General features: G+C 40.3%; 4 protein-coding genes across 4 annotated transcripts; all 4 read left to right on the top strand.

Annotated features, from left to right (window-relative positions):
• The first annotated feature begins 22880 nt into the window (after window positions 1-22880).
• LOC108093537 lies at window positions 22881-23724 on the top strand. The gene is made up of 3 exons (XM_017193630.1): window positions 22881-23282; window positions 23338-23460; window positions 23512-23724. The coding sequence occupies exons 1-3, from the start codon at window positions 22960-22962 to the stop codon at window positions 23645-23647; spliced, it is 582 nt and encodes a 193-aa protein (XP_017049119.1). The 5' UTR covers window positions 22881-22959; the 3' UTR covers window positions 23648-23724.
• Window positions 23725-39509: 15785 nt separating this feature from the next.
• Window positions 39510-42124, top strand: LOC108093525 (glutamate [NMDA] receptor subunit 1). Its single transcript, XM_017193618.1, has 5 exons — window positions 39510-40015; window positions 40177-40357; window positions 40424-40554; window positions 40945-41115; window positions 41179-42124. Exons 1-5 carry the CDS (start codon window positions 39510-39512, stop codon window positions 42122-42124), a joined length of 1935 nt encoding a protein of 644 aa, XP_017049107.1.
• A 7973-nt stretch (window positions 42125-50097) lies between these two features.
• On the top strand, window positions 50098-54019 carry LOC108093526 (modular serine protease). The gene is given in 4 exon segments (XM_043209202.1): window positions 50098-50153; window positions 52630-52857; window positions 53208-53946; window positions 53948-54019. Coding segments are annotated over 4 exon segments (1095 nt in total).
• An 858-nt stretch (window positions 54020-54877) lies between these two features.
• LOC108093529 lies at window positions 54878-57307 on the top strand. The gene is made up of 8 exons (XM_017193622.2): window positions 54878-55261; window positions 55316-55485; window positions 55588-55731; window positions 55788-55997; window positions 56061-56237; window positions 56325-56623; window positions 56690-56835; window positions 56887-57307. The coding sequence occupies exons 1-8, from the start codon at window positions 54982-54984 to the stop codon at window positions 57189-57191; spliced, it is 1731 nt and encodes a 576-aa protein (XP_017049111.1). The 5' UTR covers window positions 54878-54981; the 3' UTR covers window positions 57192-57307.
• Window positions 57308-64083: the final 6776 nt, after the last annotated feature.

Here is a 64083-nt window from a genome sequence, read left to right as displayed (position 1 = left end):
ATGTTCGTTAACGGCTAATATAATCTTATTATATCTTTCAATACTGTTTTTAGAAGCGCCGGAAATAGACGTTAAGTTTTTTCAACTGTTTAAACTAATATAAGTAAATAAAAAACATATTACCTTTCCAACGCTTCGAGAACTTCAGAAATTAATCAGTTAGAAGTCACTGGCCTTGCTTAACAAATGAATTGAGATGTAAGCCGGCGAATCTTTGCTGGTTATACAGTTTAAATAATGCATCAAATGAATTAACCTGCCATTTCAATAAAGACGTCAGCAGTTTTGGCCTCCGAGCACGGTTGAAGAAAAGAATTGTAGGTAAATGGAGCAAATCCTTCAGCAGCTGCAATAAAAATCGAATCACGTTAACAAAGAAGTGAAATGAAGCGCAGACAAAAAGCCAAGCAACCAAGATGGCTACCGATTGTGAGTTTTATGTGACAAAAAGTGAACGGAACCCGGTCGGGCAATAGTTCTCAGAAATATTTCTGTAGAAAAGTGAGCGGACTAAACTGTTTAAGTCGTTTGGGGTGGGGCACATGTGAACGGGGCTCTTGTGTGTGCCACTGATATATCGTTCGATCCGTCGATACAGGAAACACGCAGACACACAGGATGGCAATAAAAGTGGTAATGATGTGGCACGAGGCGAGACAAAAAGTACAGCCATACGAGTTAGCCGGATGTGAGTTTCGACAATAGAGATCCAAAGACGTGGACGTTCAAATCTGCTCAGTAAATAGTAGTTATACTAGTTATACAACTTATAGCTATTTTTACTTTTTCAAGATTACTAGCCTCGTTTTTAATAGGCAAATATTCTTTAATCTAACAATATTTCATCTAACAGCTGGCTTTAGTGGAAGCCTTCATGAATTGCGACGTATATGATTAAACGCACCGCATTTAAATGCGGCAGCTTAATTTTCACCTGCACGGATGTGACTCGAACACAAATCACGTTGCAAAGGGAACAGGTTCTGCAGGTTGGCGGTTGGAAGTTTCGAGTTCTAAATAAAACATAATAGGGGTATGTCATCTAATTAAATATATCCGTGTGTAGTTCTGTAGTTTAATTTCAACAAATGTGGAAAACTAAAATACGAACGATGACAGAGCATGTGGCTCGTAACAGTTTCTGCAAAAAGTAATTATATCTCTCACTTAACCAGAACTAAAGTAAGGTATTACTTTACAGCCTTCATTGAATGATTTTAGGTTGTCTGGCGGGTTTTTTCAAGCCCAAGTGGTGTTTGACTTATCAGAGGCACTGTGTACGCCAACAAACAAGCACAAACGGCAGACGTGCTTCGTTGAGGGTGAACACACACAGAGACTCGGCTTCCGGCGGAATATTTCAGTTGAAAATTTTTAATGAGCTCGAAATTGTCGCAGTAGATTTTGCAACACGCCGTGAAAAATCGGAGGAAATGTATAGAGGGAAATGACATGAATTCTAATAAATGGAGTGAGGTACTTGAACCTGCAGACTTAAACTGCCGTCACTCCCAATAAAAGTCAACCGTCCAAGGTATAATTAAACAAAATACACAGCAGCTTTGTATACAGTTACTTTAAAAAGTACACGAATTGCATTAATCAAATTAACAGAGATAAATGTTACCCTTTCTGCTGCCCTTTAGCCATATGTTTTTGAGTTTTCGGTTTCAATTTTCTGCACGAGCCTCACAGATAAATCCCAGTCGCGTTACACGAGTCTTTTACATCAACAGGATATGTCTCTTATATATGTATATATATACTATATGCGGTTGGGTGTGTGAAATATACAAGTCGAAGTCTGACGGAAACCCTCCACTAGAAAGGAGCGGAGTTTGTGGTGGCTGCGGTAATCCCGAATCAACCACTGAAAAACAAATGCAAACGAGACTCTTTCTGTCCGTCTGACTGTACGCATTTTGGTTGACATTTCGTTTTAATTTCACAGATTTACTTGTTACGTTTTGCTTGATGAACAGGGTGATAATGTGTACAGCCTTGGGGAAGAAAAAGCCTTATTTTTTTGTGGTCAATTTAAAAATGATATACAAAGTATACAATGATTGCGGATGTACTACGCAGACTTCCTTCCTTATCTTCGATTGTTTAAATTTCCATTTTCTCTTTTCTTTAAACACAAAACACATCCAATTCCTTCAGTCATCTAAGCAACATTCGATTTAACGAGATATCTTTAACGAACAATTTCCCGTTTCCTATTTCTTACGACCAATCGCTCTTCGATTCAAGTATTATAATCGAACGCAACCAACCGACAGATAATTAAAAAGAAACGGAAATTAATTTGTCAAAACCTCGTTACTGCAAGGGGCTGTCTGGGAAAATAGAACAGCTAATTAAATTTATTGACAGATTCAAAGCGAAACGAAGAGGGCATAAAAAATGGTTGCTGCTCGGAGACGACTTTGAAAGATTTACGAATCCTTTCTAGGAGCAATTCCACATCAGGAAGTCTGCGCAGGACATGGAAAAACCCTGCAGGGATAGGTGTGGATACAATCTTCTCCTTTTTGTCTGTTGCGGCCACAAGCTGCGTTTTCGCAACGAACACGGCGGATGAAAAATGAAAATAATTTTTCAAAAACTGCCAGCCATTGGCGCAATCCCCCAGCAGTGTGCGTATTATCTCTGCACCCATCGGTTAGCGGAGTTCCAAAGCTCCGATGCAATTGCAATGGCCAAACTGCATGGAGGCGGGCTCAAAGGCGCCATCTCGGTGCGTGCGAGTATTATTTCACTACGGCAAAACCCACAATAGTTCGGTTATGAGCTGTGTTCGCTCTGCCCTTGGCTCCTTCATCAGGATCCAGTTGAGTTTCCCCATCCCCACCCCCCTTCTCCTCCCTCACCCCTTGTATCCGGCAATATCGCGTTGTATTTGAAGCTTTGATGCCGAGCATTGTTCAATGAGCCCGCGGGCAAGAAGTGCGGATCTATTGTCAACGTTGCGTATGCGTTATGCGTTGTACGCTGTGCGTTTTTATTTGCCAATGCTTTCTCGAACGGTGCTTTGTGTTACCCCAGCTTATATACGGGAAATCAAACGGGAGTCGTCATCAAATATTTAAAAGCGTTTATGCCATTCAAACGGTGAAAAAGTAACAACCGCTTTGTTCGCGCTGTAATTAAAAATCGAAGCAATTTTATGCTGCGCTATCGAATTGTTTCAGGCTTTTTTCTCATAACAATGTTAGCTGAATAAATTGGTGGGAGAAATCGGTATCGATAAGACTTAAAAAATATATAGAAAAATACATATGAATATTGATTGCTGTTATTATTTTATTTCATTCTCATTTTATTATTTCGCAATTCATTCACACATTTTTTTATATTTTTATAACCGAATGCTACAAAATGTGCAATGTATCTGCATAGTAACTGCATTAGATGATGTGGAATCTTAGAAAAAAGGTGATTTTCATACTTTTCCCTCTGCCTTATTTTCGTTCTTCCTTTTTTTTACATTTTCCCATTGGTTTTTTCCCCATCTCGGCCAATGGAAGTACATCATTTGCCAATTACGCACAGTGTCTTGCGTCTTTCTGCATCAATAGAGTCGGCAACCGAGAAGGAGCTGCAAAAAATGGCAGCACGACGTCAGCTTAACACCTTGAGGTTAAACCGAAAAGTACAAAACCATCAATGGCAGCAGGAAGAACGCATGGCAACATGTGCAATTTAACCTTAGACACGCACGGCGGACGGATGGCTTTGAACAAAAGATACAAAAAGGAACGGGAACAGAAACGAAAAGGAAAGGCAAGGGTGTGTAGAGAGTGTGGGTATGGGTGTGGGTGGAAAAACAAAAAGCAGTCGGGCCAAAGGTAAGCAACGAAAGAATGAAACAATTTAGCCAGCACTTAACCGTTTAAACCCCAACTGAACCGAGTGCACACGTTTGACCCAGGAGCGACAAAACGAGGACATGTGGGAATTGAACAAGGCTGCAGCTCAAGATTCCATTGGGGGTGTTGTAAGAACAAACAGATACAGAAAACGAGAACGGGAACGAAAAAACCCCGAAAAAAATTAAAACCACGCAGGGCTTAAATTTATAACCAGCGCGATGCTGTGGCAGAAAAAGGCGTCAGGAGGAATTCGGGTTTTTGAGGGCGGCAGGACCAATGTGGCATTGTGGGCGTGTCCAACAAGCACGAAAATGAAAGCCGCAGTAAAATGCATTTTGGAAGTTGCCTCGACGGTAAAAGAAATAAAACAAAAAGTAAAGCACATTCGTATCCAAAGAACAAATTTTCTAGTTATTAGATGCAAAATAAATTAAAAGTTAGATTTTTTTCGGGATTTTTCAAGGAGAGAATTTACATTTTTTTAATTGCAACCAGAAATGCCACTTTTTTAGTACTTTAAAAAAATTTGGTAAATAGAAATATTTTCTGTTTTAATTCTTAAGCATATTGTTTATAGGCTAAAATGTTTTCTGTTTTTATTTAAATGTTGTGTTTTCCGATGTTTCTTGAAGTGTACTCACTTTGTGAAAAAATTTGGTTGGTTTTGTGTGACGGCGACGATTTGAAGCCGTGACCCCGCGCAGTATGCAATGAAATTTTTTTGCTGCGAGTCCGAGCCCCTTCGTCCTTCGTCCTTCGGCGAGCGCTCTGCTGTACCGGTTTGATATACAAACTGCAAAATGGCAGTTCACCTTAACTGGAAACTCAACTGAACTAAAACTCAAACCAGCTGAACTGTTTTTGCCGCTTTCGACGACAACATCACACAGAAAAACTTGTCACATGTGCAACGCAACATTTCCTTTTCCCCGCCCGAACTTTTACCCCATCTCTTCCGCGTCCCTCTTTTTGTATGCTTTTAGTCGAATTTCAAATGTTGCTTACTCTGCTGGACATCTGAAGTTGGACGTGCAGGCGTACAATCCCCCGCTATTCCACCTTCCCTTCGAAAAGGGACTTAAAGGTCCAACTGATGCTTCTGCTCGACTTCTATTAAACTGATAAATTTGCAACTCGCACAACGTGTCGTATTAGTTATATTCAACGCTCCTGCTGAGCAAAGTGCCATCAGTTTACATCGCGGATTTCACACATACAGCACCATCTGTTCGCGTTAAGTATCCGCAGCAGTTGCAGCACTCAGTTATTACTTACGAGTATTGGGATACCAGCGGATTTCCGGCTTATCCGCTGACATGTTCCCCCAAATAACTATCTTTTACACTCCCATAACCGTGGTGTGTTCATACCAATAAGTCAGGAAATTTTGGGTCAAAACTAAACGGGCGTTTCATGTTTGCTTCTTGTAATCCAGCAATTTAAAATGAACCCAAAATTAAATCTATTTCTGAAAAAATGATTTAAGTGATTATTGTTATAGTATAATTGGTACATATTAGCTGCTTGTTATATACTCCTTTTTATATTTTTATTAAAGGAGCCTTTGCTCCTTATGCCATTTATAATTACCAACTGTTTGATAAACCCACTATACGTACTAAGTTTTTGTTTTTCACCGTACCTTCCACAACCTGCAAACACATATTAATTTCAGTTGTAGAGTGTGCGTGTTTTTTTGGCAGTTTGGCTTTAGTTAAGCTGACAAAAAGCACGTGGTTTGCTTATTTGAGGAGCTCAAACTGAAGCAGGCGAGGGGGTCTGAGGGAAACACAGGTGTGTGACAACCTGATTTGTTTCGCTGGTTGGTGAGAGTTGGCTGTGCGGATTGCATAACTCGATGGGATGTTAAAGCAGCTGTTGAAAATTATAGCTCAATTTTGAGGAATGCCACATGATTACATAAGTAGTTTTTAGTTTGAAAACTCGAGACTGTAGACAACGTATTCCCTCTTTAATTTAATGCTGCGTATAGCCATTGAAAGTCTAATCCTTGAATCAACTATTTCACTATCGATGCAAGCTCAATTCCCTGACAACTGTCAATTGAACCAAAACTAAAAGCCAGATAAAATTACAGATCCCGGCTCCAAATACAAAGTACGAACTACAAATGCGAAACTGCAAACTAGAATTCGATATCAAAGGCTTTAATTTCCCCATCCGTCCACTCCCCTCCCTTGTTGCCGGGCCCGTTGGCTACTTATTGGCACAGAGAAATTCTTAACTGTGCAACGCAGCTCCCACTGCCTTTCCCCAGTTGTTGTGGCATGTTTCACGTCGGTCGAACCAAACAGAGAACGCAATGTAAGACAGACCAATAGACGGGACAGCCAGACAAGGACAACAATGTCTGCGGACTAGGACCCACAGGCATTCGCACACGGAGCGGAGTTTATGTGTTAGCCAGGGTTTTTGCCCGCTGACTGGTTTTCCTTATCGGAAACAAGCTTATTCCGTTCAATGAACTGAAAAATATTGTTTACCTCTGTGCTTCCTGCAAGTTGCTCAAATTGCGTATGCGATTCGGACTTTTTTTTCGAGTTGCGTCTTTTGCTGCTACTGCATTTTGATTTATTTTCGTCGAAAGACAGTAGCTGCCATTAGGGAAAAACATCGCTACGCGTGCAGTCTAAAAACGGCTATAATTAAGTACAGGCAGGTACACGGTGGTCAAGATGGTATTTCAATGTATCTTGTGGAGTTGGGAGATTGCTTCCTCGCAAGTTTTAAGTCCTCGGACACTTAAACATTTTTATGCCATTTGGCGCGGACACGGAAAGGGTTAAACCAAAACTAGAAAAAAGTTTGTCCCCTTTTAACATGACATTTGACATATTTCAGCAAAAAAGTTGTGCTGCCGCCGCATTTTCAACCCTTGTCAATTAGGCTGACGCGGCGTATGCGTAATGCGTGTGTGTTTGTCTCTTTGTATTTTGGTCAGTGTACGGCGTAGCTGTGAAATATACGCAAAAAACCGGAATGGTGGCAGAAAGTTTTGCGTTTGAGCTTAAACTTTGTTCCGCAGACGAAAAATTCGTGCTGTGGAAATTTGAGAGCCCTTTGTCAAAATCGGAGACAATTTGCCAAATGCACGAATCCCCAAAGGGACGTTTTTTTGGTGGCCTAATGGAATTTGGGATTTGGGAATTAATGAGATGAATAATACAATTTATCGGAATACCTTTGTTGGTGGTTTTTATGGGGAAGTGTTTTCCGTTTGCATTTGTAAATAAATTAATCGTAGGGTAAGATGGGGTAAAACCGCCAAAAATGTATATTTGACGATGTCAAGCTATCATTTATAAAATGATCAATGAACCAACCCATATTTCTGAAAGTTTAATCCCTTGGCTACATAATTCATTTAGAAAGTTTTTATGTAGCTTTTATTTTAAAACAATTGTGATCGTTCAGAAGAAAAGTTTAAAACGGCGGTTTTACCCCACCTAGTGGGGTAAAAACGCCATTCTGGTTTCAGTGTAGTTAAGTACCCAAATAATGTCAATAACAAGTAGATTATTATCATAAAATATTGAAATTTTAGATATTGATACCTAATAGAAGAAAATTTTCAATTTCAAAATTTCCAACATGTGGATTCAGAAGTTTTTTAATTAAAAACTATATCCCTTGAAATGTTGCAAAAACTTTTTATTTAACAATTTCAACAGTCAATTTCACAATTATTAAGTGCCTAGTGAATTTCCAAAGTGTCCGCTTCAATATTATAGAAAAGTAAAATATTATAGAGTCTAAAAAATTAAAACTTCTGAGCAATACCTTTTCGCGGCGTTTTTACCCCACGCGCCAATTTTTTGTCGAGGTTACTTAGTTTGTATAATTTTGGAAATATTGGCTAACTTGATACATGTACATCAGTATCAAGGTTCGTACTATAAGCGGACACTTACCTCTTTTTTTCAAGCCGTTCATTTACACTTGATTGAGCAATGTTGATAACAAAAATTTTTTGCTGCCGTCGAGTGAAACAAAAATGGCGGAATAGAAATTGTCACGATAAAGCTGCAGTATTCCGACCGACTTCAAAAACCGCGCATTATCAATCAGAATCTACATTATCAACGGTTAATAATTTCGGCGCTTCATTTGAATTTGAAATCCAAATGGCGGTTTTACCCACCGGCGGTTTTACCCCATCTTTTATACTTAAGTAAATTTATCTCAAAATTAGTGTGCTTCTATTAATGTCAACTATTTTAAATAAACCATAAATCATTGTAATTGTTTATTTGTTATGTTTATTTCTTAGGATTGTGGCATGCGAAATTTAGTGGCACGAGTATAGGCAATCAACACTTGTCATTAAATTGCACCATTTCCGCAACCTAAGTATCCTGTGTGTTCATACATATATAAATGTCGGGTGCTTTGTTTTTGCTGAACAGCTTTATCTTCAACGATAATTTTATTGGACATTAAAAACATTTACGTGCCACGACATCAACGCCAGTCACATGATATTAAAAAGGCATGCCAAAAAATATAACATAAGGCATAAAACAAAGCCGTGGAGCAGGACGACAAATTCTCTGGTGCGTGTGTCAGTAATGGCGGGAAAAGAAAAGCGGCGCAAAAACTTGGTCAATGGAGGCCAAGTATCGCATATCAGGCCCATCAGTCATAACCTGCCCAAGGAAACGGAAGACCCACTCGCCGCTCGACTTTGCTTTGTGCCAAACATGACGTAAAACGTAAATGATATAAAAAGCTATAATGTTCTGTTACTTTCATGATAAACAATAACAAGTATTTTTGGCTAAACACAGCCAGGCCCCGCAAACGAAGCCAAGTAATAACTCAGGCAAGGGCGTGCCACATGCGAGGACCCCAAGCGAGCCGTGTGAGGACTTCTTGACTTGGCCAATTGGCGCACGAGGACCCTGCAGATGTAACTTCGCCGTTGCCTCTGTATTCCCACACATCTTGAGTCGCCTACGTGACATTGGAAGCAACGTGTTTCTTCTCACTAGTTATCACTGCGATGAAGTTGGAGCAGAGAATTATAAATAAGGAGTTTATTATTCCTCCTTTTCGAAAGCCATCGGTCTTTATGATGACATTATATTTATTTATTGAATTAAATACCATATGTTAAATATATATAGCTGAAAGTATTAAAATAAGTAAAGTAATCTCCTATTTATACATTAGTAAATCTGTTTAAAATATCCAGAAGGGATAAGAACCTTGCCCGTTCTTATACAAGCATATTGTTTATCTCCTGTAAAGCGATATTTCCCAATATTAAATAAAACACCCTTTAACGATTATTGGTTTTTAAAAATGACATTAATGTTGCTGTTAATTTTTCCCCAAAGCCAGCCAGTTGTTTATGGTCTATTCAATTTGTGTACACTTGCTGGGGGAATTTGAATACTTTTTGCAACCCTTTACCTTTTTTTATAAATGGAGTCTCGATACCAGGACGCCTTTAACTTTATGGGAAAAAGTTTGCGAAGTAAGTCATCCATGACTTTGGGACTCAGACGGCACGTAACAAAACAAAGCAATATATAAACGCACTGTGGCCGGGAACATAACAGAAATGATGAGGATGATAACGATGATTATGGGAATGGTGACGACAGTCGATGGCTGCTCAGGCGTGCGATTTATTTCAGTTGGGCAAACAAGCGAAACAGCTAAAACTGTCGATACAATTCCACACATGCCCATTCGAACTGGCTCGGTAAATTTTTAAAGTTGCTTCACTATGAATAAATAAATCAATTAAAGTTTCCAAAAACGTCGACCTTATCGATGAATGAATTCTATTTTTCCGTGAATTCAAAGCGGGGATTCCGGTCAGTTTATTGGCTTTATATACCCATTATCGCCAGAGCCATATTTGCAGAAAGAAAAAACGCGGTGATACAGTTGGAGATGATGTTGCGTGGTAATGGAATTGAACAAACAGATTTATGTTGCAGCCATGTGTTTGGTCGGCTGCGGTTGTTTATTTATGCGATAGTCGCGGCATTATTGAAATATAATAGATCCCTGTCGCAGGTGTGACAATGGGACCCCTCCCTGCTGTTCCCTCCTGCTCCCAACCACACTTACAAGTTGTTGGGCCCACAGAACAGGCGTCCAATGACTTAACACGCCCATTCCCACCGCAAAACACGGCATCTGCCGAGGGCCAAGCCAAGGGGAAGCTCCATTCCTGCATCATTTAGCCCGTGCGGTTATTGACAAATGTATTTCCAATTGGTTGCCAGTACTCTTTGTGCCCGTTTCACCTGATACGCGGCACTTATTACAACTTTACTGCCGCCTTTGTTCGCAACAGTGTTTTATTGGTCCGCAATAATTTCCGCTCAGTTTTTGGATTTTCCCCTTTTTTTCGGGGAAACCCTAACACTTAATTGAGGTCATGCGACATGTGCGTATTGTTTGTCCTGCATTTTCCCCTCGCAGGTGTAAGTACATAAATGTACAAATGATTTCGATATTGAAATTGGCTAAAAGAGATTTTTACATTTCGCCGACAGTGTTTTCCGAAAAACTTTGCAATTTCAGACGAAAATTGCTTTTATTCCACTTTGTCGCTAACAAGTTTGTTCAATTTTTGATTTCGCCGGCAATAAAAACAATCAAATATTCACAATAAACGCTGAGTTATAGTTCGAAAGTTTAATATATCAAATGCAGGGCTGGCGCACGGAGCATGCAGATGTCTGTGCACACGCGGCGTATACGTAATGCCAATGTTTGTATGACTGGCGGAACGGCAAACAGTGGGAGCTAGTTACGGAATTGTGTTCCTTTTTCATATTTTTATTGCAAATGTTTTGTCTTCCTTTGTTTGCTCGCCGTGTGTCCTATTGGCGCTGCAAAAAATTACAAATAAATAAAACCAGGCCCAATATTGAAAACTACGCGATGGAGAGACAAATGGAAAAAATTGACACAACTAAAATGCAAATAGAATTGTATTAAATTTTAATGAAATATGTGGAGATTTATTTACCTTTTGTTTGGACAGTGTTACTGATAGTATATGCGTATTTAAATTAGTTGATAACGAAAATAAATCAGTTGCGCAGGAGGTTTAGTTTAAAGGCCATGAAAATGGGAAAACTGTTCGGGATTCTGGAATTCTTTTCTGTGGTTTCAACTGACATAGACAAACACGTTGGCCCAATTTTCGCCACCCACAGAGCTGAAACATTTTCCAAATTGACCCACAGGAGGAGGAAAAAAGGAAGGCAATTAAATCGTATCAGCAGTGGAATATTTTTGGGTGTGTCAATCACAAAGTCGTAGCCTTAATTAAACGTCACAGACAGTTGCATCTGATTCACATGCAGAACTTAAGTCAGACAAAAGCAGCACAACAATTCGCCAAAAATTTGCATACCAATTCAATTCAATTTGAATTTCACTTTCATAAGCCATAAACTCCAAATGCACTTTTAGAAAGTAAATGCGTGAGCAACATTTCGGGGTTAAATAACTGGCCAAGGAGCTGGTCCATGATTTAAAGCCCTTCTGCAGCCAATGCAAGTGGTCATAAATCAAGCAAGAGCTTCTTTTTCTGGGGCGGAGCTCTTTGGAGCTGCTTTAATGGGAGGAGTGGAGCCCCAAGGACCCACGTCTGCCGGATAGTTCCTTCTGGCCGACAATAACTTAATTGCAAAGTCATGTTTGCATTTTGGTCAGGTTGAGGCAGCAGGATGCAGGTTGCAGGATCCCACCTGATTCAGTTGTTGTTCTCCGTATTGCGGTTAACACAGACACACGACGAACACGCCCGTAAACAGAACATTGCCGGATACGGGTCAGTGGATAATCCGACCCTCCAGGTGACACCACTGAGTTATGATTAAAGCCGGAGTTCATGTCTCAGTCGGGGTAAATGTGTATAATTGAATCTGGTCAATAGGATGCCGCCTCTCATTATTAATGCAACCTAATGCACCAAATCGAAGTTTGCTAAATTCAATACTATTTGTATGCACTTGTCAAATATTTTGGAGTAATCATGTAAGCTTTTTAAAGTTACTGTTTAGTTCTCAAGTTTCAATTTTAATGTTCTTAATTACAGTATATTTTTTGATATAAAGAAATTTAATTTAGGAAGTGATAATAAAAGTTCACAATGATATATTAAACTCACAAAGCAACTTCTAAAAATTCGAATAAAGAAATAGAATTTAAAGAGCAACCAAAATGTATTCTATTGGATTTAATAAAGTATAGTGACTAACTAGTCGCTGTACAAATAACAAAGAAAATACTTTTTTTTTATTTCGGGTCAGCTCTAGAGCATTAAAAAAGGCTAAAAACAAGAACGAATACAAGCAGCTATTAGCAGCACGTTTAAACAAAATGCATGCGAGATCGAAAAAAGAGTGCAAATAAATATAAAATAAAATAAACATTTGGCCAACATTTCCCCAGCGTTGTTGCTGCACACGCTGCTCGTCGGGCCATAAACTTTAAAATTGAGCCGGCACAAAAACGGAGTAGCAGCGACCCAGGCAAGTTCTAGTTTTATTGTCATTTCAATGTATTTCCGCACTTTTAACCGCAGTCGGATTCGGATTTGGACTTGGATTTGGAGTCGTAGCTGGAGTCGCTCTCACATTGCTCTGACCCGGGCATAAAAAGAGGAAAAGGAAAAAGAATTATTTCAAGCAGTTTCGAAGCCATAAAAAACTGCATTTGGCAGCCGTTGCCAAAAACTATATGTATTCGGGTTTATGTGTGTGTATATAGAGACAGCATAGTCCGCTTCTCGATTTCTGCTCTCCACATTTTCATCTATGCTGCATTTTCATATTTTTTGCCTTGCGGATGGACATTTCTAACATTTGCTGCACAGATTTGCGTGCCAGCGACATATTTAAAATGTTGAAAATTATTTATAATTAAAAGTTGGAGGCCAAAAACTTTTTGCTGTCCCCAGCAGCCACGGGCGAGACTGGCCCGCATTTGGAGAGCTCTGCCATGGCCATAATCATTTGACCGGCTCTGCTGCATTTCGCTCTCGGCGGCGTATAGAATTTTTTAATAAAAATACCTAAGGCGCTGAGGAGCCAACCTCGGGCCGTTCGGTTCAGTCAGCCGGACAGGAATGATGGTTATTTACGCAATGAAAATAATAATTCACATTTTTACTCCACACACGACTTTCTGCCAACAAGAATATCTCTTCGCATCTCGCATTTCAAAATTCCAAGTCCGAATCACAGGCCATTCTCGTTCTGCCCCGAAAATCGTCATCGAGTGATTGCTCAAGTTGTGGCACTTTGAGATGCCCCACGGACAAGTTCATGTATTTAATTTCCATGCAATAGACTGCCCCACCCCGGTGAAATGTGACTTATGCTAAGCATTTCTTTGCTCCACTCCACGCCCCTTTGGCTGTCCAATAAAAGTCAATAAGCATCTCGGAGATATGTGCATTTTTCAATTACGTATTTGTATGCAATGCCGGCATCCACAACAACAACAACAACACTAGCAGCAACAAAAAGCACAAATTCAAATGACATGGGGACAGAACTACGTACAAGGACGAGTAGTCCGCAGGGTGGAGGAAGGAGAAAGTGGGTGGGGAAAGCAGGATCTATCGCTACACGAGAACCATGTCTTTCATTATGTACGACAAACTGGCTGACACGGGCGGCTAATAACGACCACTATGCACAACTGTCGGTCGGGGAACATCTAAGTGACTTACTGACAAAACGACCAACCGGCCAACCAACTGACTAACTGACTGACTGACTGACTGTCTGGGGGAACAACTATCACACAACAATAAAGAACACCAACTTACGGTCTGACCCGGTCCTAATGGCTAAGCCAATGCAAATTGGCAGTCCACGAAACTAAAAAGCAGACTGTATCGAAGCAACAAAAAAGTAAAAGCCAAATTGGTGCGGGTCAATAAGCTTAGTGTTACACATGAACAAAATAAAATACGTAGCCAATATATGGAACAGTAAAATTGATTCTTTATATTTTTATTTGAAAATTAAGATCACATTAGAACAAGATTACAAAAAGAATATTTAAAAATAACATTTTTTACTTTAAATTAAAGTAAACATGGCATTATGCTTATCAATTTACGTTACAACAAAGTAGAACTACAAAATCTTGCGCTCAAATACGATTAACGGGTTATTTTATTTTTATTTTCTCTGCACTTTTGCTGCTGCAACTTTTGCTTACAGCGAAATCGAATTAGTATTAGTAGAAAACAAAATTAAGAAATAAAATGCCCTCGTTGGCCCTGACACAAACTGCAGAGCAGAGTCTACAGCCTCGTCCCCTTCCCTTTCGAAGCTTCTTCCATCTACACTTCCGCATCCTGCAGGACTTCCATTACCATTACCACTAGCACTTGCACTGGCTGGTCCTTCAATTCGCCTCCGTACACATGACTGGCCAACAAAACTTTAAATAAGAACCCAGCTGCCGTGAGGCGAGTCTCGAACTTCACTTCACCCGCTGTCGAGGCTCGAGGCCAAGTCAATGGACTCGGCCAAATCCAACGCCCTCTTCTCGACCCTTTCGGGTCTATTTTTGAGCGCGTTTAGTGAAGCGTGCACCTTTGGTTCGGGCCAAAGTATTTATTAAGTGCGGAATCTGGGTCGCATTATGGAGAGGAAAACGCAGAGATGCTGATCAAAAAGTCGATTGCCGAAGTCCGGATCCGGCTGACAGGCGGCACTGTCAATGCAATAAACTTGTACTGTGGATATCCGTGTCGTTGGGTTTACAATCCGTGTGCAGGAAGCTGCATATTTTATTTATTAATATGAATTACTAGCAAAAATAAAGCATAAATCATGAAGCGCACACGGAAAAGGAAAGGCTTTGTGCCATGAACATGTCAGCGTGTTTTTTTGCTTTACAAAACTGTAATTAAAAACAAGCGATTACTCTTTAACAAAATTAAAATTTTAATTAAAAATAATCCACGTAAAATTAGCATGATTTTAAAAGAAGACATGGCCATTTATTGCATTGCCTTTCAAGTAATTGTTTCAGCTTTTCATTAATAAGCTAAAAGATATGTGTGTGACACCTCTGAATTAACTTAAGAAGAGCACAAAATATGTTTAGTTTTAGGATAAAGCATTCTTAACCAAAACGAACTTAATTTAGCTTTACTAAAATTTTCCCCATCTAAGTATCGATACGAATAATTTGTCTTTTGGAGCTGAATTCCCAACCCACGAAAATTTGGTGAAATTCCATTGCTCCCACTGCCTAATCGTCCTAGTTAGTCCTTGGATTTGGCTGGTATTTGAGACCGGTTCATGGCTATTACTGGCTCATTGTGTTATTGTTGTTTTAAATGCGTTATTGTTGGCCGAGAGAGCAAACAGGCGCATTAATAACCAGCGCCATTGAAAGGCCATGTCATCAAATGAGCCAGGACAAAACCTCATCGTCCTTCCCATCTCCAGCTTCATCCTCGTCCTCGTCCTCGTGCTCCTCGTGGTGCGGATGATGATGATTGTTTATTTGTGCACAATGACGTTGAAACATCATTAAATGGCCAAAAGTCACGCATTTACAGTTACGACTGACAAAAGCCGACCTGCACGAGTCATTTGCTGCTCCCACTCCCATTGAGGCCTCTATATCAGCCAAGTGCTGCCAACTTGGCTATTTTGTAGTCAAAATGACTATTTTTATAGCTATTTAGGTATTCTTTATCTGGATAGAGAAATATTACAAAATATAAGCCACAACGGATCAGAATAAATTAAATTGTAAATATTTAAAGCTAGCTGCAAGGAATAAGAAAATATGAGTATAGTTTAATAAATTAATATAGTCTCATAAATTGAAAATATATAAAATATGTGGTATGGCTTGGGTTGCGGATATAATAAAAAGGTGTGTACTAATACAATACCTTATAATATAAAAGTTTTACTTGAACATACTTCTAACATAATAATTTATATATCTACTTACATATATTTTATAAAATCCTTATTTACGTTTTTTGGAAACACAGTAGACATCACTGATGCACAACATCTCTCCCAAACAGCGATTATAATGACGGCCACCCCGGGCAATTGGAGACTTCATTCCTGGGCCCTCGACCCTCGATGTCCTGGCGAATGTAACTGTCGAGTGTTGAAAGTTTAGCTGTCATTACGTGTCAGTAAACCATGATCAGGCCTCAGCTCATTATCGTCATCATCATCTGCGGATGACAACTGGCCCAGTTGATTGCCCCGAGCCCAGTTACCAGTGTTCCGTAGTTGGTGACCAGTCACCGGTTTTCACACAGCAAGTAACAACATTTCAAAAGACCCAATACTCAAGGAATACAAAAATGAACAACTAGTGTTACTCCGTGTTTTTTTGATTTAATTGGAATGTGATTCGAAAAACATCGTAAAACATTCCAATGTGTTTATCTAATAAGTCAAGCTTTGTTTCTTACTGTGCAACTTGCTAGTTCCCGGTGAACAGCAGCGCTGTTGTGTCAACAAGGCGAGGACGTCTTCCTGCTGGTGGACTCCTCCCAAAAGCAAACAATCAACACATCCGTTTCCGTGGAGCATTCAAAATCACAGCCGAACAAAGCAAAGCAGCTAGAGGAAGGCCAACTGGATGGCTGCAACTGGGCCAAGTTGTGACCAATTGCCTCCACTTAGATTGAAAATTTCACTTACGCGAGGTTCGTCTTAAAAGTTTCTAAAAAATATATTAACACCAACAGTTTAATTAAAAAAATTGCAGCAGTGCAAACTTTACATAAGTGTAACAAAATTTTAACTTCATTTAAATGGGTATGTATTAAGCATGGGCATAATAAGCATAAGCATAATATAAATAATGCAGAATGACAAAGAAATATTTTATTTTATATTATTTTATTTTAGCCTAAAGATTCTTAAAATTAATATACAGGTGGTGTTTTATCAACTTAGCTTTTATAAATTGGCTCCCTATTATAACTTGTATAATTTTAACGATTTTTTCAATTTATTTTTAAAACATATCTCAATGAATTCAGCTTGGACCCTAACCTACCAAAACTGTCATTTTTGATGGCGACTCCTAATTGTTGTGGATCTCCTTCCCCAAGGACCCCGATCGGCGACAGTTTTGCGCCCCCATTGACAGTGGTCTATGGAAATGGCAAAACCCAAACAAGCGGCCGGACTGACAGGGAGCAACTAGAGGAGCGAGCAGTCAGTAGAACAATTGGCTAACAGGTAACTGAACACCGCAACCGAGTGGAGGAAAGGGAGGCGGAGTTACCGCATCGGCGGTTGGCTTCCGTTTCACTAACTTTCGCATTGCGCTTTTTGTGTTGTTGCCTTGGCCAATTGCCGTCCGCCATGGCTGCTCTTGTTGTTCTTGTTGTTTGCTGTAATTGTTGTTATTGTTGTTATTGCTTTTGTTTTTGTTGTAATCCTATTAAAACGCCAGCAAACTAGCTTTTGTTGGCACCACCGGCTGCTGCTTTTCCAGCCTGTCAGCCGGCATTGTTTGCTGTTTCATTTCGATTCGGCGAAACAAAGACTTAAAGTGCTCATTCACCTGATTTTGCCGGTTTTAGTGCCGACGCTTGGCCCTTTATGTTCCGTTCGCATGTTTATTTAAACCAGAGCCGAGCGCTTGACTTTGTTCTGGCTTGCCAGTGGAATTGTTCGGCTAAAATGGGCCTCAGTTTAGTCGGCCTTTCATCTGGCGAACTGAATATGTGCATGGCACACTTTCCCTCGGAGTACTTAGTCCTTAAATAAGCTCATTGATTGATGAGGGGTCGAGTTTGCTTCAAAATTACCGCTGACTTTGCCTTTCCGGTGCCGAGTGGGTTAAAACAGCTAACAGCTGTTAGGAAAATGCTTCAACAATATTTTTCTTTAAATAAATTGATTACATATTTTTTTGTTGTTACAAGTAATAATTTTTGAACTGGTGAAATACATTTTTTTACGAAAGATTAAAAAGAGCTTAATCGAAATTGAAATCTTAATGAAATTTATATACTAATTTGTAAGTGGTGAAATTTTAATAAACGTTTTAAAATAGTTGTAAAATAACGTCTACAGAACAACACAGAAAACAAGTGAGCATTCAATGCAATTACTAGTGAAAAAAAGTTGTTGAGTCAAACAAAAAAGACCTACAGTTTTCCCAAGGAGTCTGATCCACTGGAAAGGAAATAGCTTTTCCCCAAACCCATTCACCTTGCTGGCTGCACATAAAATCTCAAGTATTTTATGGGAAAGGCAATAAATTGGAGCATAGCTCACACAACGTAACTTCCGCTATTTATTGCCGTTTACAGCAACAGTTTCCATATGCTCGTTCCCCGATCACCAGATATCTTAAGAAGTTGCCTCCCTGCAAAAGCGGTCTTATTTATTGAAATATTCGCTGCTTTATTTCGCGCAGCTTCTGGAAAAGTTTTAAGCCATTTCGATTGTGTCCTTGAGGCTCTCTCACATTGTTTCCTTTCGGGCGAGGCAAGGCAAGGCCGAGTCCTTGACCCTTGAGGGGAGGTTGAATATCCCCATTTGGTTGCAGGCATATCCAGACAAATTGTCGTAAAAATCAGCCGTAATCGTCAACATCAACCCAGTCGATTGGGCACCTAAGCCAAAGAGGAGTGCGGCACACCCACCCAGAAAAATTGGACTCACTTCGCCTAATAGAGAAATCGCAGTAAATTCTGGTGCCGCTCATGGTGCACATGGCACGTTTGTATTATCCTACTCGACTTTACAGCCAAGCAAAAATGTCGCTTCAGTTTTCGGCACAGAACGATTACCTCCTCAGTCATTAAACTCTTCAGACCATAAATAGTCCAAGCGGCTTTTTCGTTTGCCATCGGGTAATAATTCGGAAAAATGGGGAGCCATCGCCCATCTAATGGCTTGTTTTATCTATTGCTGAATTTTTTGCAGGTCCTCAGGTGAAGTGTGATGCACACTTAGCAAAAAGAACTGGAAAGAAAACTCTATTTATTTTCAGCCTCAGTATTCCGCTTCAAATTATTTCGTTTTTAGTACAGAAATAATAAATTTTTTAAGATTAAAAAAAAAAGAACTACTTTCTTATTTTGTTAAATTTGTAAGTATTAGCTTTTCTAGAAAGATTACTTATTTAGTGTCCCAATTGTTTAGTTAAAAATTAATTTGTATCTTTTGAAGTCTGATGTTTCCCATAATAAATGCATTTGTTAATAATTAGAAATTATCAAGTTCATTAACAAAAAATGTTATACCATATTATTTGATTATTAATTCTTAAGAATAAAAGGAAATAATGCAACATTAAAATAACTTAACAAAGTAAGAAGAGGCCATCAAGAAACGTCAGTAAAAATTCAATTACGCTCAAAGTGTTTCCTAAAATTTGCTGTCAAGTGTAATTGAAATCGGGCGCCGTTCGCGACACGAATTCGATTGAAAAGGTAAACAAATCAGAAACGGCAACAACGCGACATTAGCGCAGACCATTGCCATCGCCAAAAGCTGTCCAAATGGCATGAAACTATGTCGTCGGCTTGGTTCCTGTCGATGACGTCGCTCCTCCTGGCAGTTCCAAGCTGGCTTCGAGTCCTGCGAGTGGAGCTGCGGCGAGTCCTGCCGGAAGCCAAACGCAAAACATTTCTAATTTCAGCGCTGATGCTGATGAATGGCGATGGACAAGAGCAGGTGGCAACGGCAACGGAAGCGGCCAAAACGCGACAACAAGCCACCCACGTTGGTGGAGGGACCAAATCACCCAATCACCCACCCACAAAAGCACCCACCCACTCAAATGGATGGGGATTTGGGAGCGAAGGCGACTGCGGTGGGTGGCCAAATGTCAATTGTCGGGGGCAGAGATTCGCCCGTTGGGACTCCAAATGGGAATGGGAATGGGAATGGCATCGGGAATGGGATACACTGGATATACCGAATAGGAAATACCATTTGTCCAGGAGGCCTAGCGCTGTCTTGTCCCAGCAACTGAGCTTGAGGAGTGCACAGTGAAGAGTGAGTATTTCAATTCAAGGACCATAAATCTATATTTGGAATATTCTATTTTCGTGTAGCTTAACTTTAGAGGTAATTTTAATGTGTAAAGTCACATTTTTTAAGGTTTAAAAAAAAAAATCAAAATTTTTATTCAATTTAAAACCCGTGAAAAAATCGTTTATTAATAAATATGTTCTAAAAAACGACTACATCCAATGTGAGCGAATAACAATGAAATATGTGTACATTTATTTTCAGTATTAAGGGATTACAAATTATTTGTTGATTTAATAGATATATAAATACCTTTTTTGTTTAAGAAAACATTTTATTTTTCTTATTTTGCGCTGAGGAGCTTAGTCTGTTGATAGTCCAAATAAACAATTTTAAAAATAGAAAAAAATATATTTTTAGAAATGGTAATTAAACGTGTTATTTAGAGAAATTTTATACGGAAATAAAGTATTTCTTAACGTGTACGTGTGGCAATGAATGTTGGTCGGATGTCTTGAATGTTCGCATGACAGTGGCACGCATTATTGGTGGCAATGTTATGGATTTTGACTCGGACTCGAACTCGAATTCGGATTCGGGCAGGATTCGCTGGCGGCGGCGCGTGTTTCGCTGCTGTGTTCTTCGGCCGTGGATGGATACTCGTTCTCGTACTCGTAGTCGCAGATAGATGCGAGATTGTCGGCAGCAATTACCGGTGATCTGGAGTGTTTTTTATCGTCACGGCTGTTATGACAACGGTTGGCACGTATTCCCACGTCCAACTCATCGCATTCAATTTGCTTGATTTCATTTCCGTTTAGCCTTGGCTCGGCCTTCGCTGGATTTCCTTTTCTTGGGTTTCTTGCGCTGGGGGGAGTGGGGTGGTATGGCTGGTTTGGCCCGAAACTGGTCACTGGATAGTCGGGCCAAACTATTTCCATTTTGATTGGGCGCCCTGCTGCCAGCGGACTGTGATTTCTCTCGATGCCGCTGCAATTGCAGCTTAAGTGTGCAATTTGATTTGATTTTTGCCCATTTTTTGACAGGTCCTTGAGGCCTGCTGCCCGAGTTCGCTGCCCAAAAATGTAGCACCAAATTGACATTTTGTTTAATATTCTCGAGTGTGTTTTGCGCTCTGTTTTCTGCCCGCCGGGGAAGCTCGCTTTCGTTGCAGGCAGGATGTGTGTGGTGGCACCGATTGCCATTGCGATTGTGTTTGTGTTTGTGCAGGGCCAGGATATGAATTGCCGGGCGATTGGCGAAGAATTGCACTGCAAGTGGGCCACGTGGTCGATTGGCCCTGTGTTCGGGCTGGCGGTGCATTTGGCCCTCTCCTGACACCATTAAAGGATAAGTGCTCGGTAAAAGGCATGTTATCGTGTTAAATACGGTGCAAGTGTTTGTTTGTGTAGAAATTTGTTCATATCAATCATCTTTAGCCTTATAATGTCATTCAAAGAGGCGGTGATTTGTACAACAAAATGATTTGCTTTTTAGAAAATAAAGTTGTGAAAACGTCTTATAATATACTACAAAATGTTTTAAGTTATGCTTATCGTGGAGTTCTTAAATTATTTAGTGTTTTAAGCTTCAGTTATAAATGGGGTCACATATAATTTGTACTATAGACCCATTAGATCGGAAAAATATAAATAATAAGGGACATTAAGAGCAGTGGCAGTTGAACTCCATTGCCAGCGACCACAAATCCTCAACTATTTCATTTCATTAAATTTGATTTATTTGCTGGGTTTTTATTCCGTTTTGCTGCTTTCTTGTATTTTGTGCCACTCCATTTTCGGTCAAAAGGAATGCAGCTTAGTGGCCGCCCACTTTCCGAAGCAGACCTTCTTGGAGCTCGTAATGAAAACACAAATCCAAATTCAGTCCTTCAAGCGCCACGTCCTTGAGCCATAAAGCCTACTCTGAATTGAGTGGGGGAAAAGTGCGAGTATAATTTTCAGCCAAAAGATTAAAGCCATATATTTGGCTTTGGGAATGGGAAAGGGTCACAGGCAGAACGGAAAACAGAAATTAGAGCATTGAGTACTACTTTGATTAGACTTTAATTTAATATAGCTTATCAGAGCGAATAACTGGAAAATGTTAACAAATAAAAAAAACCTGATTATTAAAGACATTTGTTGTATATTTTATAGACTATTATTAAGGAGTGACTCCTCCAAAAACGTTTTTTTTAATTGGTTGATGTCGATTCTGTTTTATAAAATTAGTACAAATTTTTTGGTAGTCAATTTCTTTCCACTTTCCTTTAAAAATGTATTATTAAGACATGAGAAAAAGTCGCAGTGCCTTGTTGGTGTGTTGCAATTTCATTTCATATCACCACGAAATAAATTAACCTTAAATTGCATGCAAACCTGCTTCTACAGCGAAAAACTTTCAATGCCTTTCGTGTGGATTTTCCTCGAAATTATTGGGGGTAAAACCAATGCTATCACCCGACACTCACACACACACGCACACCCATACACACACAAGTGTCTTTGGGCCGCTTAATGTCCTTACGCATACGCAAAGTATTCACACACGAACAGCTCTGCCTGCTCCGCAATCTTTTGAAAAGGTTTTCGGTTAAAATATTTTACATATTTTTAACGCACAAAGTATGTTGAGCCTGGAGGCAGGGACGCCTTCAAGGATGCTTTACAGTGGGTGTTAAGAGGGTGGCGAAGAGGCCACCATTGGATAAGTCGCGGGAAAATAGCGTTGGGGTTGTGTGCCTGATAGTTGATAATTTCATTACGGGTTTCCTTAGTTTATTGATTAAGCATTTCATGAAATATACATGATATTCAGGCCCCCCAAAGACGTTGAATTGATGCGTATCTACGTTTATACACTATTAATTATTCAATTTTTGTGTGTTGCTATGCTGTTATATTTGCTTAACAGTTTTACATTCAGAGAGTTGGATTTGAAATCTGTATATTTTAATGCCCCAGTGAAAAATGAGTTAGTTTATCTAGCTTGCCTTTTATTTCACAGCAGTCTACACCTGCACACACTTAAACACACTCATTCAATCCTTCTTATTATATTTAATTTCTAAAGTTGCAATGGCATCTGCGAGGGGATCCCTATTTTTCGAGGATGATGTCGGAAGAGAGAAGAAGTCCGTGGTCCGCGATAGGGCATTTTCCACTCGCTATACAACCACAATGGGGATCGCATTTGGGAGGCAAACTACAAAATATGATATTCCGATCCACGACATGCGAGCGATGCTGGACAGAAATGTAAAACGACACCCTGACGATCGGAAGTATATGGGGGAATTCGATGATCAAGACAATAGTCGATTCTTCGTCTACAAGCCAAAGGATGACGACCGTGATGTGCGTCCCAAGGATCCAAGCTTCACCAAATTTAAAGTCCCCATGTAAGGTCTTGTAAACAATTAATGGTATCGTTGCTAATTGATAAATATCCCTCAGGGAAATCACCTGTAAAGCTCGTATAATAACAGATACTATTCGATATAATCGACAGTTGAATAATGAAATCGACAAACTAATTGAATACCAGAACACCGCATTGGAAGCAGCCTATTTTGTTAGGTAATACTTTTTTCTAAAATGTTCGGCTTTAAATAAAATGTTTATTTGCAGAGTAATGTCTTACACCACCCTTTGGCCACCTTATCATAGTAATTTGGAAATAGATAACACTTGCCGTTCATTTTACCGGCTGTCGAAAAAGGAGCAGAACCGCTATGACTATATTATGTCGCATGATTTTTCCTAAGGTAGCATCATCGAAGTAGTCCCTCCTAGATAAATGGTCACAGAACAATACCAATAAACTGCTTTGAAAAACTGAAATTTATTATGGCATTAATATGCGTTTTCCCCTCAAAATAAAATTAAAAACAAACATCGCAGACAAAGATCTGAGACATTTATTGCAATGCAAAATGTCGCAAAGTTCGCCTAGACTCTAAAGAAAGCGGAATACATTTGCAATTTTAATTTATAGAATAGTTGGTAGTTTATTTTTCACAACCAAGAAGCAGGCCAAAAACAGAGACATAAATCGAGGGACAGGAATATTCCGAGGATTCCTGGGTACATTCGATCTGCATAAACAGTTTCCGTTTTCGCTTCCCGGCGACTCATTTACATTGCAAGTATTGGACACTCCTTTTCGGATGTTATGCAAACTACGGGTAACTTTTGAATGTGGTCGGAGTTCCAGGAGTCGAAATTCCAGGACTCGGGTTCCGCATCCGGATCTCCCGTGTCCGAGGCTTCATCAACGCAGCCGCACTGTGGTCCGTGTGTCATTTACATTAAATATTAACCCAAAATGCTGATAACCCGCACACATTACAAAGCGTGATGAGAAGGGAAGCGGAACTAACGGAAGTGGCTGCGAAAAAATAGAAAATGAATTCTTTTTTCGCCGAGTTCATTTTTTGAAAAGCGATGGGAGACGGGCGAAGGAACCGCCAAATTTTTCACTTCACTGAATTATTCATGAATGCAATTTTTAGCCACAAATAAAATATAAGCAACTCAGACGACTTCTCGGAGGCGGTGGGATGTGCGCTGTGGGGGGCGTGACAGGGGGCGAGGCAGAGCGGAACTGCAACTGCGCCCTGTTGTGCTCCTATCGCCTCAGACATCGTTACAATATTTAGTGTAAATTAAAAAAATATATATGATAAAGGAAAAAGAAGTTACGCCAGAACTTTTGCTTGAATTATGAACTATTTTCGTCCCAAATATTTTCGGAGGTTTGCGTTTGTCGGATATTAAAGTTTTCTGCAATTTTTGAGTACAGTTATTAACCATATAGAAAGAACCTTTTAAATAGGCTGTCTCCTTAGATTTCTTAGTTTGAACTAAAATAGATATTCCTTTGGCAAACAATTTTTATAAAATTTATTTTCAGTTCGTATTCTTAAGTGTATTAAGCAAGCTATTCTATAAAAGGATCTATATTATCCTTTTTGACCAGTTTCGTTTTCCCACCGAAAATATATCAATTGCAAGACGTTAAGTATTTTTCCATCGAAAGTTTAGTCGAGCAACTTTCGCATCGAGCACTTAGATGAGACTTGCCGAACTTTTCGATTTTGCGGCAACTTAAGAATTTGAATTTCAAATCGCTCTGCCCAATGAGACCAACTTGTACTCCATGGAACAAGCTAACAAATGACTCTGCAGCAGGAAGTGCACCATGAATGAGTTTTCGGAGGCCAAAGTTTCGCAGGTGTTAAATGCATCTGCATTGGCAGCTCCACAAAAACAGAGAAATCATGCACAGCATAAGTACGTTAAGTTCCGTGGCATCAAACAACCGAGAAGAGCCATTAAAATAATCGCTGCAATAACCGCATTTGCTGCGATTCGGTTGCTTTTGTCTTTCACCTTTTTGGCAGGTGGGCAAAGGGAGGGAAATTTGCATGCATAAGTTATGCGAACTTTGGCAGTGGGACGAGCAGCTAACGTAACATATTGACACAGTAAACTGCTTAGATTGTCAAAGTTCGAGGGGAGCTTGGATGGCCCACCTCCGCTTTTCCGCTTTTCCCGCAGCATTTAAGGTGCATTCAAGTTTTTGAGAGTGCGCGCAAACAGCTGGCCAAATCCTAAAGGGATTGCCTTGCATATTTCTGTTTCTGGCCCGCTGTTTGGCCGCGTGTTAGTGTGTGTGTGCCAAGCATATGCATTCAAGTCCCGGCCAAGTCGGCAGCACGTGTGTGTTAGTGGGCTCTTGTGCCTCACGCACACTGAGGTGCTGTATCGCTGGCAAGCAAGTCCTTTCAGTTCCTTTACTTTTGTGTGCTTTTTCTCTCAGGTTTGTTTTTACTTTCATGCCACACCAAACGGGAGGTAGATAGGTGCTTTGGCTAAAGCCAGAGAGAGTGGCACAATTTCTCCAGCTAAAGCGCCAATTTTCCCAACGGCTCTTGGTTGTTCGTTTTTCACACCCACGAGAGAGGAGAGGGACATGCGCAGTTGGATAGGAGAGAAAGTTCTTGAAAGTACATTGGATAATAAAGGGACTTTCTCTTTTGGGATGGAAACTTATTTTTAAAATGGGGAAATTAGGGTTATTGTAGACCATTCTGTGTGAGCACTGCTGAAACGCAATTTTTAAATAACCACTAAGTACAATGTTACAAAATAGAAACAAAAATATGAATAAATTATTAATTAATTAATTTTAATAAAAAGTTAACTAAAAGAAAAGGTTTTAACGATTATTGATTTTAAAAAATTTCCATTGTAATAGTTTTATCCCGCCATTGCCAATTTATATTGACTCAATGGGAAACAGTTATTATTATATGATAATTCCCAGATAATAATGCCATTTTTTTTTAATTTCTCCACTGAGTAATCTTTGTATATAGTAAGCTTGACATAAATTTGACTCTATATAAGAAACCTAAATGTGTGCTTAAATCGGTTCTTCAGAGAGATTTACCCCTAACTTAATTGTTAATTCGAAATTTCGGATCACATTTCCCGATATTTTATCAAAGCCTCAGAAAAGTCGGTAAATTTGCCACCCCTTCAGGGGTGTTACAACTCGGTCGAGTTGTAACAAGTGCCGTGCCCAAAAACAACCCCTCGGCCAGCCGCAAACGAGAGCCCTCAGCTGAACTCTCTTGGCGTAGGTCGTAAACAGCTGCAGCTGATGCGGTGGCCAGGATGTTTGGTCCTTCGGCAGCGAACTCGGCAACATCAAAGACCCTGTAGCAGGCAGGAGTGTCCAGTTTAACGAGCCCTCCTGGCCAACTGCAGCTTATGTGTTCAGGTTACTTTGCCGCACATCCACTCACTCCAAAGTGCAGGGAAAGATTTATATTTTGTCACACTTACCAGAAACGACTTTGGCTGCCACTTGTTCTGTGTTCTGTAGCAGTTTGAAGGAGGCAGGGGCAGGGGGCTATTCAGGATTTCCTTCATTGGTTCCATCGCCCTGCCATCATCATCGTCAAGTATATCGTTCAGGTCTCCGCCGAGGGACTGTAGTCAGCAGCATTTACTTGCCGGCATTAATTTTCTTGCCATTACAGCTTTGGTATGCCAACGTGATACAAACAATCTAAAAGGAAATAAATTTAGTACCTATTATAAACGTAGAAATTTTTAAAGTTATTTATTAAATCATTTCTAAAAAAGTATAGAATATTTTATTGACACTCTATTTTAATATCTTGATCCACTTGAAATTATATTAAGTGCATTTTGTTACATATAGTGTATTATTTTTTAGTGTATTATGTTTATAAGTAGATCAGTATTAATAAATAATTCATTCAGCTAAAGAAAATAGTTCTGATTAAGATGTATGAAAATATCTAACTGATTTTTTTTATTTAGCATCTTTGAATCCACCGCAAACCCGTGACTCACTGGAGCATCGCTGGTGCAGTCAAACAGAAGGCAATGTAATGTGCATTTCGCCTTGGCCACTGCACCTGAGTGACTTTAAGCTGCGGCTGTCGCGACGTATGGCGCTAGTAATGATGGTTTCGGCCAACGACAGTGTGGCTGGTACAGTACTCACTCGGAAGTTCATTGATATCCGTTCCCTGGCAACCCCGCAGACGCGTTCCACTCTGCCACTTTTTATTCGCAGCTTGCAGTTGCCACTTTTCACGTTTCCCTTTGCCGGTCCGCACTTATTTTTTTGTGGGTGGAACAGGCAGCACATGACTCAATTATGTTGGATTGACATTTCGCAAAGGTTTTTCATCAATCAAGTGTACTTTTTCCGATGCTGTTACTGCTGCTTGTTTTGGTGCAACGCGGCGGATACGTAATGGCTAACAGCAATTGCTAACACTGCACTAGCAATTTATCGTTTTGCGAGCTGCTGTGGGTGTGTGTGTGTGTGCGTGTGTGTCTGAACGACCTGAGGAAATAATTTCAGCATTGCATTTTGTTAAATTTATTTACCTTTCGTTGTGGGTTTAATTTCGATTGCATCTGTGGGCTGAGCAATCTATACGTGAAACCGAGTAAGCCAAGGTGATAAATGGCATACTTTAATGTGGCTGTTCGATGCGATAGTTTTGTGTTTCCCGGCGAAATTTTTTTCGAAAATTGGTGTACCTATATAAATTGCATACCAGCAAAATAGTTTCAAACTTTAATTTCCAACACATTAATATACCTTGGTTACGGTTTTTGTAGGCTTAAATTAAAAATTAATATTCAATTTATGGGTACTGTATTTTTAAGATTTTAAAAAGGCATATTTTCTAATATCCCTAAGATGGTTAAACAGATCGACATTTCCTGGATTTATTGCCGAGTTTTACAGCGATAGTTGAAGTTTTCTTTAATCAATTCGGACAGCCCTGTTCACAAACTGGTTGTTAAATTCATCACGTAAACCATTAAATTTTCATATTTCCCACAAATATTTGTCAGCCAAATCCGCGAGAAACCCTCAACTGAAAACTTTTCACTGACTTTCCCTTTTCTTGCGACCCTAAAGTGCGCTCTAACCCGTTTTCTCTGGTTTTGGCCTCAGCAAGCCAATATATTGTTACCTAAACAAACAGAGGGGAAAACAAAAGGAAGGCAAATGCAATCACCTGTAACACAAAACTGAATACACAAACAAAACAAAAGGCGGAGGAAATATTTATGCCAGACTTTGATGTTGCCAATCGGGGAAGGCATTCGTGGGGAAAGTGGGAAAATGGGGTTAAATGGTGCAAGCGTTTCTTTTAATGCCTTGATTATGCAACAATTGAGCAGAAATATGTAAAAATTAAATGGCAACTCAAGCGATTTCGATGTCTGTGCTGAAAAAAACTTCTCTCCTTGTTTATTGGCAAATTTCGCTTTTTGTGCTGCTTATTTATGCGTTTTTCTATTTCACTTCACTTGGTTTAGGGGAAAAAGGTATACAGAGTTAGCCGAAGTTTATTGTGGCCGTTGGATATGAAAACTCCGAGGAAATCTGTGGATGGAAGTGTGATATTGCGAGTGCCGCCCCTAAAACGGTCCGTAAAAATGTTTGGCCCACTTCTTCTCTATCCTCCAATTTCATGCTTTTCCATTCACATTGAAAACAAATTTGAAAAGTCTGAGGCCAAAAAGCATTATGAGTTATAATATTTTTTGCATTTAACACTTGAATTTCTTATTGTTAGAAGAGTTATGCAATTTAAAGACCAATTACTTGTTAATATAAAAGCTTTAGAAGTGATTTAGAAGTGAAATTTTCTGGCTGTGTTTTTTGCTACTTATCCTTATTCTAGTCAGGACACCCACTTGCAGTGCGATTGTCTGAATGGAAGAGAGTACGTTTCGCGCACAATATGCAAATAATGCTGACAACAATGACGGAAGTTCAGCGAAAGAGGGTGGGTTATAGACCATTAGCATGGACTGCACTGATATACGAAAGGCGGAAGATATTCAGCGAAAATATTGGCCATTGTGTGGGAGTTTTGTGTCGAAGTAATCAGATATGCCAGCGAAATGCGATGCAAAAGTGGGCGCATAATGCAACCAACGCGAATGGCAACAATTATGTTATTGAGTTAGAATAATGGAGAACAGTTTTCATGTTTCTGTTGAAAGCACTCAACATTTTGTGTTTTTGGTTGGGAGTTTGTTTGCATTCAGACATTCAGATGTCAGAAATTATTGAAGCGCTTAGTGTCGTCTGAGTCTGGCTTTTGTATATTAGTCTGTACTCCAGCAATCCAAAAATAACTGCAGGCGAGACAAAGAAATCCAATCTTCAGTCCCAGCCATCAACGCAGAGCAAGTGTATCCAACTTAATCGCTTTTCAATTACTTTAACTTAACCACTTAATTTATTCATCGTATTACAGGTGTCCAAACTGGCAGCTCTCCCAATCAGCGTGCAAAATCCCGGCGAGTCCATTTGGCTAAAAAAAAGGTAACGAAGAGTTTTTCCAGTACTCCCGTCAGAAAAATTTGAGGCACTGAGAAATATTTCTGTGTATTTAAACTAACTAAATAAAAGGATATGCTGCAACCGTTATGAACAAGAAAAAAAATTGGTCCACTGGCAGGGCCATTTAGTTTTTATATTCTCGAAGAAAAACCTATAAGGGCTTATCATTTGAAAATTAGCTGTGAAATGTTTAAAATTGTACAATTAAATTACTACTACTAAAGATGACTTACCACTTAGCTTACTGGCCTTTTGTCGGTCTAACGTTTCAGTTGTTATTAGTAATTAAATGACCTTTTCTCTTCATTACTTAACAATTCCAGCATGCAAAATAAATGTTATTTTCAAAAAACAAATTGTATTGAACAAAACCATTTTTGTTTCAGGTAATCTCAGTTTACAGCTAGATTTTTCAAATTGGTTGACAATTGTTTTTTCTGTGAGTGTACCCCGGTGGAACCCACCACTTAGCCGTCGACACTCCGGCATTGTGTGCGCCGGAGACTCATCGCCCGCCTCGGCGCCATTAATCCAGGTGAAATGAAAGGTGAGCGATTTTTCCCAAATCCAATTTGTTATAAAAAGGGAGAGGAAACTGAGCGAGTGGAGGACGTGAGCCCATTCTCGATGCTGATTTCGGTGTGTAACGTAGCGGGAAAAAGCGTTTTAAGAGTTTAAACAGCTCCTCGCTCCTCGACCTCGGGAGCTGTCAATCGTGTTGACGTTAAGTGCAGTTTCATTCCATTTATTTGCCGAGCTTATCGCCGCCGAGCGTCTAATGTGTCAGTCCCGAAGAGCGATCCATTGATTCTGCATAACTCATTGCCAATTATGCAGATGCAGTTTCCAGTCGCTCGGCAGTTTTGAGTGCTCAGTTTTCCTGCTGGAAAATCAATAAGTCCCTTTGCAGGGCGACCACTCATCAACAAAGGTCGTTAGTTTGATAAACCCTCGGGGCCTCCCGTTTTGCACCCAAGAAGAAAGTTGCCAAAGTGTCTCGAGTGCTTTAAACTTCTTCAAACTTCTGGCCGGGCCAAGACGGCGATGATGCTCAGTGCCATTTCCGCGTTTCCTGGTCGACTGACTCTCAAGTGGCCGAGTCGTCCGGGCTCCAGGCGGCATTAGGCCAGAAGCAGGTGGAAGTTGCCACCTTGTTGAGTCGAGTGTGCGGTTTTGTGCGCCAAAAAAAGGGCAAAGGTGAGCGCAAGGGTGGCGTGCACTCGAAGAAACCGCATAGAAAGAATTTAGATAGTAAGCCTACTTTACTGAAATTAACAACTACAAAAGGAGTTTTTCTCTTGTTCTTTCTTACGCAAGTAAGTGTTCAAATAATAATTTGACATTTACCTAAATAAGCAAATCAAATTTTTGTTTTATATACCTACAAGGCAGCACATAATATTTTTATTGTATTGGCAAAATGTTTCAATAAAATTAAACTTTAAAAAAACATAAGGCAGTCTTAAAATTAGGATATTGTTTTCCAGTGGGCACCAAAATTCCTCGCCAGCTTTGTTTTCAAGTGTGCGGGTGGGGCCTGCAGCCACTTTTCGAGTGCGACCTCTTCGAACGTTCTTCGATAAACTTAATGGCCATTGAGAGTGGCCCTGAACCGCCTGACCGCGCCCCCATTTTCCAGCCGCGAAACCGTTAAATGATTATGAAAATTGTTGGCAGCCAGTGACCTCAGGGAGAGTGGGAAAATTGAATGGTCTGCAGTCGGGCTTTGGCAGCTGCCGCAGGTCACGCCCCAACAGTTTCTGAGTGTTTTCCTTTACGGAAAAATCGAGAACTGCCTGCGAGGTTTTTTTTAACACAATAGCTGCAATGAAAAACGGTGGAATTATAGCGGCATCATTTAATTACATTTAACAATGCAATTTGCGTATTTATAACAATTAATAAAAAAGTAATTTAATGATTAAATTATTTATTGAAATGGAAACCGACCACAAATCATTCCTCAAAGAAATTATGATTGAGTGACCTTTTTTTATGCATTTTTCCCAAACTCAATTCACTACTGTGTAAAATTAAGTGCATTAAATTGCAATGTATTTGAATAAGGGAGCACTTTTAATCGCTTTAAAAAAGTAAACACTTTTTGCAGGAAATAATCACACACAAATAATTATTTTTTAGAAGGAAACGTTCAGAATTAAGGCTTTCTGCATCAAATAAACTGTAATAAAGAAATTTTAAATTTATTCGCTTTTTAAATATCGTTTTTAAACCCCACTCAGTATAAAAACCTTACCATAACACCTAAAAACCGATTATGCTAATTAATATTAAATTACTCCTAATTTTATTCTGCACCTTTAATAATCTTAATCAAGAATTTAAATTATACGGATTAAATGAAATATTTTAAGTGAATACTCGAGCACAGGATAAGGCAATACATTTTTATCGCCAACTTTTCGGAATCTATATACAAAAAAAGCAATTTAAAATTCGTCATTGCTTCGGCTCTTCCTGTTGTTGTTCGCTACCAACAGTCATCAATTATGGCCAGCAAAGGACGGCCGGGGATAGGCCGATCCGCCTCTGGGTTATGTGCCACGCCCACGCTCCTTTAACCCTCTGTTGGACCGCTGAAAAAGTGTCACAGGCGGAAGCGTCCAACTAACTAAACTATGCAAATTGGTTATTTTATGGCCGAAACCCTTTTGTTGTTGCCAGCAGAATAACACGACAGCGCGCCAGACAATGCCGCAACAAAAAAGGCGGCGGCGCAAAAGAATAGAACTGAATACACTGGTAAAAATGTGTAAGTCTAATTTTTGGGGGAAAAAAATAGATAGAGGTAGTTTAAAATGTAAAAATAATTATAATATATTTTACTAAGGCAGTCCTGCGTTTTTATTTTAACTACTGATAATTCTTTTAGTTTCAAAATGCTTTGATCCCTATACAATATATTGATTTAAATGAATATATCTTAGATCTTAAAACAAGACCATGCTTTTTCATAGCCTAACAAAATAACTCACCAAAATTATTGACGAGGAAAGCAGGCCATAAAATTTTGATTTGTGGATAAAATTGGAAGATATATCCAATATATGTCCTTAAAAATCAAATGTTATATGAGTTTGATGGAACCCCAAAAATAATTTAATTTGAGTATTTTTAAGGGAAATACCCGTAAGTTACTCTGCATTCTTATGCATTTCTGTAAGTGTAAAATAATAACGAAAAGAAAAGGCAAGGACAACGGCAACTAATGGCACAATTTTGCCAACTAGCTGGATGCGAGTGCGGATGCGGATATGTGAGAATTCAATGAAATGGAAACTAACAAAATCAAATTGATGGAAAAGGCAGGGCACGGATCGGGCTTTAAAGGACACTGGGATGAAAAGAAATCGGCGCAAATCAAACTGAGCAGCGCAGCAGGAAAAATTGGGCCGGCAAAAAAATAAAGAAGGAGAACAAAAAAAGGTTAGCGGAAGCGCAGCGACAAAAGGGCGGCACCGGAGCTTTTCCACCGCCCATCCCCATCCCCTCTGGAGAACAACAAAAGACGCTGGAAAAGCCGAAGGAGTCACGACATGGAACAATGCCTCCGCCTCGGCCTTGGGCAGGAGATGAGCTGTGGGTGGCTGGTAGAAGTGGGCGGTGCGCGTGGGGCGGAGGAAGTGGGCGGGGCCGGAGGTTGGGGCAGGGTGGGCAACTAGCGGGGCATAACTCGTGGCCAGCTTCCGTTCAATTTGAAGCCTGTTTGCTGCCCAAGTAGAAGAAAAGCCAGGGCGAAAAACAAAAGCGGAAACGAACAGTTGGCGGCCGATTGGAACAATTGCAGTAAAGGCATTGGCCATCATCGGAGGTAAGAAAAAAAATTTAAGAAATCCAAAATAACGTTATATTGAACTGAAGCATAAACACCCTTCCACTTCTTTCAGTTTCAAAAAAATTATTATTTAGTACTTGAAAACCCGTTGCACTACTTTCAGTTTCAAAAATGTAGGTATTATTTAATACTTGAAAAAGTGAAAAGCAAAATATTTTCATAACTTGCATATATCAGATTTACTAATGACTGCTCAAATAATTTTTTTTAAATTAATTGAATTAAATCAAAAAATGAATACAAAATAAATTACTAAGCAATTCCAATTCAATTCCAATTTTGAAAAGCCTTTACTAAGATTCTATAATCGAAAAGAGTTTATCTCCTGTTTATTAATGATATATAGGACTTCTACTAGGAAATTTTTAAAAAATAAATGCAAAAGGGTGAAGCAAAAAATTAAGATACCCCCTAAACGAGTATAATCAACCGAATCAAGGCGCAGCGGTGGCAAAAATTAAACAAACATGGCCGACTGCGGAACCGGCAAAAAGCGAGGAAGTCCGCAGGGGGTGGAAAACGGAAGGGGAAAACTACTTGGCCGGCCATTGTTTGAAGTTATTATTGGTGCAGTCAATCGAGTCGGAGTCCGGAGTCCAAAGTCCGGCTGCGGACCCAATCATCGGACCGACTTGTTATTGCCTTTTCTCCAAGGATATCGCCGGTTTCTCCGCCTCGCTCGCTTCATACAATTTTTTGCCTCCTCGATTTCTGTTTGTCTTTCCTTTCGCAGTTGGCATGTGAGCGTATAATTTGTAAAAATTATTTGCCCTGCTGTCGTCCTGGCTGCTCCCGCTCCTTGATCGTCCTCCGCTCAGCCTCCGCCGCCGGAAGGGCAAAAAAAATATTTTTTTCATCAGTGCATCCTGGGTCGGGAACGAGGACTGAGGGCTGAGGACTGAGGACCGAGGACCGAGGACCGGGACAGGAAACGTTGCGGTCGCCGCCTCCAGCAAAAAGGGTTTAAATTTTAAATTAAGCTCCTTTATTGTCGGGCCCGAGAGGCTGGGGCGACTCTGACTCCTCTTGCGGTGATTGTCAAGCCCTTTAATTGCGTCAAGTGACCAGCCAACTGGCTTTAATTGGACCAAAGATGATTTGCAGATCGATGCCTCGAGTGGACCATTGAGCTGAGGATATGTCGGCATGCTGACATTGCGGTTGTCCACCCTCTTGGATAGAAAAGTGAAAAATTATAAATAAATACTTGGGTTGATGAAGTTAAATAACACAAGTCTAATAGAAATGCCCTTTTTTTTTAATTTTTTAATCTTTACTATTTTTAAGTCATTCTAAAATGAAAGCGATCAGCAATTGCTTGTTTTAACTTTACTTTCCAGCCGGGGCGTTATAATAATTATTTGGCGGCGGCGTTTTAACTACGGGCATTCCATTTAAGGGATTCGCTATGCCCAGTAAACAAATTATATAGTAGCCTCCAATGCAAGTGAGGCGAATTCATTAGGTACGCTTCAAATTCAAACATCGAAACTATGACGATTTTTCTATTAATTTTCCATATTTTCGACTATTGTTCGTATGACAGCTATATGATATAGTTGTCCGATTTTGATGAAACTTAATAATTAAGTCAATAGTAGTTAGAAAACCAAAAATTGTCTGATGAAAAACAACGATGTTATATTTTTATTTCCATATAGATTTTTCGATCTTTCCTATGGCAGCTATATGATAACGTTGTCGGACTTTAATGAAATTTTTTTCTCGATTCAAGGGTTATGAAAAACCACGATGTTATAATTTTTTTTCCATTATTTATATTTAAATTTTTCGATCTTTTGTATGGCAACTATATGATAGAGTTATCCGATTTTGATAAAATTTTATCCAAAATTCAATAGTAGTTAGAAAACGCCATCTTGAAGAAATCAAGTCGATCTGATAAAAACAACGGCGTGAGCATTTTTTATTTCATTCTCTCGTATGGGAGCCGATATAGTCGCCCGATCCGTACCGTTCCAACTTATATTCTGCGTACAATAACATCACAACTTTTGGTAAGGTTTCAGCAAGATAGCTTTAAAACTGAATGGCTAGTTTACATAGAAACAGACGGACAGACGTACAGACATACGACGTACAGACGTATTTCGATTCCGATCGTAATGCTGATCAAGAATGTAATTACTTTAGGGTCTGAGGTGTCTCCTTCACTGTGTTCAAACATTTGACTGAAATTATAATACTCTTAGCTCTGCAAGGGTATAAAAACGTTATGCGCTGTAAGTTACTTACAGCAATTCCCACAAAATGTTTACAAACATGTATTTTAACTTCCACTTCTACATCACATACATATTAATCGGCTATTTTTGATGAATCTATGGATAATTGAGGAATGTTCGAGCTAAATGTTTCAACCAGAAGGGGGAGCAAACAGGGTTGGTCCGCAGCCAATTCATTACGGCACCGGCAGCGACAACATGCTCCCGGCCATTAAGCCAAATCGAACAGGGCCACGACGCACAAAAAGAAGGCCCGGACGTCCGGCAAGGGGAATCGGGAATGAGAATCGGTAATGGCGCGAACTGAGAGGGACGCCGATTTTAATGTTGGCCAGGGATGACGGCTGGCCAAATGGAAGTTGGCGGCTAAGCCCGCCGAAGGCCGCAGAAGTGGCCGTAATGAGAGCTGGCACTTCGATGACCGGGACTGCCGCTGATGAGGGGACAACCAAAAATCATCAGCTGACATTCTTGGCCAAAGACAGCCGCTAAGCCGTCTGCATTGAAACCCGGTAATTGGAAGTGATGCTCAAGTCCCACTCGAGTGACGAGCGGAGCATTAATGGCCCCAATGCATGCGGCATTATTCTACACGAAAAACAAATTGGGAAATTTGTGTCAACTTATTTGGTTCAGAATTTCAATTCAACCAGTGTCTTCTATTTTTTCGGTGTAAGGAGACATTGATGGCTGTGAACTGCGTTGACGCGTTGCCGCAACTTTAAATGAATGCGACTACAATTCGCCTTGAACAAGTAGCGGCATCCCATTAACTTGGCCAGAAAACGCAGCTCTTCTCTCTCAGTTAGCAGTAAGAATCGCTTCTGCGTGCATTTCCATGCCCTGAAACGGCATTTCATCTTTTTAATTGAATTTTAATTTGTTTAGAATGCGCTTAGAGTCGACAAGTGGCCAAGAGCTACTCGTTGGCCTCCTGCTTCCGATTCCGGTTCTAGACTTTGTCTGCAGTCCGAAGTCCGAAGTCCGAAGTCAGAAGTGCGGAGTCTGGAATCTGGAGTGCGGACACGCCCTCACTTAATTTACCATGCAGCCCATCCGGACCCGCACTTCACTACCCATTCCTGGCGAGAACTGGTTGTTGTTGTCTGGCAGCTTTTCACAAATCGATTAAATTTAATTTGTTTTCCTTGCCGACTCTCTCCGCTGCCAGTCATCCTCGTAGTCGCCTTTCTTTCCTTTTCGGGCAGCTTAGTTCCCAGCAGTAATTTCATAATGAGTTGACTTTATGCGGGCCAGTCGCAGCTGCAGAGAGAATTCTCGCCCATTGCTGTCGGCAAATAAAACTGTTCGCGCCAACATTAAGCGGCTATGAAGTGCGGAGGCTAACAATGGGAAAACTTTCAGTTGGAAATAGGCGAACAAAAAAGCAGGCTACCAAATTAAACAATTAAGGTGTAAATTATCGAATAAATCTATTGCTTTTGGATTATCACAAGTTTCTTTTATCACTCATAAAATGTTATTTCAGATTAAAATCCATAAGCTCAACTTATCTTACAAATACCAGCAAACCTCTAAATTATAAGAAAAAATCTTCATAATTTAAAAGTTTGAGAAATTAATAAATTTACCCAAGTTTTATTCAATATTTTTGCTGCTGTAGGGCAGAAATTATGAGTCGCGTGTTGTTGCCGTCATTCGAAGGGACTTATTTCGAGCTTCTTTCCCTGGCTGCCGGGGATTTTTCGCTTCCTTTTTGTTGGCTGCTTTTATTTGGCCCATGGACAAGTTTTTCCGGTTGCCAGCATACTTACCTACAATTAAAATCCCCCGCAGTTGAAACGTAAAAATAATTATCAACAAAAATAATACGGAGAAAGAAGAATTTGTAATTTTTTAAAAAGAAATCTTATTTAATAATAATAATAATGTCCTCTGTTTTGGGAGCAAAATTAATTAAAATGTTTCGTTGTTTATTTTGTGCTCCTTCTTCACGTTGCAATTTAATAGGATGTTGCTTTAAAATACCCGAAGCAAATGTATTCCATGGTCCGAATCTCGAAGGAATCTGTTTTGTTTTAAGCGAGTTCTATTACATTAAACTTAAGTGGCAAGCTGTGCTAGCTCTTTTTACTTTTATTAAGAATGTAGAAATATGAACATGATGAAATTTAAATTATAAGAGCAACTCAGATAAATAAATACAACCAGTATATACCTAAGAATTTATTTATATAATTTGTATTGTAGATACAACACACGTGATATTTCTGTTTGACAAATTAAATTAAAATTTTCTACGTATCCCGGCACACTTGCAAATGCGAAAGCGTCTGTCATGTGTGAGAAAATGTCGAGAGAGAAGAGACACAAATTTAAAAGAAATGTTTAAGCGTTTCGCTGGCTTGCAACGGGGCGTATGCGCACTTGCTTTTGTCATTCGCTGCATGTGTGAAGGAAACATTTCCGTGCTCTCGAGATTTTTCAGCAAGCGAGTCGCGTATTCGATGGAAATCTTACGATAAAACGCCAGCGAATTTCCCCTGTTCGCAATGAATACATTTGAATGGCCTTGTTCTTCCTGCCGTCGCCTCACTTTCCCCCGCTGCTCATTTGCATGCGGCCTTGCACAAAATGTTTTTTGTCATTACCGGCGAAAGTCAGCTAAGCAGGGCACAAAAGGATGCCAAAGACAAAAAAGGCGTCCGCGTCCGCATCCGCATCCGCAAAAATGTCAACAAATTGAATGTAATTCCTTTTAATTTCGGAGCAGCCTTAAAGTCCTCGCAGGACTCTATCTCGCCTCCATTTCGGCTATCTTAGCCTCGCCCTCTCCTTGTTTGGCACGTGGCAAGCTGTCGTGGAGCAAATTGCCCGAATGAAGTTGCCTGCGAGTTGCATGCCGCGTGCCATGAAATTAAGTTGCAATCTGCAGGATTTGCTTTCAAGTTTCGCAACATTTTCTGTGCCACATTCACCCCGTTTCCCTTTTCCCGATCCCCCATCCACACATTTCTTCCCCTTCTTCTTTGGGGACACACGCTAAGGTCCTTGGCTCCGTTTTCGTGGATGCTAACACGCGTTTTTGTCGTTTCTCGTAGCTTCTTGGCTGCAGTCGGATAATGTCACGCTAATGCCACCAGCTTTGTCCTGCTTAATGTTGCGTCTAGTTATTGGATTTTTGGTATATGCTGGCAGGAGCCCTCTTTTTCCTAGGTGCAACTCGAAACGGGGTCTTGCGGAGTTGATGAAGTCTTGATCGATGTGGCGACAAAAAGCGGACGACCACCCAAAAAATTAATGATAATAGCGATTTTAATTCTCAGATAAATAAACTTTTAAACTTACAATTTTGCAAATGCACTTAAGTATTTTGGAAGGATTGCAGAACTACTTTAATTATTTCAAGCCACAACTGCAGAATACCCACGTTCCTTTCAAAGCAATCACCGTATTATGCATCCTTACAATTCATTTTCTTGTCAACCGAACAATTTGCATGTGTTCAGGACCCACCGATGTGATTAATGTGAATAAATTATGCACATGCAGGCAAAAATGAAACCCTATAAAAACGCCAGAAGACCCGCACAAAGCAAACACAAGTCCCTCGGAAAAGTCGGTGCTGAAGTGGCCGTATAAAATGATTAAGTTGCAAGTGAAAGTTATTTCTTGGCCCTTTATAATTTTAACAGCATTTTTACGCGTGCTGCAAATTGAAAGCATAAATACCAATTTCCTTGAGCTGGCAGCCTTCGAGGACTTTCTGCGCTCGGAGCACTTGAGCCAGGTCCTGGTGGTCCGTGGCGTTGATGCTGACGGCGACTGGCAAATTGAATGCCACCAGAAATTGTTGGCCAACTATCGTGTGCAATTTTACCGGCCAGGAATGTCGGCCAGCTTCGAGGATCTCATGCTGGACGGTTCTCCGCGCACGGCGGTCCTGGTGCTGAATTTCGAGCATATCCTTGTGAGACGTAGGGTTTTCGAGGTGGCCTCTGAGGCCGGATACTTTAACAACTCGCTGGCCTGGTTCATTGTCGGTTCTGGCAGGGAGTCTCTCTCAGACGAGCAACTGATTGAGCAGCAGTTGAGTGGCTACAACATAGGCATCGATGCGGACATCACGGTGGCCTTGAGACAAGATAAGTGAGAAACAGTGTATTACCTTATATGAAGCTTAAGATACGTTTTAATTTTCAGCACTTTTATTTACGCGGGAATGTAAATTCCACAGAAATTGTTTCGCAACAAGTAGAATTTTTTAAAGTGTTTCGTTTTGAGTTCTTATTAACACTGAATTGTTTTAGCACTTCTTGGCTCATTTATGATGTGTACAGAATCAGTCAGCAAGTTCCCACTGCTCTGATAGTTGAAAAGAAGGGAGAATGGACTCTTTCTAGAGGTTATCAACTCTTGGAAAAATATAGAAGCACTTGGGTGATTCGGCGGCGCAACTTTCAAAATGTCACTCTGTTAGGCAGTACTGCGGTGAGTGGTTTGTAGCTTTGTTTTAAAAACACCTATCGACTTTCACTTACCCCCCACTTTCCCCAGCTGACAGAGAAGCCTTCTGGCTTCGATGACATGGAATACCTGGCAGACGATAAGCAGCTCCTGCAATTGGATCCCATGCAGCGGAAGACCTACCAGTTGTTTCGCCACGTGGAGCTCATGTTGAATCTCAGGTGGGTCCGCGAAACCAGTTTTCATTTACAGAGAAAAGTATTAAATTACTAAATAACTGATACCCGCAGTACATGTTAATATTTAATAAGAGGAGATAAAAATTTAAAAAAGACGTGGTTGATTTCTATTCGTTTATTTATGCCTGTCCACAAGATTCAATTGAATGTGTGATATTTTTGTTATATTTAATTTATACTCATATTTTATAATTGGGAGTTAGTGCAAAACACCAAAGAAGCAGAATATAAACTTATTACTTAAAGAAACTTGGTTAACAATTAAAGTGCTAAAAGTGTTTCATGCCATAAATAAAGGCATTGACAACTTTGAACACCCAAAAAAGGTTTTTTTTAGCCCTAAATAAAAATACACTTTTTTTCTCTCTGCAGCCTGGCCATCAGTTTCACGGACAACTGGGGCGAGTTGCTGGAGAACGGCAGCTGGTCAGGAGTGATGGGTCAGGTGACGAGTCGCGCGGCGGACTTCGCCGTGTGTCCCCTTCGCTTTGTGATGGACCGACAGCCCTACGTCCAGTACTCGGCGGTGCTGCACACCCAGTAGTGAGTTAATCACAGTGAGCCCTGCCTTGATGAAATCTCAGAACAGCCCTCCTCCCCCCGCAGCATTCACTTCTTGTTTCGCCATCCCCGCCGGAGTCACATAAGGAACATATTCTTTGAGCCTCTGAGCAACCAGGTGTGGAGTTGTGTCCTGGTTTTGGTCGTTGGTAGCACTCTTCTGCTGGTGGTTCATGTGAGGCAGGAACGGAGGACTTCCCAATTGGAGAGCCGCTTCTCCTTCGTCTGGTTCACCATGCTGGAGACCTACTTGCAACAGGGTCCTGCCACCGAGATCTTTCGCCTCTTTTCAACTCGACTTCTCATAAGTTTTAGTTGTGTTTTCAGCTTCATGTTGATGCAATTCTATGGTGCCTTCATAGTGGGATCCCTGCTCTCCGAGAGCTCGAGGAGTATTGTAAATCTGCAGGCCTTATATGACAGCAATCTAGCCATCGGAATGGAGAACATATCCTACAACTTCGCTTTGTTCACCAACACCAGCAACCAGTTGGTAAAGGATGTATATTCAAAGAAGATCTGCAGATCGGGGGAGCACAATATCCTGACTCTTCAGCAGGGAGCAGAGAGGATCATCCAAGGGCGCTTCGCATTCCACACGGCCCTCGATCGGATATACAGGTTGCTCCTGGATCTTCAAATGGGCGAAACGGAGTTCTGCGAGCTGCAGGAGATCATGTTCAACCCGCCGTACGCCTCGGGATCCGTGATGCCGAAGGGTTCCTCGTGGAAGGAGCACCTGGCCCACGCTTTACTCCACTTGCGAGCCAGTGGATTGATGCAGTACAACGATAGGAAGTGGATGGTTCCCCGCCCAGATTGCAGTCTCTTCAAGACCTCGCAGGCCGAAGTGGACCTGGAGCATTTTGCCCCGGCGCTTTTTGCTCTGGCTCTCGCCATGGTGGCCAGTGGCCTGGTCTTTCTGCTGGAACTCCTTCTCCACTCGCTGCCAAACCTCCGAAGGAGATTGGGGCCATGTCCACTTAAGTAATCATCTTGCCCCCTTTCAACTACGGCTGCCCCAGCACGACTTTCGGCTACAAATTTGTGTCGCTTTTAATGTTTTCTGCATTTTTAATAATAGTAAAAAATTTGTAATAATGTCAGCTATTCCCAGTGCTGAAGCTCCGGCGCGGGGCAGAAATTAAAAATTCCATTAAACTGCAAACACTTGCATGTACTCTACTGGACTCAGCCACCATTCCATCCACCATTTCCCCCACCATTTCCCCCCTTTTTGGCCAGTTTTCTTGGGCGCGGTCTGCACGGAGGGCGCTGCTCATTTAGACTTAATTATGAAGCTGGCTGGAGGCGGTGTCACTTGTTTTCTATTAACTGACAAGCTTTTAAGGGGCGGAAAACTGTTAGTTTCGCAAAGGACAATTCAGTTAGCGAACAAGAAGTGACGCTTTCGCTGAATGCACAACAAGTCCCACTGAAAGGACAAAGGGTTATGCTGACTTTTCCATCATCTGTTCTTTATCAAAAGTATGAAATTGCAGATATTTCCCCTTCCAATCCATGACTCCTTATAAAGTGGTTAGCCAATTGTTGAAGCAAACCGCAATCTAATTGTGTAATCACATTTGATGCAGTTGGATGCGTGATCAGTGCCCTGCATTAAGCTCTGTGTTGGTGGCCACGCATGTCCTGGAATCGCACTGTGGTCACGCATAACCTTCAATTAAGTTGTCATAATGTCTGACAGACACGGACTGCGGAAAAAGGGCGGGTGGGTCGATATAATCACATTTATATGACAGTTTAGAATGGGATTGTGCAATGGGGCGCACGACTGCATATCGCTGCGAGTGCGGAAAAGTTGCTAATCCAACTTGCTTAAATCTGTTATTTATAAGAAGTGGCGACTGGGAAAAGCCAAAGCTGTTTTCAGCAGAGCTAACTACCTCAATTAAACTCTAACATGAGCGCTGGCAAGTGAAATAACATCGTGTTTGTTTTTCACTTAATTGTTAGAAATTTAAATAAATGCAGTTGTGTAAAACAACTTTAAGCTGGCATCAAAAAAATTAAAACATTTAAATAAACTTAATTGAATAATACTATAAATCGGTAATGACTTACCAATTTTGAAAATATTTATTACGAAATAATCTAAATTATTTATGATTACAAAGTAAACTTTACATGATTCTGCCAAGAAATACCTCAAGTGTTCCCAAATTAAATTCAAATTTAGACAATGTCAGCTTGAATATTTATTCTTGAAATTTTTGTAATCAGAAAATTATTCGGGTGTATTAAGGAATTCTGAGCAATATATTGGAAGTTGCATTATATATTTGGCTGTCAGTCCTGGGACATCGATGCTCCTAAGGAGTTTTACACACGCACACGCTCACGTCAAATGATGCAAATTTACAACATGATTAAGCTCGTTTTGCTGGACTCCCGCCCTGCGTCTATATATATAGTAGTACACACCAATGTCGTCAACATTCGGCCTGGTCTCGTGTTTGTTTTGCAATTCAAATGAATTTACCGTGGTTGGGTTCGGAAATGGCCCTAAAGCTGAAGATATAGCTGCGACTGATACTGCCGACAGTGCAGACAAGTTCGTATTTAGACATACATTTTTTTGTTTTTACTAAATTAATAAAGTGACATTATATTTTTGAAATAATTTAAAACAGTTTGTTAATGCATTCGGAAAGGAAAGTTGGTGTCAAATTAATGTACGAGTACTTGAACTTGTGCATCAAAAAGATTCCTTTTGGGATATATAATACGAATTTTTGTAACCCCTACATTAAAAGCAACAAAATTTATTTTTGTTCAACAATGTTAATGGTTAAGCATTTCAATGCAGCAAGATTTTGGCAACACTGACTAGGGAAAACTAACTCAGTCCATGAAAGTTTAGGCATGTTTGTTTTAATGTTTAGATGTGCGTTGTCTGGCTGACTTCGTCCCCTCCCTCCGAATATAAATTTGTACAAATTGTTCAATGGCCGTTCGCTCTGTTCCTTTTGCCGAAGTATCAATTGTTTCGCATTGGTCTTTATTTATGCATTGTTGTTGGCATTGTTGTCGGCATTGTTGGTTTGGCCAATGCGATGTCTGCGTGGTGGTCTGTGTGTTTTATTGCTTATGGTTATAGTGGGGATATGGCCTACCGGGCTCTGCTCTGAATGAATTTATATTGTTTTTGAAGTGTTTAAATGTTTGTCCCTGTTTGCCACAGGGCGCTGTCACACTGGGCGTATGCGTAATGCGAATTTATGCAGGCCTAATGTTATGGCAAGAGCCCTAGAATGGAAATTTCGCCGCCTAAGCGACGGGAGATTGAAGTTTATGCAAATAGGGCTTTAATCGAGATCTGACTCGAGTGCTAATTAAATAAGACAAAGCCAACTTTAATTTGCAGCTAATAGACTCGAGGAAAGCATCTGATTGTGAGCATCCTTTGTAGAAATTGTACCTTTCGGGGTTTTGGTTACTTGGTTGTTATCGATTTTATATATTTTTTGCCATTCACGCTTGCCTGATTCAATCTTGTCCTTGGTTAAGAGCCATAACCAAAAGCTGACTAAAGAGCCGCAACAACTTTTGCAAATCAATATTAATTGCTCAGATTTGCTCAACCATAAACTCATTTAAAATAGCAAAGCTGCAGACTGGCTGGAAAAGAGCGCAGAAAGAAAACAACAATCTGTTATATTTTCACTATTTATGCTGGGGTTTTCCACCCCCCCTCTGGCGATTTACCTCTCTCCTTTTCTTTGACCGATTGTCGAGAGGAGAAAAACTTCAGCAACTTTTGCGCTGCATTTGTGGGGCATCCTTTCGTCCTTTCCGCCATCGTCCCTGCAGTCGGGCTAATACCTCTGCGCCTCGCCTTCTCCGGCGTCATGTGCTTATTATAAAATAATTAAGTCCTTTAGGAAATTATAGTTCTTGTTGCCGTTGCCTCGCTTTTCGTTGTCGTATTTCCCCGACTCATGCAATCTCTGATTTTTTCACTGCGTTCTCCGCTCCTTTCTTTGCACTGTGATTTCTGAGCTGTTGCCTTGCAGTTTTCTTTCACAGAGCTTGTTTGTAGTACACATAAAAAAATATTTCTTATGAAACACGACATTTTTTTTATTAAAAAGTGGGCTTAGTTAACTGAAATAATTAACATTCAATAATATTTTCTCCATTAGAGGAATATGATCTTAAGCCTTTCAAACTTAATTAACTTTAATTATCTTGCAACTGAAAAGTAAAGATGAAACCACTATATTTTGACTTGATAAGTAAAGACCAAGCTAGTAACCTTCACCATGGTTGATTAGTATTTTGAGTGTCTGCCATGAATAACCTGAAATGTACATCCAAGGGTTGAAAATTCTACATAAATTGTTGCCATGTCCTGCGGCTCCCACACATTCCATCATTTCCAGCCTTTGGGAAAAAATAGACTCGTTTTGTCTCCTTTCGCTTGCGGGCTGCCACTGGCATATGAGTAATTTATTGTGTATCTAATTAATTATTGCTGCCAACGTATTTTTCCACACCGAAACGAGTGTGGCCTGTGCGACTGTTTATATCTGTGTTTGTATTTGTATCTGTATCTAAATCTGTCCGTCGTCCGCTGTCCGTTTTCTGTGGGGGCGTCTGGGTCGGCATCGTTAACATTGACTTAATTGCCAAACCACAGAATGACTCTTTTAGGAGTCGGGCATAGAGCAGAGAGCAGTGGTATCTTGAGCCCACATGCAGGTCGGACATCATGATCTATGTGTGGGACATGACACTTTGCATTTGAATTTATGTATCGTCTGGCTGTCGCTCTTTAAATTGCACTGCCCCGCCCGTCGGGAGCGGAGTAAAGTGGAGTGGAGTGGAGCCATCCATTTGAACACGCCACGGAGTATGACAAGTGTCGGTCAACTATAAACAGGAAGGAGCGTCGCACCACTAGGACCCTCGAACACATGGGCGGCGGTGCCAGGACACAGGACAGTGTCAGGACTTCAATGGCCCTTTGGCCATGTCATAAAAGCCGCTTGAGTGCGATGTTCTCGCGGAGCTTGTCGATGGTCTGGCTTACGGACTCACATTCTGCTGTAGCTACACGGACAACGCGAGTAACATCTGGATAAATCTGTACTCACTGCAAAAACAACGTATAGCCAGCAGTCTGAAAATTCGGAGAAAAATATAACCCATTTATAGCGTTAAAGTTGAGTACCTCGATGGTTTTATATTGTATGACACTGCTGTGGGAGTTCAGGGAATTCCTTTTATAGGTGGAAATGTCGAAATTGCCGGATAAAAGTGAAATGGATACAACATTTGTTTTGCTTAAGAAAACAATTAAGTAAAATTTGATTTTAAAATTAAATACCCCTTTACGCTGTTTATAACGAAATTGTTGCTAAGGCAACTCCATAGGCCAGAACGTTTTATTTGGTCAGAAAATATACAGAAACAAGAAAGAACGCTTTAATTATAAGAAAGTTAACTGGCTTAGATCAAATTAAAGATTTTAGTGCAGAATAATATAACACCGTCATATTTTGCATTTCGAAAAGAAATGAAAGCATATTGACTAAAGAATTTCTATAAAAAGTTTTTAACTTTTTCGGTAATTAAACTCATAAAATTCATTAGCACAAATGGAAACAGGGCTTAAAAAAGGAGGTCCATTATCTGTTAGCTTATGAAAAAGCCAGCCTAATGACGCTAGCAAGCTGCCCATAGAAAATTTCCAATAAGCCATTAACATTACGACCAAGTTAACGAATGGTTGCCCAACTGCAGTATTGACCCCCAAAACAGTATGGAAATTAATTACTGCATAAGTTGGTGAAACTTTTGCCGCAAAAAAGTTTTTTGGAAATCAAGCCAACCAATCAATTTTCGTCTGTGCGACAAATGCGCAGCAAAAGTTATCCAACAAATCGTTTATCAAATTTAAATTTATTTCCAATGCAGTACGAAAAATTCACCATGAGTGCGAGTGTAAAATCCCGCAGATGTGTCAATGTATCTTCACTAAATGCGTCCGCATGTTTGTATCTGCACAATTTGGATGGTTCGCTTTTGAGGGCCGAAAGAGGTTTGGGTTTTTTGGTCATTTCCGGTCTGTTTTTTGACCAGGCGGTGCATAAATTTGCATCTCAATTCGCTGGTGGTGCTCCTGCTCGTGTTGTTGTTTGTGTTAGCGTGTTGTTTGTGTCGAGTGTTGGTAAAGGCCTTGTTTGTGGCTGACGATTTGCCATTTTAATTAGGCAATGTCCTGTCGCATGCAGGCGGCCCTTTCATATGGTTATGAGTTAGGCAACAGTATCAGGTTTGACGGGTACACTGAAACAAAAACTTCAGGCGAACAACACGTTCATAAAAAAAATATAATAATATAATTTTCTTCTAGTAAATTTATGATTTCATAAATAAAAACAAAACAAATGGAGTTCTTAAATATATTTATGCAATGCATTTTTATGTAGTTTTGTTATACATTCTATTATGACTCCAAGATAAAATATTTTCTGGCTTTTATTTTCAAGTGCTGGTGGTCAAATGTTTGTCCAGACCAACAAAGTTCAAGCAAAATCGTTTGCCGCGATTGGCCTTTTAATGGGGCTTCCAACACTCAGTTTTGACGGTCAATACTTTGGCAGAAGTGGGTAACAGATTATAATAAGCTGGTTGTTTTAACTTTGTTATGACCATAAAGAAATTCATGAAGCTGTCACCCATCATCCGATTTCATTTACTCGAGTCGCATGTGCATCCGCTGGAACGTTGGTGCCACTTGCAAAGGGTCCACAAACTAATTCCTAACCATCTCTTTTTCGTACACATTTAAACCAGCAAACTTTTACATCCGTTTTGCATCTACACAAATAAACAAGCTGTAACTGAATAATTGCCAAAGACTGTGCAAACGTCAATAAACAAGGCCAACACATACACACACAGGCGCTCGCTTGGCGTGTTTCCGTTTCCGCCTTTTGCATGGCACGTGCGTGTCTGCGGCTTTTAGCCATGATTTCACAGTGCGAGTGAGTGTGGGTGTGGTTGCCATGCCTGTTGACAAATTTGTGGTCAAGCGAAGTCAACAAAGTCGTTTCAACCGAAGTAGTAGGTGCCTAAAAATATATGTCGTTCGCTATTAGCAGTTAAAAGTCAATGGAGCGGAAAAAATAATACATAAAAATGTTGAAGTAAAAGGTCCAGAAAAACTTTAAACTTTTCAATAAGTGCTAGCTATATTTAAAAATAGGTGTTTTGCTTGTCTTCAATATTATTAATTTTTTTTATATCAACGTATCCCTCTTATACAAAAAATATCGGTAACTGTAAAATTTAAAAAAAATTAAAGTAAAGTGCTGATTAAAAAAAATTGTTTTCAGATTAAACGAAAACTTAATCATCAGCATCTTTTGGAAAGAAATTTTAATTGAGCTTACAGTATTGGATATTAAATTAATATTTTTTTTACCTTTGCGATGGCCACTTAGCTCTTAAAATTGTATTATTTTGTGTGACTTAATTCGATTAAAAAAATTTTAGTCAAATTCAGTATCCAAGCTTTTCAGAGTTCCAAACTACGTGTGCTCTAAATTTATAACTGCATTTAAAATAATTGCATCTAAAGTGTTGATAATTTTTTATTATTATTTAATTACCTTAGTAGAAAACTTATTCTGTGGCAATTAACTTTTTCCAGGTGGCACAACATAAGCCAGGAAAGGGGATTGCATGTTCTAGCCACCTTTTAATTTTGCCATTCCGTCGTGGAGCTAAAGGCTTTAACCTTACTCCATTCGGTTTTGCGATTGCGTTTTTAATTAATTAATGTGCCTCCATGAGGAGCTTCGCCACTGTTTATGGTTTAAGAAGATCAAGCCAGACAAAGTATTAAAATTTAAGCGGGCCGTGTGTGTGCGTATAATTAAAAGTGCCGCCTACTTCTGGTCCCGGCTGGAAACTTATGCGCAGGATTTGGAGTTTGAGTTGGGGAAACCAAGTCAACAACTTTCTATTTTGTCAATGAGCTGGGCTGCTCGCTTCGCTGCCACAGTTCAGAGATTCTGTCCGACCCTTCTGCAAATGACACACTCTGCATATATGCAACTGGAAATAATTTTTCAATTCGCAAATGAAACTTTTGACACACAAAAAGGAGAGCAAACTTTAAGTTTGCAATTGCTGCAACAGCAGCAGCAGCAGGAGCAGTTCCCCGGTGGAAAGCGGTAAACCAGAAAAGGACGAGGACAGGACCCGGGAGTCGAGGTTCGAGAGTCGGGAGTCGGGAATCGGGATTTGGGGGAGGTCCAGCTGCAATCGTCATGTTCCCGTGCACTTCTTGGGGTTTCTGTGCCACTTCTTGCTGTGTTTCTTTTAGCCACGGCCCCAGCTTCAGAAGGAAATTACAAACCAAAGTAAACGCCAGCAGCAGCCAAGGAAGTTGTTGACGCAGGACGAGCGCCGGCGCTGAGTGTCAGTGTCATATCCTGTGCCAAAAGTGCACACAGAACTTCTGCCCGTTACTCCAGACTCTATATCCATGGACTGAGCACCTAAAAAAATTATTGAACGCATTATTCGATTCATAAAAATATTTTTTAAAGCACAAACTATTTGGAGCAATTTTTCAAATTAACAAATATTTAAAAAAAACAAAATATATTATTATCACATGATGCTAATAGTTGAAATGTTTAATGTGTAAGCCAGTTAAAAAAATGTTGTTCCATTATTTATTTTATTGGTCAGTAAGTCAAACGATATTTAAATATCAGTTTAAATATATCAGCAAAAAGCATTAGAATTTCCTTATTTATGGCTCAGTTGCAAAGCTTCATGACTCACAATCGATAGCGTATAAAGATTTTATCTAAGGCTGCTAGTGCACTTGTAGTGTTTTTCTCTGTGTAGAACTAAGGCCAAAGATGCTGCACATTACAAATGAATAATTTATGCGCGCGCGCTCTCAACTGCAGATGGATGAGGGATACGGATGTGGATGAAGCCGCTGGCTGGGAGATCCAGCTGGGGGATGGGTAGCTGGAGGGATGGTTGGTTGGTTGGAGAGTGGGGATAGTGCAACCCAGAGCTGTCCGTAGACTCAGTCACGGAGGACTGCGGCAACGTCCAATCCTGGTCAATGCCAAATGAGTTGTGGCAACGTCTCGCTGGTGCCATAAAAGGGAAAAGGGAAATGGGAGCTGGAGCCGGGGAATTGGGGAGCTGAGGGGTTGGGAAGCTGTTGCTCTGCATAAACTGGAAACTGCTCCCAAAAACTTCGCCCCAGAAGGGCAAATTACATGGCTCTGGCGTGAAAATTATCTTCCTGGCAAGCGGCGGCAAAGAAGGCGGAAGAAAGCGCAAACTCAAAAGTTATTAGAGCAAATTTTTGCCTTTTGCCTAAGTAATGGCCAAGTGCATATCTCTCAGCACATATTGAGTTATGACTTAATTGGATAAGAGCCCGGTTGGCGCAACTTTGCACTCCCATCTTACTGTCCACTATCCCACTTCCCTCCGCAGCCTTCTTGTGCTACTAAGTTGGGCAAAAAGTTGCAAAAACATTTTCCTTTTTCGCTCTTAGGCTGGGCCTGCGGTAATAGATCTCGTAAGACCCTGATTATGTTTTTGTGAGGCCTGAGCAACTTTTCCGGATTATCGTGCCAAGCCTTCTATAATTATAAACTGTAGCCGAGAAACCCAGATTGCGTTCTTGGCGTAACAAACTGAAGCCTTCTATTTTAAGGTTTCACTCATGTTTACGTCACTTTTAAAAGGGGTTTACTGTATTTAGTATATGTTATGAATTTTTATAATTGATAACATTTATTTATATTTTTGCAATTATTAAAAGATTGGTACAGAAAACGCAGGCCCGTTGTTGTTTATAAATCTGTAAGTACGTACATTAGCACCTTTAAAGAACAAAAGAACACTACGTTAACTGCCAAGTCCGACCAAATCACAGTTGAACAGGATCCCACCACACGTCAGGCTAGATCAGACGGATGAATGCGAACTAAAGTGTCCCAAATCCCCGTTGGGGGCCCAATCAAAGAGACTTTAATGCAAATGCGCTGCCATTTCCCCCTCCAATCGGTTCCGTTGACACACAGAAAAAGCGGAAAAACACAGAAAGGGGATTGGGAATCAGGGATATAGAAACAGCGACGAGCCGACATTGCGATTTGTGCTCATTTGTCAATGCACGGCTGATGCAGCTTCACTGCCACTCGCCTCACGTCAATCCACATAACGTATCCGCCCCTTTGGCCAAGCCGAATGCAGTTTTTAGCCCCCTTTATTGTTGGTGCTTTTGTTTGCCGGGATGGCGTTTTGGTGGAAAACACACAGGGAACACAAAACACAGAACAATTCCATTGTCGATTCCAGTCTCCACCCATTTGTACATCAAACACTTTGGCCCGCTTCGCTGTTGGGATTTTAATTTATAATTCAGCACTCGAACATGTCGCCAAAGAGTTTCATCAATATGCACTCCAAAATCAACTCCACGACGCTGTAAACCGATTAAGCTATTCGGTGATTGGGGGTCCCTCGCACGTTAAATAAAAATGTTTTGAGAGGGCATGAACAGAACAAACCTGTTTTCGTTGATAATATTCACTTATTGTTCAGTTTGTTTTGTTGCGGAAACGAAAACTGCAAGGCAATTAAAAAGAGTTCAATCACCTTTTAAGAAGGAACGAGCATTCTCCTAGATACTCTTTCAAAGGTTTTTAAGCCTAAAGCAAAAAATTTAGCTTACATGATGAATGTTGTATAGAATTTTTTTAGTCTAAAATAAAAAAATATTTTTTAGAACACCCCCTTAGCTTACATTATAAGTTTCAGTCCAGCTACGGAACAATTTTTTTTTGCAAAAGATTGTAGTTGGTAGGTATGCGTTTTTAAAACTTTGTTCTTCATATTGAATCCCTATCAGCTGCTTGGAATTCAATAACTGCGCTTATCAGAATAACTGTGGAGAGCAATCAATTTTGTTCTCGAAAGTGCAAGTACTTACAATAATTAATGAGCGTAGCCTTTTTTAATCTTAAAAAACCGAATATAATTAAAAATTTAAACTTATGTAAAAAGAGATATAAAAGGTTTTTCACCAAAATCACAAAAGAGCGGTTAGAGTAAAAACAAGCATACTTTACCAGTTAGCTAAAGGAAACAACAAAAAAATCATCTGCAGTCATTGCGTTTTCCCTCTCTTTACATATATAAAAGTCATTTAATAAAGAGGCCTTTTAAAAGACACGCAGTATTCATAAACGATTGATTTCCATTATTGTCGGACTCGTTGAGCGAAGAGGTTCTTTAGCTTATTCAGTAATGATTATTTATTTTCTGCTGTCTGAAATTTGCTGGCTTTTTATGTTCCTGCAAATTGGTTTGTTACTTAATTTGTCGAGGTAAATTAAGTATTTTAAATTGATTTCAACTTAAAGCTCAGACTGGTTTCGTCTGTCGCAATGGGCAAGTCATAAGATTTCCGCAAAGATGTGATGCCCATAAGGATTGCACCGATGGCAGTGACGAGACCTTCGTTGAATGCTATAGAGAGATCTGTCCAAATTACAAGTGCTCGTATGGCGGCTGTTACAAGAAAAGCCAACGTTGTGATGGCAAATTGGATTGCTGGGACGGCACAGACGAACATCCGAGCCTTTGCAGTAGAAATCAAAGTGAAGTACATCCCACCGATAATGATTCAACGCTGGGATGCCCGTAAGTCTTTTTAAAAGAATTTTGTCATACCAAGCGTGCATAAAAAGTAATTTCAACCTAAAAAGTCAGTAGTAGTAAACGCAAAGTAACTAGAATTTTTTGCTTTCTTGTTTTTAGAGGAAAACGTGTCATTATTAAAACGTATTTTAAAATAGTTTTTAGGTAATATATTTTTGAAATTGCTTATTGGGTGTTATTTACGATTCCCAAGTGAAAGAGTTTAACAATCTTTAATTATGAAGTTCTAATTATAAATCCTTAACCATATTTTATACTGCCCAAAGCGCCATATTTATCTTTTAAAGTAATGTTGTTTTGGAAAATATTATAAAAGTATACAACTTTTTCAGCGAAAATCATGTAAAGTGCAAGTCAAGTTCCGATTGCCTGGATGTTAAGTTTGTTTGCGATGGCATCAAGGACTGCCAGGATGGCAGTGATGAGACCAGTGGCGATTGCCTTATTTCCAAGTGCCCCAATGACACCTTCCGCTGTGCTTATGGAGGTTGCCTAGCGAATAACAAGACCTGCGATGGCGAAATGAATTGCTGGGATAAATCAGACGAGGAACCCGTCATTTGCACTGAAATAGGGAAAAAATACGAATTCGCTTCCTTGAAAGTAACTACAAAGGTAACAGGTCGCACCACTTCCATGTTTCTTACCAAAGAAGAGGATGTTGCTCGAATGAATTACGCTAAATCTTCAGCCTGCAAGATTCCTGGGAACCTGAAAAACCTTCAGGTGAAAACCCTGTTCAATGTTCTTCCCTATAAAGTGGGTGCAGAAATATCCGACTCCACTGTGGTGCGACTGAGTTGTTCTGAAAATACCGGACTGTATGGAAGCGATCTGAACCAGTGCCTCAATGGAAACTGGCAAGGTCCATGGCCAGATTGCATTGCCAAGTGTCGCGCAGATACGCTAACCAGAGATCCCTCAATTCAAGCTACCTGTCGTTACAATGGAGATATTCAGGACTGCGAACACAACTTGTTTATTGGAACTACGGCAAACGTCACCTGTGCTCCTAGTTACAAGCCAAAGAACAGCATTTCCTGGCAGGTTCGAACCTGTACAGAGGTTTCAAGTGCCAAATCACCGGTTTGGGCTGTCGAGAACTCCAAAAGTCGTCTCCAGTGCGTTCCCGAATGTGGCATAATATTGCCTACTGTTACTGAAACTCCTTGGGTTGTTAGTTTATTCACCAATGACATCACCATGTCAAATTACACCTTTAGATGCCTAGGAAACATCGTGAGTGCTTTCTCAGTACTTGTCGAAAAACAATGCATTGATACAGACGATGCAAAGCGATATGCCATTGTTAAAGGAAAGCACACTTTTCCGTTCAATAACTACGACGATCATCCCTATAAACTGCACTCGCTGAAAACTATCTTTAAAAGGTAAGACGGCTTAACCAGAAGTCTTAAATTAAATGATCCATAAAAAGATTTTACTTTTTGTTTTAGTTTTATACAGACCGCTTTGAATAATAATATGTTTTAATTTGTTTATTTGATATAGCGAACAAAGGGCACTCTTGGGCATTGATGAACCTTTTAGATTATCTGCCTTGGTTCGACCAATTTGCCTGCCACCCATTCCCCAATGGTATGCCTGCACATCGAAGTCAACTGCTTACACGACTATAAACGGTACCAAAATTCACTATCTCACCAGAGTCGAAGAGGACTTACTCATGAAAATCAGACATCTGCACTATATTTAAACAAGGGAAAACTGACATATTGCGAAAAACGGGCCTGAGAAAAAATTGCATTTTGAAAATGTCCTTTCATCAAATATTTTAGAATGCATACATTATTATTTAAGCTTAGGCACAGCCCAAAATAATACGACAATGCAGACCATACAGTTACCAAATTCTTCTAATGGCTCCTACTTCTCTAAAAAATAAGTTCACTTATTTAAAAGACCTTAAAACCATTTTTTTTTTTTATTTTGGCAAGTGTTGCCTTGGCCTATCCCTTCAAAATGACAGAAATACAAAAATTGTATTACAAAAAACACATCTTTCTTTTGTACTTGTTATTTTTACTTTGTTGGTTGTTGATTGCGACTAATTTTGTCGTTTTTTGAGATATTCGAGATACCGCAATGCCCAGCCAAGACAGTATCCACACTCCGGCGGCCGGAGTAAAGCCGCACTTGGAGCAATGGGAGGTAATTGCCTGGTCTCCGGAGCGTCTGGCATCCATATACTCGGACTGGGCCATGTTCTATTTCAGCCGACAGAAGTACTCGCATGGACTTCGCTACTTCAACAGCGCCTTGGATCTGAATCCCTTCAACTCGCAGGCTCTGATGCGCCGAAGTCAGGTGAAAAGGTTCATGGGCTTGGCACCCGAAGCACTTAAGGATTGCTCCCTGGCAGAAGGTGAGTCACCAAAGCAATATTTAAACCTGCTCCAACTGTATATCTCAATTTCAGATCTACTGATGAAGACAACGCCCCCTGTCACTATTCCAAAAGTAAGTTTGGAGGTCTGTGACGCACTGTATGACTCCAATCGTCTGGAGGACTCCAAGATAAACATGCATTGTCATTTGAGGCGATTTTCCTCCGCCCAGCGAAAGCCAGTTACCAATCGCCTGAAAGCGGTAAGTACATAAATTCATTTCCTGTTTGGAGAGTTCTAAACCCTATTCAAGTTAAAGCAAGAAAACTACTAAACATAAAATTGAATTAATCTATCTTTCCAGGTGAGTGAAAACTTCCAAGACACATTATCCGATGCTACCACGATGCCAGTTAAGCACCTGATCAATGCAATGCAGATGAGCTTGTCCAAAAAGCCCAAGGAACTCAAGGATGATTGCGATGTGGTTAGCCTAGTGGAAAAGGAGGTAGTTTGTTGCTCGTTACTTACAATTAAACATCGAATGAAATCGTAACATTTAAGGAAATTTATCTGTCCCCGCTGGAAATCGCAAGACGAAAGAGGGTCTTCAAGATATACAACCAATCCTATCTGAACAAGTGCTGGCTGGACGTGGCCTTCCTCAAGAGACTACGCGACGATCCCAATGTGCAGCCCAAACATTGTAAAAAGTCATCCGAGTATTTGGGCGAACTGCTGGAAAGAAATTACAAAGCGGAGCGAACTCTGACGGTTTGGATTTGACATTTTAATTAGCCTTCCAAAATTGGGTTTGCCACTGCCTGTCATTTTTAGAAAATGCTGCACACACGATGTCCTATGTACGCCCTGCATCCCCAAAAATACCCCAACGAGGAACTTTACAACAAACAAAAGGCGGAAAATCTACATCGCATCCAGTACCAGACGAGGAGGAATATGTTCAAGATCCTGCGCAGTATTCGACTGCTCATTCGGGTTGGTGAGCTTAATGTAAGTTCCTGAAAATGTTATTTATCTTTTCGTTAACGAGAAATGGATTGTAATTTAATTTCTTTTGTAATTTTGATTACTCTACAGAAACTGACCACGTTTATTGAGGAGGTCATGGGCGACTATGTGACCATCAAGACACATCGCGTAATGCCGTGGAAGTTTGAATTTACTAATGAGGTTTACAACTACTTGGGTTTAGCCCGCATTAATGAATACAAAATTCCCAGCAATATGACAGTCTTGCAAGGCAGACAGCGCCTTTTGACTCTTTTCAGGCTTCCAGTGAATACCAACCAGGAGCTGAAAAAGACGAGTAACAAGCGACCAACTGACCTTAATATAGCCAGATCGAAGACCTCCGATCCCAAGGCGGAAAAATTCAAGTAATATAATATTTAAATATTATAATTTCCCTACCATTATTTGTTGACTATTTATTGTATTTTTAGGAAACAAGTGGCTCGACTCGAGAACCGAATGCGATTTGCCGAATACCACATAGAACGCGCCTATCTTTTGCATGAACTTGCCCAAGAGCACCTGGATTATAATTCATTTGATGCGGCCTGCTCCATGGCCCGAAAGGCTTTGGAGGGTAAGTCGAAAGCCAATTAAGACTCTTACGTAACAAAACTATATTCTACAGAGGCTGTGAAATGCAAGAGCATTGTTTGGAGCTTCTTGAGTCTGATCATCATATGCAAAACCCACGCGATTCTGGGCAAGATCGAGAGGGAAAAGGAAATTCTGGCTGAGGCTTTCGAATTGGCCAAGAAAATGAAGAATCTCGATCTGTGCCTGTTCATTGATATCTGCATGAAGGTCAACGCCGAGGAGATGGACATTAAGCGAATGGTAATCTCCGACATGAACTCGATGAGGCAAAAGCTTGGCTCGAGAGGGGTCCAAAGTTTCGAACAAGTAACGGATGATCGCACCCAAATTAGCTAGAAAATACTGAAGAACGAATCTACGTTTCTCGAAATAAAATAAAAAAAAATTCAAACCCTTGTGGTTAATTTTTTGTATCTATAATGAACATAAAGATGAACACATGAACTTGTTGATGTCGACTGTGATATTGATTATTGGATTACTTCTAGTAATCTTAGGAAATTGAGTTTACTTAAATAAGAAATGTTAGCTTATTGTACTACTATGAGTAAAACTTAATTAAATTCTCTACTCATTGATTTGTCCTTAAGCATTTGAAAATTAAAAACTAAATAGCATAATAGGCAGAAGAAAACTCTTCTCAAGAAAACTTGTATTGTTAGCACATGTTATGGACCAGTATACCATCACCAAAAAGTTATTATTTGCTAAGGGTGAAAACTTTAAAGTGCGTCCCTTCCTCTAGTGTATCCGGGCGGCGAAAAGTTTATCTCAATGAAAAACCCCAAGCACATTAACGGCTGTCGGTGTTGGCCATTCAATCACGGCAAAGTGCAGCTGCAACTTGCCCCTGTATATAAATAGTTGATGTTTCTTTCCACTTCTTGCTGCCGCTGGTGGAGGCGGCAACCTTTTCAGTGTAAACTTTATACACTTTCGGATTTGGGGCTCGCCGGATCTAAGCTGGACTCCCCCGAAAAACTCAAACTCAATCCCCACCTGGTGAATTTTCTTCAGCTGCCTTTGCGCTCCCCAGTCCTTGTCTTTCCACCTGGTGGCAGGAAGTTCCGTGCAACATCGCACAAAAGACGCAAATAAATGAAGCCATTTGTTGTGTTGTTAGCTGATTTTCGATGCAAAGGATGGCCAGAGGTGGCAAACTTTCGCACCACCTGCCGTGTGAAATTGTTGGAAATTCCCATTAGTCGCTTGTCATTTAAATTTTTTCGTGATCTCGTGTGTATATGGAGTGAAATTTAAATTCAACACGCCAATGTTTCGCCAATGCCATCCGACACATTTCTTCATGTTTTTAGAACGATGGGTGTGGTCTCCAGAAAATTATGTTCTCGCAACGGAAGTGGCTCATTTGGCAACGGAAATCATTTGTCGTCCTTTGGTCAGATGATAAATTAGAAATATTTGGCGTTGCCTCACCTTCTTATTTTTTTTATTAAATTAATGAGGTTATAAAGGTTAAGGTAAAGATATTTATACCCAAGGCGTGAATCAACTACCTTAAACCTTAATATCTTATAAAAGATATAAGAGATCTTATATCTTCATTGAAAAAAATAATGTCGTTGATACTGCATTTCTTATTAAAATATTTGAAATAACCAAGTCATATTTGCAATAAATCTTTATTTTGTTTGTGCATTCTGTGCTCAGCCTTAATGAGTTCTTGGAAAACTTCTTATGTTGATTAAAAGTACCTTTTTGACAAACAATTATTTCTGTTATGTTCTTTATGAGCTTTTACGCATGATTAAAAGTGGTAATCTTGTCAAGTAAGCACCGACGTTTCATCTGTATCCCTGCACGGAATTGTTTTCCCCGCCTACGGCTTCATTTAACCGCCTTAAAGATGGCTTAAAGCAACCACAAAGAAGCAGGAAAAACTATAGCAGCACCAGGGAATGTCTTCCTTGGTCCCAGCATTGTGCTTTGTGTGTTTTATGATGCAAAACTACACAAAGCCAAATAAGAACAAAGAATGCGAGAAGCGGGCAACAAAGAAAGCAAAGCAAAATAAAACAAAAGCAAAACAAAACAGCCGACAGCAGCCAACTAAAACTGCAACTCAACTTTGTAGACACACCGGAGGCTGCTGCAGTTGCTGCTGCTGCCGTTGCTGCTGTTGCTGCGTGGATGTTGCTGCTGCAAATGTTGCTGCTGTAATGGCAGCCGAGACATGCCATAAAAAGGCAAAAGAAATTGCTGGCAAGCAATTAAAAGCGCAGCAGGGCAAATAAATGGCCACGCCCAACGATCGACGCCCCACTCCCCTAATGGACTTAAGTTAAACGGAGTCGTCGCTTCGGTTTTTATGTACTTACCAACTTGACGTACTAGCTGACTAATTAGTCATAAAATTACACGGCCCAGGACGGGCAGGCCGCACAAAAGCCGGCCAAACCCCGAAGGACGGAATCTGGTTCTGGTTCTGGTTCTGCTTATAGTCCTGCTTCTGGCTTCTGGCTTCCAAGTGTCCTGGCAGCCAAGTCAAAGTGCACTGAGCGGCCGGAAACAGTTGGCGCTGACGGAAATGCGTGCCCACCCCACACATACACACTCACATCCACACACGACCACCTCGAACCCGTCCACTCACACACATACAGTTGTGGTAAAAGCAATAGATCAAATAAATCATATTAAGCGCAAAACAGCTTATGAGATAATATAATAATGAAAAATATCATTATAGCTATATTTTTAAAACTACAGTATCACATAACATAAGTTATTCGAACTGCCGTCGTTGTTTTCCGAATTTAATACTTTTATACAAGCAGACCTTATCAAAAAAAGAAATACAAATTTTTAACAAGGAAATTTAGCCTTTATACCTTGATACGAAATTATAGTTCAGTCATAAAATTCTTTAACTAATAATATGAAAAGTTACAAACATATTTTAATATAGTTTATTTTAATATAGTTTATAGTTTAGTATTATATAGTTTTTTCGTTTTTTAACATCTTCACTTTTAATTTAAGATCCATAATACATTTTTTTTGTAATAAAATTAAATTATACCGTTGCAATTATACATTATACAATTATAACTGCAATTATACACTTTGCAAAATAATGGCCATTTTCATTGTAGTCTTCAAGAATGTGAGTCAATTGGCAAACTTCCCTAGTCACATTGTTTCACAAAATTTTTTATGAAATTCCATACAACAAACCCCTCCTAAAACATTGGAAAACTATTGATCTGAACGCTTCTGTGGCAACTAGGAAACTCAGGCTTGGGGCGTTAGGTCTGCCACTAATTGCTGATTTCCCGTGCCGCTGGCAGTGGAAACGGACTCGAAAACTAGCGATGGACACGTGAACAGAATGGCGAGTGCAGCTCGATCTGGGGTAGTTGGAAAATGGAGAATGGAAAATGGAAAGCGACCCCCTCACTCACCCAAACACACACACACACACACACAAAGGCAGAGGCAGAGGGAAACCAAAGCCAGGCCGCACATTTGCCACATCACTTATTAGCTTTATTGCTTTTAACAATTTCAACTTCCACTTCCTGCAACGGCAGGGAACTAAAACGTGTGCTGATTAGTGACACACACCAGCACATACGTATCCTTGTCTGCCAGAGGCAGCGCCATAAATTCCTGAGCTGCAGGCAAAACTGCAGCCAAAGTCAAAGGCAACCTACACGAACGAGTTCAACCGGAGTGGGAGTTTGGCGCTGCACTGGAAAACTATTTGACTCTTCATTATTTGCGAACATTTTACCAAGAATCATTCAGCATTACACATTTAGGGTTTAATCACGTATTGTTTAAAATATTAGAATATATGAGTCGAGCACTATTTCGTCTCAAGAGAACCTTTAAAAAACAGTTTTCGAGCCAACTACGTTTTTAATTGATTTTTTGTTACAAGGTTACAAGGTAATAATTAAAAAAAATTACAGGTTTCTAGAATATAAAGGAAGTCTGCCAATATCTAAGAAAACCCATAAGCTAGCCAATTTTTTTTTGTGTTTATAAAGCTTACATGTTTTCTATGTAATTTGCTTAGTTTTTCTGGTATCCAAGATTAAAAGTTTTAAATAGTTGCGTTAAAAAAGTAATCCTTGGCTCACATATAGTATTACCAGTTTACTCAGCTCAATATTGCTGGTACCTAACTTAAAAATTGTTGTAAAAAGTTAACTATAAATAGTATAATTGAATTATAAGCCAATCTTAATTTATTCTAAAGAAAGTGTGGATACGTTTTGTAAAAACCACGTTTTTTGCGGTGTGGGAGTTGGGATTGCAGGGAGCAGACACATGCAACATTTAACATTGCAGACAATTTATAAGGACATTCATGGCACACGGCGGTGGCGATGGTGGAGCGATGGCGGTGCGAGGAGGCCAGGCCCATAACTTGGCACTCGGCACAATGCGAACAGCTCGTCCTGCCCTCATCCGGCCAGGCCATGTGTCCTGTTTTAGTTTTCTGCTTTTCCCGTTCCCGTTGCTACTTTCTCTCCTTTCCCTTCCCCTTCCCCTTGCAGTTGCAGTTGCAGTTCCCCTTTCGCTTTCGCCCCGCTCGCATTGTATTTGAAATTCAACATTTAAGCCACTTATGGGGCAACTTGAACTGGCATTTCAAAGGCTGCAACGCAGCAGCTAAGGCAAAGGCAGCAGGACAATGCCGCCAGGAAAGATTTATGGCTGGCTAAAAGCGTGAGAGAGGATATGGTGGCAATGATAAATGCCGCCACGAAAACGTTTAGAATAAGGCAATAATATTTAGCATCTAGTAAATGGATTACGACAAGAACCCCGCAAAGTCAATACTTTTAATCCGTATTCTGTGAAGGTTAATATATAAACAAATCTAAACAACCATGAGATAGGAACCGTGCTGCTGAAGCTTTCGAGGAACGACCAATCGTAGTGAGCCGTTTCAATACCCCTTCGATTTAACCGAAACTAGCTCAATCTGTCAAACTACCGACCACTTAAACCCGGCTATTTGGGGGCTTCTCTGGAGCTGCAGCTGTATCCACACTTTGTGGGTTAATGCATTGAAGACAGGCTGTCACTTGAGCCCCGGCAGAGAGCACAAAACCGGTTTCAGCATCGACGTGCCATTCGATTCCGGCCAAGTCGTCGTCGGGGGGCCCGTAAAAAGAGGTGGCTGATCCGGGGGGACAACATGCAAATTAGATTCGGGCGAGGTAGCAACGGGGCCAATTCGGTGTCCAGCCAGGCGACAAGGATAAGTAAGCCACCGCCCAATGCACTCCTGGATTTCCTACATCCTACAGCCGGGCGAGGTCATTGTCTGGGCACAAAAATCCTTCTGCACATGGTGAAATCTGCGGAAAATTAGATTCCACTCCCACAACTGCACCGCATACGTATGTGCATGAAAATTGCTGCAGGAACGTGCTGCAAAAGCCAAAGTCGGTGGCTTGCTGGCAGTATTTATGACACGTGACCAAATGAAATTATTTGCGCCGGGCAATCTTAAATCGTAATTGTGGCAGTCAGGCGGCTCTCGGATATATTTTTGTTCCAGCCGCCTCGACACGAAAAAGGTGGACAGCTCGTTCGAGGCTCAAGTAAAATATATAGCACTCTTTATATACGCAAACTCGGGCCTTCGATTGCGGCGGAGTCAACAGAGGAATGCGACTGCTTCTGACAGCTCGGTTCAGCCTGCCCGGCTCGCCGGAGTCTAGATAATAAAGTCGCTTGACAGCCGGGATGTCATATTCGTGTTTCGGAAATTCTTTGAAAGCTTTCTTATACAATGACAGAGAGAGTATATTCGAAATTGCTGTACGGGATAAACAATTTCACAAGATAAATGCAATTGATTTAAGGGGAAAACCACATTCCTATGATTAAATGAACAATTTGGTCTTTGTAATTAAATAACAAAGTTATCAGCCTTAAATTAACCTTTACTTTAGATTTCAATAAGACTGCAATAAAACAAAATATTAAGAAACGTAAAATTGTTATTTCAAACAATCCTAACTACTGAAATTCTTTACAATGATATCATCATTTTTGAAATAAAGGATATCCACTTAAGAACAAGACCTATCCACTGTTCGCTGTCTATATCCTGCAGCGCTTCTTTGTAATGTGAAACAAAAGCGAAAAACCTTCGCAGCCAGTGCAGCAGTAATAAACTCGGCTCCCCCACCAAAAATCCTGTGAAACCCGGTCTACGTCCTCAAGTTTGATTTCTTTAAGGGCAAAAAATAAATATCAAACGAGTTCGCATGTCGCTGACAGATAGCATTGAATGCACTGCGAAGACAAAGCCGGCGAGTGAATGTAAAATAAAATAAAACCGAAGGGGGAACCCCCGAAACGAACCGAATTCGATGCGTGACTTGACTGAGCAACTGACGGATGTACTTGAAGTCAACTTCATTTTAATCAGCGCTCGACAGCGAGCAACTATTAAGAGGAAATGTAATAGTGTCCTCCCGCTACCTTGGATCTCAGATCGGGCCAGGAATTTGATAAGCCCCGGGTGATAAGGCGGCGTCGGCAGACGTTCAGCTCGGGTTCAGTTCAAAATGGCGTCACAAAATACATTTTGAAACGAGCAGCGAAAACGTGAGTTGATTAGCAATAACCCGCCGGCTCTTCCTTGATATGTGTGTGTGTGCGTGTGTATGTGTGTGTGCGGGTGTGTGTTTGTATGAGTGGGTGTCCTCAGCGCCATTTTGTTTCATAGCGGAGACGAGTTTAATGGGCACCTCTTAAAAGGTTTCCAGGCTCCGAATATGGCCCGCCACATTAGTGCTTCGAGTCGGGAGGATACTAAAAAATGTGTGTACATCAAGATATATGGCGAGCACGTGGCTGCCATATGTCAAAGTAGCCTTTATTAATATTTTATGTGTTGTTTATAAAACAAAGGAAAGGAGTGTTTTTACTGACGACCATCCAATACACAATTACGTACGCATATTGACGTAATAGCTCGACCAGTTTTTCGCCTCCTTGCTATTTCTTGATTATTTTGTTAAACGAATCGCAATTGTCAACTATTTTAATACAGATTTATGACAAAAGCTTATAGTATTGTCCGCTTTAATTTTCCAATAGCTGTCATTTGCGCAATTTGAACATTTTAATGCTTTTTTCGTTGTTAATATTTGCATTTATTCTCATCGCTTAATTGCCATTGCTTACGCATCTTTGGTTTTCGATGCAAAAATGAAACCCATTAAGCTGTTGA

This window comes from Drosophila ficusphila, unplaced genomic scaffold (genome assembly GCF_018152265.1).
Source record: "Drosophila ficusphila isolate 14025-0441.05 unplaced genomic scaffold, ASM1815226v1 contig_791, whole genome shotgun sequence".
Lineage (NCBI taxonomy): Eukaryota > Metazoa > Arthropoda > Insecta > Diptera > Drosophilidae > Drosophila > Drosophila ficusphila.
This window is presented reverse-complemented; position numbering and strand designations above follow the sequence as displayed.

Excerpts from the sequence above, each read along its gene's own strand:
- LOC108093525 (XM_017193618.1), top strand. The coding sequence starts at position 39,510 with ATGATTAAGTTGCAAGTGAAAGTTATTTCTTGGCCCTTTATAATTTTA. Across the intron at positions 40,358-40,423 it reads CTCTGTTAGGCAGTACTGCG|CTGACAGAGAAGCCTTCTGG; the intron begins GTGAGTGGTTTG and ends CACTTTCCCCAG. Across the intron at positions 41,116-41,178 it reads GCGGTGCTGCACACCCAGTA|CATTCACTTCTTGTTTCGCC; the intron begins GTGAGTTAATCA and ends CTCCCCCCGCAG.
- LOC108093537 (XM_017193630.1), top strand. The coding sequence starts at position 22,960 with ATGGCATCTGCGAGGGGATCCCTATTTTTCGAGGATGATGTCGGAAGA. Across the intron at positions 23,283-23,337 it reads ACCAAATTTAAAGTCCCCAT|GGAAATCACCTGTAAAGCTC; the intron begins GTAAGGTCTTGT and ends AATATCCCTCAG. Across the intron at positions 23,461-23,511 it reads GAAGCAGCCTATTTTGTTAG|AGTAATGTCTTACACCACCC; the intron begins GTAATACTTTTT and ends GTTTATTTGCAG.
- LOC108093529 (XM_017193622.2), top strand. The coding sequence starts at position 54,982 with ATGCCCAGCCAAGACAGTATCCACACTCCGGCGGCCGGAGTAAAGCCG. Across the intron at positions 56,238-56,324 it reads TTCGGGTTGGTGAGCTTAAT|AAACTGACCACGTTTATTGA; the intron begins GTAAGTTCCTGA and ends ATTACTCTACAG. Across the intron at positions 56,624-56,689 it reads CCCAAGGCGGAAAAATTCAA|GAAACAAGTGGCTCGACTCG; the intron begins GTAATATAATAT and ends TTGTATTTTTAG.